The sequence below is a fragment of the Poromitra crassiceps genome (assembly GCF_964638095.1).
Source record: "Poromitra crassiceps genome assembly, chromosome: 15".
Taxonomy (NCBI): domain Eukaryota; kingdom Metazoa; phylum Chordata; class Actinopteri; order Beryciformes; family Melamphaidae; genus Poromitra; species Poromitra crassiceps.
In genome coordinates, this window is record NC_139634.1 from 37,946,145 (window position 1) to 38,018,233 (window position 72,089).

General features: G+C 43.3%; 5 protein-coding genes and 2 long non-coding RNA genes across 8 annotated transcripts in view; 3 read left to right on the plus strand and 4 right to left on the minus strand.

Annotated features, from left to right (window-relative positions):
- Positions 1–6,793: 6,793 nt before the first annotated feature.
- Positions 6,794–8,470, minus strand: LOC310790208 (E3 ubiquitin/ISG15 ligase TRIM25-like; the record flags this gene model as incomplete). Its single annotated transcript, XM_083651884.1, has 1 exon — positions 6,794–8,470. The coding sequence occupies one exon, from the start codon at positions 8,468–8,470 to the stop codon at positions 6,794–6,796; it is 1,677 nt and encodes a 558-aa protein (XP_083508010.1).
- A 1,956-nt stretch (positions 8,471–10,426) lies between these two features.
- On the minus strand, positions 10,427–13,284 carry LOC310790331 (tripartite motif-containing protein 16-like). The gene has a single exon (XM_083652004.1). It carries the CDS (start codon positions 13,204–13,206, stop codon positions 11,584–11,586), a length of 1,623 nt encoding a protein of 540 aa, XP_083508130.1. The 5' UTR covers positions 13,207–13,284; the 3' UTR covers positions 10,427–11,583.
- Positions 13,285–16,099: 2,815 nt separating this feature from the next.
- Positions 16,100–18,622, minus strand: LOC310790330 (tripartite motif-containing protein 16-like). The gene has a single exon (XM_083652003.1). The coding sequence runs from the start codon at positions 18,556–18,558 to the stop codon at positions 16,861–16,863; it is 1,698 nt and encodes a 565-aa protein (XP_083508129.1). The 5' UTR covers positions 18,559–18,622; the 3' UTR covers positions 16,100–16,860.
- Positions 18,623–22,207: 3,585 nt separating this feature from the next.
- LOC310790285 lies at positions 22,208–23,032 on the minus strand. Its single transcript, XR_014553370.1, has 4 exons — positions 22,911–23,032; positions 22,734–22,770; positions 22,533–22,605; positions 22,208–22,448 (listed from the first exon to the last, which is right to left on the minus strand). It is a non-coding gene; the product is annotated as an uncharacterized lncRNA (long non-coding RNA).
- Positions 23,033–26,875: 3,843 nt separating this feature from the next.
- On the plus strand, positions 26,876–49,088 carry LOC310790692 (uncharacterized protein). 2 transcript variants are annotated; one of them, XM_083652425.1, is made up of 8 exons: positions 26,876–26,935; positions 29,786–29,858; positions 33,763–33,934; positions 34,778–35,253; positions 39,976–40,147; positions 43,556–43,747; positions 45,085–45,480; positions 48,798–49,088. In XM_083652425.1, the coding sequence occupies exons 1-6, from the start codon at positions 26,928–26,930 to the stop codon at positions 43,669–43,671; spliced, it is 1,017 nt and encodes a 338-aa protein (XP_083508551.1). In that variant the 5' UTR covers positions 26,876–26,927; the 3' UTR covers positions 43,672–43,747; positions 45,085–45,480; positions 48,798–49,088. The 2 variants fall into 2 exon arrangements, 1 of the variants encoding a protein (XP_083508551.1); XR_014553394.1 differs by lacking the exons at positions 26,876–26,935; positions 29,786–29,858; positions 33,763–33,934; positions 34,778–35,253 and adding an exon at positions 40,854–42,931 and having other exon boundaries at positions 40,020–40,147.
- A 2,462-nt stretch (positions 49,089–51,550) lies between these two features.
- On the plus strand, positions 51,551–57,951 carry LOC310790328. The gene is made up of 3 exons (XR_014553373.1): positions 51,551–51,638; positions 55,089–55,161; positions 56,625–57,951. It is a non-coding gene; the product is annotated as an uncharacterized lncRNA (long non-coding RNA).
- A 7,587-nt stretch (positions 57,952–65,538) lies between these two features.
- The window catches only part of slc44a1b (solute carrier family 44 member 1b), a gene marked incomplete at both ends in the record, with an annotated part of 50,497 nt that continues 43,946 nt past the window's right edge, over positions 65,539–72,089 (plus strand). Inside the window, 2 exons of the mRNA XM_083651334.1 lie at positions 65,539–65,562; positions 66,162–66,251. Of these exons, the coding sequence (XP_083507460.1) occupies positions 65,539–65,562; positions 66,162–66,251 (114 nt within the window). The remainder of the gene's footprint in view (positions 65,563–66,161; positions 66,252–72,089) is intronic.

A 72,089-nucleotide genomic window follows, 5' to 3' on the forward strand; every position in this document is an offset into this window, starting at 1 on the left:
CACAGACACACATCCGCTGCTGACAAACCGCACGGCGTCAAGCCACATGCGCTAACATACACCGCATCCGGTAAGGGTTGTCAAAATAAAGCATCTGTGTGCTTATTATTTTCGATTCGTTATCAACACAAACCCATGGCCAGTTATCATCACAGATCACACACAAAACATGCTAACACAAATACAAAACATCCATACAACCAACATCACTAGGCCACCAGAAGAACTATAGCCTACACGTTACTTCCAAATCATACCCCATTCAGCTTTGTTACATTATCTGTTCATTTTCATCACCTCTTTTATGAAATTCTGAAATTCACTATTTATTTATTCTATAGCTTTGATCTGCACAGTAACACACACACACACACACACACACACACACACACACACACACAGAAATATAAATATTTGTTATCCAATAAAAGGAAACATAGCAGCAATCGTGTGGAAGTGTTGTCAGTGATGTGATTGTCTGACAAAATAAAGTCACAATAATACAATTATTTTCTCTTTGGCAGATTTTTGATGTTGTCGGTAGGGTGTTAGACTCTTGTATCCGTTTTATAAAATGGGTTCTGATTCAGTCTGACATGGGATGCATGCAGTTGGCGTAAGCTACATAAGGATATGTTATAATTGTCAAGAATAACTTTTCTGGGGGAAACACTGAATTATTTGGATTTTTGGAAATATAAATCAAGCCATTTTAGACCTCCCCCCCACACACACACACCCCCACACACACTCACGTATATCTTGTATTTGTTTATATCTTGTAGCCTACATTTCTTGTTAATTATTATGTAGTCTAACTTGTGCACCATGTAACCACACCAAGACAATTTCCTTGTGTGCAGACCTTGGCCAAATAAAGAAATCTATTCTATTCTATTCTATTCTATTCTATTCTATTCTATTCTATTCTAAACGTGATAAATCACAGCTTTTATTTTGCAGGCAGAATAACTAAACCCTCGGTCACCCTCTGGCTGAGTGTGTGTAACTTGACGCAGCAGTTGACCGCGGGGTTACTGTCGGTCAGCATCTGGACTTCATGTTCGTAATTACAGGACAAATCAGCCTAATGTCTGTTTCACAATAAAAGTTTCCATTGTGATGCAGCCAAAAAATCCTGTTAGGGGAAATGTAAACAAGGCCTGCGCAGTAAATAAACTGATCTTAGTAGCCTCAGCCTACTGTCTGCTGCTACTTACAGTCTATGCTACTGCTGCTGCTATAGGCATAGGTATAGCCTACTACTGCTACCAGGTTTTAGGTTGATCTATCAAGAGTGCAAAACAATGAGACCTAATATTCTTCATATTTTGCACTTTTTGAGTTCTAATTTGCACCATGTCTTATACAGCTTTGATCTGACTAGACTTTTTTGTGCAACTTCCTCTGTGGTCTGATGTTGGATTTATCTGAAGAAACCAGCAGCTAAAACTCTGCACTGTAGCTCCCACTGTGGGTCTATTATGTTTCTTGCTTTTACTGTATTTATTACGACTTTATAGGACTCACAATGTTTTTGAACTATTCTAGTTAAATATGATGCTAGATTATGAAGTGTGCTACAATATTGCACGTATCTTATCTTGATATGTTCTTGAGAATAATCTAGTTGGGCTCTGTCATCTCTCCTTTACTTTAACTCTGGTTCCCTCTCTGCTCAGGCAGTGGGTGAGAGGGGAGTGAGCTCATCACAACACAAGGCTCCTGATGTGCCGGCTGACTCAACAACAAACTATATGTAGAAGTGATGAAACAACACATTTTTGAAGGGTAAGGCGGTGTAAGGTCGCCAAACTCAATTAAACTAAACACAAAAAGAAACGCCAGCCACTAAACCAGCCGTTTGAACTCCCAAATCCGTAAAGTTTGCTCATTATATTCTTTGTAAGAAATAGCCTAATAGACTAAGAAAGTGTTTGTTTGTTTGTTTGTTTGCTTGTTTGCTTGTTTGTTTGTTTCAAAGCGGTTGAGCGGTTGTTATCCTGCCCTTGTTCATTGCAGGAGAGTTGTCTCGACCTGTAGCTGTAGTTGCAGGCAGTGTTATCATGTCACTATTATATCCAGTCTCAAGTCCCCAGTGTTCAAGTCCAAGTCCGAGTCACCAAAAAATGAGTCGAGTCCCCATTACCTGAATCAGAGTCCGGAGTTGCTGAACATGAGCGTTAGTTAGTTAGTTTATTTCGATCAGAAAGAAAAGAATATTCACAGAATAGAAAAAAAAACAAACAGAAAAAACAAAAGATACATAAGGCTGACCGAAAGGGTTTAGGGCTGAAGCTAGCTAGCTTATTAAATGCCCTTACCCTTATTCCTTTACGTTATATGTAAACATATGCAGTACATATGCATACACATGGATACATACATGCATTGATTTACACACACAAATAGCACATGCTCCTAATTATTCATACATGCCCATACACACATAGGCTACCTACCACATATACATATAATTACACATACATAGCTAATACCAAACATACTACATGCGTGAATCCACATGTAGCTGGAACACACATGCCTGCGCTTGCACAAATTAGAATAATGACACAGTATTAATATCAAGATAACATGGCAAATTATTAGGACCTATTACAAAAAACTTAGCCTGATATTCAGAAAAAAAATCACAGTTTCTCATTCACCGCTTCCTCCCTCTGCTCTGCTCCATCACAGATGAAGGGAAATGAATTGCAGAATCTGTTGATCACATGACTCATTTTGTGTACGGAGTGGCACAACTGACCACGATCTCCCTCCATACAGCCTCAAACACGCTCAACCCAGACACAGCAGTCAGCAGTCCAGCCTTACTGGGCGGATCCAGGATTTTGTGTGTCTGAGGTGTGTGTGTGTGTGTGTGTGTGTGTGTGTGTGTGTGTGTGTGTGTGTGTGTGTGTGTGTGTGTGTGTGTGTGTGTGTGTGTGTGTGTGTGTGTGTGTGTGTGTGTGTGTGTGTGTGTGTGTGTGTGTGTGTGTGTGTGTGTGTGTGTGTGTGTGTGTGTGTGTGTGTGTGTGTGTGTGTGTGTGTGTGTACTGTGGAGGCCTACAACAGTGTGGTATCATGTATCCTGGAGAACTGGGGCATTCCTTGCCGGTGTATTACGGGGCAGATCTCTGGGGAAATGGCGGTCGCTGCTTTTCCCCAAGAAAGTGAATCTGTCAGAACAAACACAGAGAACACTTTCCATCTCTTCCATGTGAGGCTCACGTCTTCCTCGCCTGGTCCGAGTCAAACAGCAGATGAGGGGCTTGGTGAGTAAATAATGGGAGCGTAACTGGATCCTCTCCAGACTGGGATCTGGTCTCATGTTTGCTGCAGAGAGATAGAGAGAATATCTGCAGCCAATCGATACTCTGCTTTCAGAATCACAGCTCTGTATCAAGAGCAAGAGAAAGAAAGGTTCTGCACACTTGGGCCATGTTCACATTACAGGCAAATCTGATTTGCTGATACAGTCATTAATGATCATTATCTTGATTGGTTTCCCAAATCTGATTTGGGAGTGTGTCCGCACTGCCACAAATCAGATTCTCAAGTCGGATCTGTGTGTCCAGACAGACCTAAACAACCTATCTGCGTGGGTTGCTATGGTAACGACGTGGGCGTCAGTAAATACGTACTGTTGGTGACGTGGTTTTCCTGGGCAGAAGCATTTGATGACGAGTTGCGAGTGACGTTCAAATCAGATTTGGTGGATTTGCGCGTCCACACTGAAGTCACATCAGTCGAAAGCAGATTGGAAACTACCTCCATATGTGGTTTGGGACAAGTGACACAAATCAGACTTGGAGCGTCCAGACTCATAAAACCAATCTGGATAAAGTCATTAATAGGTCACTAAAGTTTACAAATCAGATTTGGCCTCCTAGTCTGAACATGGCCTTAGATCCATGCAAGTTTCTTTTTTCCTGAAGTGCCAAGCTTTCGTTCAAATGACCTTCAGTAGGGGGAAGTGTACCCTGATGAAGGGCAAAGTATGAAGGCAGCGTTGGTGCTTTTCTACAGCTCAACCGTCAAGTCCATCCTCACCTCCTCCATCACCGTCTGGCATGCTGCTGCTTTACTTTACTTTTACTTTATTTGTTTATTTGGACGGGACAGTGCATATTCATGAACATTACACAAGGCAACGTAAATAAGCCGGAGTTAGCAAGAATGCTAAATTACATCCGTAGTCCCCACAGAGAGACAGAAAAACGACAGAGGCAGCACCAGGACAGAACTAAACAGAACAATACAAAAAACAACATGAGCAATAACAAAACCAAAACGGATCAGAAACTAAAGTAAACAAAAATGAACTAAACTAGGTTAATAAGACAAGACAAAACAAAAACAAGAAGCATAACAGAGCAAACAAAACAAGAGCACTACAGTACAATTTACACATGGTCGCAGATTTGGCTATTTAAAATCCATTTTTTTACGTTGTGTTTGAAAGATGGGAATGACAGACAGTTTCTTATAGTTTGAGGTAGCAAATTCCAGATTTGGCAGCCCTGGACTGAGAGGGTGTTTTTGCCGAAGGCAGTTGTCCGGTGTGGTACTACACAGTCCCCTCTGGCGAAAGCCCGAGTGTTGAGTCCTGTGTCAGGCTTCCGTTTTATGAATTCCCTCAGGGGGGGCGGGCAAAGTCCATGTAAGGTCTTATAGACAATACCAACCTGTTTAAAAACTTTAAAGTTGGCAAAACTTAGAAAATGATACTTACTGAGGATGTTACAGTGGTGATATGAGTAGGGTTTTCTGTCAAAAACCTTCAGTGCACTTTTATATAACTGTTCAATGGGTTTGAGGATCGTTACTCCTGTGCAAGACCAGTTTGTGAAGCAGTACTCAATATGTGATAGTATCATACATTGGAGATAAGATTTGGCGGCCCCTACTGTCAGATAAGGTCTGATTTGTTTAAAGTTTTGAAGGTTGAACTTAATTGTGTTGGCAACCTTTTTTACATGTTTTTTGAAAGTTAGGGTAGAATCTAACATTACCCCGAGGTATTTGAACTCAGACACCAGTTCAAGTTCCTCCCCGCCCAGGAACACATTTGATGACTCTAAAACCACAGATCTTTTGGAAAAAGCCATGCAGACGGTCTTTTTGGCGTTCAGGAGTAGACATGAGTCTGTGAGCCAGTCCTGGACGCTACTCATTGCATCAGTTAGTGTTTTTGACACCTCTGCATAGCTTTTACCATGGGTTAGTAAAACCGCGTCATCTGCATACATCTGTGCATGTACATTTTTTTGCTGCTGCCCTCAAGGACATCTCCAGACTGCAGCGCATCATCCGCTGTGCTGAGGAGGTATGGTCAGATGCTGCCTGCCATGCCATCCCTTCAGCACCTACACACTGCCAGGACGCTGAAGCCAACTCAGAAAATCATGGATGACCTCTCCCTCTTGGCAGGAGACTGAGGTGTGACGGTACCAGAACCATCTCATCACAGGGACAGTTTCCACCCAACTGCCATCAACGAGACCCGGAAGCCCCCACAAAGGACTTTATATATCAAATAAATGTAATACTAAATACATACTTACGCTTCAGTATAGGCTATAAATGTAGTGTTAAAAAAAAATTAATAAAAAAAAAAAAAAATCATGTGCCATTGATATCAAACACATAACTAACACAACATAAATCAGGGTTATCAACTCACACGCTCCTGGCCAGGGATGTATTACCCAACGGGCCTACCAGGCCCAGGGGCCCAAGAGCTCAGGGGGCCCATAACCCACAGACTGAGGTGCCCTTGAGCAAGGCCCTTAACCCCAACCGCTCCAGTGGAGCTGCTCAGTGGCCAGCAGATTAAGGGAAAATTCCTGTCTCCCTGGATTTGATGGGATCTCCTTCATTAAAAACTCCCTAAACTCATTTTAAGTAGCTTCTATCACGAATTAAGGGGTGAATTACTGTGAATGTAAGAGTATTTTAAGGGCTTCCTGGTTCTTAGAGACAGGTACATGCAGACGGGTCCTGGTTTCACTCGGCCTCTGACTGTCTCCTGCTACTCTGGAATGAGACTTCAGACTCTTCAGGACAAGACCAGCCGACAGAGTCCAGAAGACCACACACAGCAGGTAGAGTGTGTCCTCTTTACATTTGATACAACACAGATCATAACCACAAATCATGTCCAATCAAACAACAGGGGTCGGATAAGAGACGACTTGCATTTAGTCACCACAGACGACGTGTATTCAGCAACTCACCAGCAGATGGAGACACAGGCTTGATCATGTCCTGACTGTAGTCATCTGCTGTTGACATTGTAATAGCCCCTTTCACGACTGTTGTGACTCCTGACCGACAGAGTGATAACACTGTTGTGAAAGGGGCTTATCTTTGACAGTGTTTGTTTAGCAAAAAAGGGGCTTTATGCTGTAAACATCTTAATAGTAAATTCACATTTCTGTTCTTTTTAGACTCTTCATTTATTGAATGGTGGTCCAGTACAGTAGTTACTTCTCAAAGAATGAGAAAGTGTATCAAACATAATATATAATAGCTATTAGTCCCCCCCACCCTATCCCAACCCACCCCTCAATCCCAAGAACATCGAAGAAAACAACAAACACCCCAATACCATATACATTATATATATATATATATATATATATATATATATATATATATATATATATATATATATATATATATATATATATATATATATATATATATATAAATTATGGTATATATATATATATAATATGGTATATATATAACATAATCTGACACATGCTGCTTTAATGACTCCTGTCTAGTTTAGCTCACAAAACTCAACAGTAGCTCCATTAGAACCGTAAAGTCCAAATCCAGGATGAAGAGGCTGAGTGAATGTGGTCTGGACGCTGTGGAGCAGAGTCATGGTTTCAGAGACGCTGTAGAAGGACAGAATACCTGCCCTGTGATCCAGGTACACTCCTACTCTGAAGGACCGAGGGCCTGGGATGAGAGTTTTGATATTGTTATGCATGAATTTATAATTATTATTGTAACAATCTAATGCCCAAGACTTGTCATTGTTTCCAAATCTACAGTCATTATAGGTCCCTGTTCTGCTAATATTCTTATATGAGACTGCTATTGAAACTGCTGTTCCACTCCACTCCACCTCCCAGTAACAACGCCCAGTAAAACTTCTTCTACTCAGGACCTGAAACCTTTGAGTGAATCTGTCTGGGTGACTAGAATATAACTGTTCTTCTCTCATACATGTTGCTTTTCTGTTATTCTTGGATAGTGACAGCCGCGTGTCTGCTGTGTTTGGATCCAGTGTGATGTGACGGAAATATTGTAAGAATCCGTCTCTGGTCTTAGGCTCTGGTTGTGGCAGTAAAACATCCATTTCAGTCACTGTCCATGAGATCTTTGGCCATTCCTCTGTCAGAATGTCCTGTAGTTTATCTCTGGCCTCAGACACAGCTGCAGTCACATCCTCAAAGTAGCTCAGAGGACGGATGTTGGTGCTCAGTGAGTCTGTAGATTGACTGAGACGTGACAGTGAGGGGTAACTGTGTAGAAAATGGATGTGATCCTCTGTGTGTGAGAGCTGCTCCAGCTCAACGTCTTTCCTCCTCAGATCAGCGATCTCCTGCTTCAGCTTCTCCTGAAGTTCCTGGGCCCGACTCACTTCCGCTTTCTGCTGGGATCTGATCTTCTGCTTCATATCAGAGCTTATCTTCTCAATGAGATGGACCAGCTCAGTGAAGATCTTCTCACTGTCCCTCACTGCTTTATCAGCTGAGAGATTGATACCATCCACCTCATGTTCCAGCACTTTCACGTCTTTCTCTCTGTCCTGGATTCTCTGCTGGATTTTTTGCAGACTCACACCAAGCTCTTTCTGCCTCTCAGCCCTTTCTGGTGCAGCTGAGACTGTGTTGTGGCCTTTATGTTCATCCATGGAGCAGAGATAACAGATACACTGCTGATCAGTACGGCAGAACATCTTCATTACCTCATCATGACGAGAGCAGATGTTCTCCTGAAGCTTCATGGTGGCTTCGACCAGCTTGTGTTTCTTTAATGGAGGTGCATCATAGTGAGGATGGAGGTGCTGCTCACAGTAAGAGACCCCACATACCAGACAAGACTTGAGGGCTTTCTGCTTTCTCCCACTGCAGACATCACAGGTCAGATCTCCAGGTCCAGCATAGCAGTGATCAGGAGGAGCAGCTTGGAGTCCTGTCTTCTTCAGTTCCTCCACCAACTCTGCTAACATGGTCGTTTTCACAAGGACAGGCCTCGGTGTGAAGGTCTGTCTGCACTGGGGGCAGCTGTGGATTTTCTTCTGATCCTCTTCATCCCAGAAGCTTTTAATACAGCTCATGCAGTAGCTGTGCCCACAGGGAATAGTCACCGGATCATTCAATAGATCCAGACAGATGGAACAGCAGAATTTCGTGTCTTCCAGTTGAATTCCTTGCCGCGCCATTTCTCTCCTCAGTGACAGTCAATGTCAGATCCAGTAGGTTAACTTGCTCTCAGCACGTGAAAGGTTGGGCTCTGATCCAAACCAATAAGCTGTTCCTTTGCCTCGTGTTCATGTGCTGATCTTCAGTGAATGGGCTGGTCAGCTCTTGCACTTCACAACATGTTGTTTACGCCCATCTTTAAACTGGCAGATCTAAGGGGAGGAACCAGGAAGTGGACAGAATGGAACTGTTGTGTTTGAAACCAGGAAGAAGAGGGATGAGTTATGCTTTGCTTCATTCCAGAAATAGGAGCAGTTTGAAAGTGTGTGCTCAGTCCTCATTTACAATTTGAATAGTTAAACATGGGGTCACCTCGCTGGGATAATATACAGTATAACAGTTTTTACAACAGTCTCTCTCTCTGTCTCTCTGTGTCTGTCTCTAAAATAAACGTGACTCCTCCTCAAGTTCAATGAGAGGAACCAGTCCAGTTACATTCAGTTAGTGTGTTCTCTGTGATTATAAAAGTGTGAATAATCAGAGGTAGTTTGAACAGTTTAACTGTGCTGTGTTTATTTTCTGGTCTGAGAAGTGACAATCAAAACTCTTTTCTCTGAGTTCTTGCAATGCATCCACATCAAAATCACATGACTTCAAGGTTCAAGGTTCAACCTAAATTTTATTATATCCAAAGGTAAATAGAGCTCAACAGTGACCGCCCACATCTAAGCAGCTTCAGTTCCATCAGAGAATTCCTCATTCATTTTCTCCATAGACGTTTTGAAAAATCCTTATAGTAAAGAGTTTTAAGCCTGGAACCAAGCCAACTGCCAGCTACTGAATCATGAGTGACCATAACACATTTCACTTGGAGCAAAAACAAAAACTAAAGGGGGGGAGGGGGGGTATCAAAAGTAGGCTATAACCCACACTAAGGCCATGTTCACACTAGGAGGCCGAATCCGATTTGTGAACTTTAATGACCTCTTAATGATTCTATCCAGATTGGTTTTATGAGTCTGGACGCTCCAAATCTGATTTGTGTCACTTGTCCCAAATCAGCCATAATGAAACTTCTGCTTAAAAAAGAACAAAAACAAAACAAATCTTCATCCTGAGGTAACTTCATAACTTTAGACCAATCTCAAATCTCCCCTTAATCCTTTCTAAAATCCTAGAAAGAATTGTCTCCACCCAACTAGCCGACTACCTCTCGCGTAATAGGCTTTTCGAACCTTCTCAATCTGGCTTCAGGTCTCTCTCTCTCGTTCATATTTTAAGGGTAGATTAATTTGAGAAAGGCGTGTCGCCAAAGGAACCATTTATTTAATGCAGTGACTCTCTCTCCCTATCTATTTGTCTGGAAATGTGTGTGTGTGTGTGTGTGTGTGTGTGTGTGTGTGTGTGTGTGTGTGTGTCTGTGTGTGTGTGTGTGTGTGCGTGTGTGTGTGTGTGTGTGTGTGTGTGTGTGTGTGTGTACGTGCATGCATGCACGTACGCAGGTGTGTAACCTGTCTGAGTGTTGATTTATGTTGGGTGTAGCCGTGTTGAACGTGTCCTCCCTCTCTCCCTCTCCCCCACCGCCCTCTGTAGCTCTGTACATTCTGGAGCCAGTCTATTCTTTGAGAAGAAAAGTAAAATGTTGTGTTCCTAAAATGTTCTGCTTGTTGCAGACTAACTTGGTCATCAGGGTGACCAGAAACAAGATCAATGTACCAACAACAGGGATTGTCCTTCATTCTTTAAATCGTCACAAGTGTTTCTTCTTTGGTAACACTGCTGCTTCATTTGACTTTTCATTCCAAATCTGCTCTGAAAAGACGCTTTGTTGTGTTTTAGGAGGAACATCTTTTAAGTTATAATGACATAATATGAATTTGTTTCACATTTTCTCAAGTAACTTTGATACACTTCCTGGAATTAAGAAATACCTGATTCATTCTTGGAAAAATAAAACTTTATTAATCTTTGCAAACATTCACTTTGATCACACATCAAATCATGAAAACCTGGTAAAAGACTGGTTCAATCTTTCCATCTACATATTCACTTCATCCACACAATCAATCTGTTAAGCCAGCACTGTGTGGATGGTGTGGAGGAAAACGATGAATCAACTCCCGAATTGATTGTAATAATAATGATTACATTTTAATTTACTTTTCTTAATGTTACAAAGTGTCGGGAACAAAATCAACATAGGCTATTAACAATAATAAAGGGAATTCTAGTGCCAGCTCCATTAAGGCCCATGCAGTGGAACAGAAACAGTGGTAAATACAGCAACAATACAATTATGCAACAATAACAAGAACTACAGTATAGACCACACAACAGTTTATGTTTTCATAATAATACTATCTATTAAAAACTGATATGACACACAACAATAGTTGTTCAACCTATCCAGTTCATGAAGCTTTTCCACTGTCTGTTCTAAACAGCCAGTGTCTGGTCACTCTTTCCTGGTGAAAAAGCCTCTGCCACACAGGAAGTGATGCGTTTTACGTTTCGGTTTTGTTTGGAATCAACAGAAGAAGAACTGGGTACATGAGCTGAGCAGTGATAGCCACCATGACTGAGCAAAGTGACCGCCTACTTCCTCCTTCAGCACTGTACCAGAGATTTCCATCCGCCATTTATTTTCCCATACACATTTCGTAAAATGTGTATAAAAAATAGTTTTACTGGTTCAAACCAAACGGTACAGATATATTTAGAAACAGGAGAGATCGCATAACATTTCACTGGGACCAAAACGTAAAGAAAAAATGCAGGTTTAGAAATTGTTTTTTCAATGTTGTTTTTTTAAGTTTTGGTCCGAGTGATATTATCGAGTCGAGCGGAGCGGGACCGCGCTACTACCTGCGGTGGAAATGGGCCAAAATGTTCTATGGTCTCTCCCGATTATAGCGTTAGCTGAACCGTTTGGTTCCACGAAGTAAAACTATTTTATAAGCATTTTACGAAATATCTATATGGGAAAATAAATGGCGGATGAAAATGTCTGGTACAGTGCTGAAGTAGGAAGTGACGTTCCTCTTTGCCTCTCTATAGAAAATCTAAGTTCCGCCCACACTATTCGATTGACAGGTTATCTATCTCTAGGAAATGCAGCGTGGCACATTTCATCTTACACATTGATGCCTGTCTTAACGACTCCTGTCTGCTTGAGCTTACAAAATTCAGCATTGTCTCCAGGATAATAAAACACCCCAAATCCAGGATGGAGGGGCTGAGTGAATGTGGTCTGGACCCTGTGGAGCAGAGTCATGGTTTTGGAGACGCTGTAGAAGGACAGAATACCTGCCCTGTGATCCAGGTACACTCCTACTGTGGCGGTCAGAGGCCCTGAGATTGGGATGGATGTTTTGGTGTCGTTATGTTTGAATTCACATGTTCCCATGTAACAATCGAATGCCCAAGACTTGTCATTGCAACCAAATAGATACTCATTCCTTGTTCTGCTAATATCCTTATATGAGACTGCTACTGAAACTCGGACTGTGTCCCACTTCACCTCCCAGTAACAACGTCGTCCGGTCAGACCCTCTGTACTCAGGACCTGACACCATTCTGGGTTATTATTAGGATATGATAGATATTTTCCAAGCTTGGTCATAGTTTGCAAGCTCATGCATGTTGCTTTTGTGTTCCCTTCAGATAATGACAGACGTGTGTCTGCAGTGTTTGGATCCAGTGTGATTTTACATGAATATTGTAAGAATTCAGCTCTGGTCTTGGGCTCTGGTTGTGGCAGTAAGACATCCACTTCAGTCACTGTCCATGAGATCTTTGGCCATTCCTCTGTCAGAATGTCCTGTAGTTTATCTCTGGCCTCAGACACAGCTGCAGTCACATCCTCAAAGTAGCTCAGAGGACGGATGTTGGTGCTCAGTGAGTCTGTAGATTGACTCAGACGTGACAGCGAGGGGTAACTGTGTAGAAAATGGATGTGATCCTCTGTGTGTGAGAGCTGCTCCAGCTCAATGTCTTTCCTCCTCAGATCAACAATCTCCTGCTTCAGCTTCTCCTGAAGTTCTTCGGCCCGACTCGCTTCTGCTTTCTGCTGGGATCTGATTTGCTTCTTCATATCAGAGCTTATTTTCTCAATGAGACAGACCAGCTTGGTGAAGACGTTCTCACTCTCCTTTACTGCTTTATCAGCAGAGCGATTGATAGCCTTCACCTCCTGTTGAAGCAGCTTCACATATTTCTTTCTGTCCTGGATTCTCTGCTGAAGCTTTTGACGAGTGACCCCTACCTCTTTATGCCTCACAGTCCATTCTGCTGCAGCTGAGACTGTGTCATGGTCTTTATGTTCCTCGATAAAGCAGAGATAACAGATACACTGCTCATCAGTACGGCAGAAAATCTTCATTACCTCATCATGACGAGAGCAGAAGTTCTCCTGAAGCTTCATGGTGGCTTCGACCAGCTTGTGTTTCTTTAATGGAGCTACATCATAGTGAGGCTGGAGGTGCTGCTCACAGTAAGAGGTCAGACATACCAGACAGGATTTGAGGGCTTTCATCTTTCTCCCACTGCAGACATCACAGGCCACATCTCCAGGTCCAGCATAGCAGTGATCAGGACGAGCAGCTTGCAGTTCCATCTTCTTCAGTTCATCCACTAACTCTGCTAACATGGTGTTTTTCACCAGGACAGGGCTCGGTGTGAAGGTCTGTCTGCACTGGGGGCAGCTGTGGATTTTCTTCTGATCCTCTTCATCCCAGAAGCTTTTAATACAGCTCATGCAGTAGCTGTGCCCACAGGGAATAGTCACCGGATCCTTCAGTAGATCCAGACAGATGGAACAGCAGAATTGTGTGTCTTCCAGTTGAAATCCTTGCTGCGCCATTTCTCTTCTCAGTGACACTGAGTCAGATACAGTAGTTTTGCTCTCAGCACGTAAAAGGTTGGGCTCTGATCCAAACCAATAAGCTGTTCCTTTGCCTCGTGTTCATGTGCTGATCTTCAGTGAATGGGCTGGTCAGCTCTTGTACTTCACAACATGTTGTTTACATCCATCTTTAAACTGGCAGATCTAAGGGGAGGAACCAGGAAGTGGACAGAATGGAACTGTTGTGACAACCAGGAAGAAGAAGAGGGAGGAGTTATCAGGCTTTGCTTCATTCCAAGAATAGGAGCAGTTTGAAAGTGTGTGCTCAGTCCTCGTTTACAATTTGAATAGTTAAACATGGGGTCATCTCGCTGGGATAATATACAGTATAACAGTTTTTACAACAGTCTCTCTCTGTGTCTGTCTGTCTCGGTCTCTAAAATAAACGTGACTCCTCCTCAAGTTCAATGAGAGGAACCAGTCCAGTTACATTCAGTTAGTGGGTTCTCTGTGATTATGAAAGTCTGAATAATCAGGGGTAGTTTGAACAGTTTAACTGTGTTGTGTTTATTTTCTGGTCTGAGAAGTGACAATCAAAACTCTTTTCTCTGAGTTCTTGCAATGCATCCACATCAAAATCACATTGATTGATTGATTGATTTCATTTTATTTCAAATATGCAAGAAGAAGAACATTTACAATTTACAGAATAAAAAACAAACAAACAAAGGTCTCAACCCCCCCCCCCCCCCCCCCACACCCCCCCCCCACACACACACACACACTTCTTAGCATATTTGAAAGGGAGTGGGAAGAAGTATAAACTTTTTTAATCCCACCCCTTTCATTAAATCATAACATAATCATAGAAACTGCAACCTGTTCCTTAACTTAAAATGCAATTAATTGAAACAAAATTGTAAACTGTTATATAGTTATAACTTGGAAGTTATATATCATCATATATATTACTATGAATTATATGATTTATATTACTTGGAAGTTATATAGTTACTATAGTATAAGTATATATAAAACATACTCAACAGCATACTTTTATAATCCTATATAAATACATGAACATTCGCTTACATGAGTTCACATGCACATTTCGCGCGAACACGCAACCACATCATCCCCACCATTTATCATGGGAGTGGCATCATACCACTGCAGCAACACCACCGTCCCGGATGGCCAGCCCCATGACTTCAAGGTTCAAGGTTCAACCTAAACTTTATTATATCCAAAGGTAAATAGAGCTCAACAGTGACCGCCCACATCTAAGCAGCTTCGGTTCATTAGAGAATTCCCCATTTATTTTCTCCATAGATGTTTTGAAAAATCCTTATTATACAAACACTACCGAATCTTGAGTGACCATAAAACATTTCACTTGGAGCAAAAACAAAAAATAAAAGCGGCTTTCTACTTTGTGTTTTTGCCTAGAGAGAAATGGTTTATGGCTTAAAACTCTTTATGTAAGGATTTGTCGAAACATCTATGGAGAGAGTGAATAAGGAATTGATGGAACCGGAGCTGTGGAAAAGTGGGCGGTCACTGTTGAGCACTATTGGTCATGTAGTCAGGTCAATTCAGACAGATTTGATGTTTAAGACAAAATAACGTATCATAGCTGCTTCCCTTTAATACCAATTTTTTTTAACCATGTATTTATTGGTTTTACATGTGTATGCGTACTGTACATATATTCTTTTATACCCCCCCCCCCGTGAACATGTGGCAGTAAATAAACAATAAAAGTAAAATTAAATAATTAAATAAAAGGAGTAAATAATAATAAAAATAACAAATGAATCAGAAACACATACAATCACATTACAAAACATATACAGTAGCACTTACTTCACATTAGCTTATTCAATTAAATTATCATATCATGTCACCCTTCCAATACCTCTTCAATATTACCATTTTTTACAAATTCCAAAAACATCTCCCAGATGCCAAATAACAGCAGTCTTCTTCCGAATTATATAAGTGAGTTTCTCAAGAGCCACACTTGATGTCAGAATTTTTAACCATTCCCTTACCACATTTTACTCTATTCATTTACTTTATATTATTCTCTTTAAATTACACCATGCATCTTTTGGACTGTATATGTGTCACTCAGGACCATCTAATATGTGTGTACTGTATATTTTATATATTGGACTGCACTTTTTCGTGTGATTTTATATTTTATATTTTTGTCTACTGAGTACTGACTATTGATGCGACCGCATACTTACACCAAGTCAAATTCCTTGTATGTAATCTGATCAACTACTGTCGCAATAAAAGTGATTCTGATAATACACAACACACAATACATGACTAATAACATATGGACAGGGGTTTATAACATTTTAAATAATATGAAATACATAAAGCATTTTTATGTTTTTTGCGATATAGTCTGTACCTAGGCCTACATCCTGGCTTTTAATTTATTTTATTTTTTTAATAGTCTGCATGCTCTCCCCGTGCTCCCCCAGGGGGTTCCTCCGTATATAACCCCCCCACTAAAAACATGCAGAAGATCAGATCGTCATCGTCATCCGACCAGTGACGACAACATCCGAAGTTGGTCCCCGGGCGCTGTACGAGAAAGCGACCACTGCTCCTGGCCTGCCCCCCGGAGGAAAGGACATGCCTGGATGGGTTAAATGCAGCGGACACTTTTCACCGGCCACCGTCAGCATGAGTGTGTTGTGGCCGCATGCATGTATTGTGGTGTTCGTGTGACAATAAAAGACGGGCTTGTCCGTTACGTTTTTTTTATTATTGTATCTTTGTGAGGTGCAGCATGTTTTGGAGATATTGGAAGTTGTTGGAAGGACTAATCACACTAGGAGACAAAGTCCTCATTTATTGGACTGACCATACATGTTCTCCTATAGTAGCTAGACTACCACCACAAATACATTCAGATCCTGTGGGAAACACTGATTGACTATATACAATTTGTCTAATGAGCAAGTGCACAAGGCCAATCTAGCTTCTCAAAAGCAACAGATGATTCAAAACTTGGAGGTTGCAAGCTTAGTCCTCCATGACGACAAAAAACCTTTTTCAGAGAAAAAAATTACAAGTATGGAGATTGACTGGTAAATGTTATCAATAACCACACTGTCTTTCAGTCTTTCCATCGAAATATTCACTTCAACCAGTTACATTAACAACAGGATTGTCCTTCATTCTTTCTATCTTCACTAGTGTTTCTTCTCTGTTAAACCAGTATGTCAGCACTGTAGAGGAAAACAAATGCTTTCCCTATTGATTATAACAATAACAATACATTTGTAGTTCTCAGTTTTTAAAGTTTCAAAGTGCCAGGAACAAAATGAATATACTGTATAATCAGCTATAATCAATGGACGGCTTCTACATGTATATACAGTAGTTCTGGCTCCATTAAGGCCCATATGCTGTGGAACAGAGCCAAAATATTACAGCAACAATACGAATATGCAAAAACAAAAAACAAAAGAAAAAAGGTGCTAATTGAAAAATTGAATCTCACGGGTATTGCTGCTTTAATTTCCTGTCATTATCTCCTGTCTACTTGAGCTTACACAACTCAACAGTGTCTCTAAGATCCAAAAAGCAGAACCCAGGATAGAGAGGCTGAGTGAATGTGGTCTGGACTCTGTGGAGGAGAGTCATGGTTTCATCACTGTCCTTCACAGAGATGCTGTAGAAGGACAGACTACCTGCACTGTGGTCCAGGTAGACTCCTACTCTGCGGGACCGAGGGGCTGGTGTTTGCGTTTGGATATTGTTATGTTTGAATTGAAAATTATAGTAACAATCTAACGCCCAAGACTTGTCATTGTATCCAAAGCCACCTTCACCACCTGTTCTGCTAATATCCTTATACGACACTGCTATTGAAACTTCCCCCCTCTCCTCCACCTCCCAGTAACAGCGTCCAGTCAGACCTTCTTTACTCAGGACCTGACAATTTGTAATGAATCTGTCTGGGTGTTCTTCTGGCATACTGTCACATTCAGTAAATGGACACCATGTCCACATTGCTTTTCTGTTTCCCTCAGATAATGACAGCCATGTGTGTGCTGTGTTTGGATCCAGTGTGATTTGGCATGAATATTCTAAGAATTCAGCTCTGGTCTTGGGCTCTGGTTGTGACAGTAAAACATCCACATCATTCACTGTCAATGAGATCTTAGGCCATTCCTCTATAAGAATGTCCTGTAGTTTGTCTCTGGCCTTTGACACAGCCACAGTCACATCCTCAAAGTAGCGCAGAGGACGGATGTTGGTGCTCGGTGAGTCTGTAGATTGACTGAGACGTGACAGTGACGGGTAACTGTGGAGGAAGTGGATGTGATCCTCTGTGTGTGAGAGCCGCTCAGCATTCCTCCTCCTCAGATCAGCAATCTCCTGCTTCAGCTTCTCCTGAAGTTCTTCGGCCCGATTCGCTTCCGCTTTCTGCTTGGATCTGATCTGCTCCTTCACATCAGAGCTTCGTTTCTCAATGAGTTGGACCAGCTCAATGAGGTTCTTCTCGCTATGCTCCACTGCTTTATCAGCAGAACGATTGATAGCCTCCACCTCCTGTTGAAGCACCTTCAGGTCTTTCTCTCTGTCCTGGATTCTCTGCTGGATTGTTTTCTGACTCACCTTGAGCGCTCTCTGCCTCTCAGCCCTTTCTGCTGCAGCTGAGACTGTATCGTGGTCTTTATGTTCATCCATGGAGCAGAGATAACAGATAAACTGCTGATCAGTACGGCAGAAAATCTGGATCACCTCGTCATGACGAGAGCAGATGTTCTCCTGAAGTTTCATGGTGGTTTCGACCAGCGCATGTTTCTTTAATGGAGCTACATCATAGTGAGGCTGGAGGTGCTGCTCACAGTAAGAGGTCAGACATACCAGACAGGACTTGAGGGCTTTCAGCTTTCTCCCACTGCAGACATCACAGGTCACATCTTCAGGTCCGGCATAGCAGTGATCAGGAGGAGCAGCTTGGAGTATCGTCTTCTTCAGTTCCTCCACCAACTCTGCTAACATGATGTTTTTCACCAGGACAGGCCTCGGTGTGAAGGTCTGTCTGCACTGGGGGCAGCTGTGGATGTTCTTCTGATCCTCTTCATCCCAGCAGATTTTAATACAGCTCATGCAGTAGCTGTGCCCACAGGGAATAGTCACCGGATCCTTCAGTAGAGTCACACAGATCGAACAGCAGAATTTTGCTCTCTCCAGCTGAAGTCCTTGCAGCGCCATTTCACTTTCCATCAACACATAAAAAACAAAAATCAGTTTATTTTCTTCATGTTCATTTCCTGATCTGCGGTGAATGGGCTTGTCAGCTCTTGCACTTCACAACATGTTTACACCCACCGATCTTTAAACTCCAGGAAGAAGAGGGAGTGGTTATCAGGCATACATTCCAGCAATCCAGGAAGAGGAGTGGTTTGAAAGGGGCAGTTTGCGTTCACGCTCTCTCTCTCTCTGTATTTTATTGTGTGCCTCTCTCTCTCTCTCCCTGTATTTGTGTGTGCCTCTCTCTCTCTCTCTCTCTTTCTGTGTTTGTGTGTGCTTGACGGCTGCAGAACAAATTATAATATTTTAATATATAATAATATTTTAATTATTATAATACATCCATGCTGCAGACCGGCACGGCCACACTTGCGCGTCATTTGACGCGTGCTGACGCTTGGCAGTATGGACGCTCGTCGCTTGGTGGGCGTGGAAACCCGGCAGCTAGCTCCCAAGCTAGCTGCTGCTAGATTTACTTGCTTCTTTGAAAATTGGTGTTAGAGAGGAAGTGGAAGAGGACAGGAAGGGTATGGTAGGTCCTAGGACGAGCTCAATTGGCTAGCTTTGAACTTTGTCAAACTCCACCCCGCCCCCTGTCGCCCACTGTCGCTTCACAAGCCTGCTATGCATCGTCTGGTATCCCAGCATGCTTCGCGAGGCACGCAAAATCAACGCCCTGTGCCCGCCTACACAGCAGTCAAGCGCCGGGATTGGCCAGGAGCAAGTCTTTTGTCTTCTTTTGACAGCTGGAATCTCCCACACGACAACCACTGCAGGGCACGCAGCCCAGCGATTTCATGAACTCTTGATAGCGGACATTGAAATGAATTAGTGTAATGAAACGTAACACACAAGCTTTTCAAACAAACATTTCCCACACACCACAAACACTGTGCCCAGCCCATAGGCCCAGCCCAGCGATTTTATTAACCAAATTGCTCTTGATGAAACGTAACACAAGCTTTTACACACAATCGATTTTTAAACATTTATTTCAAAACATCATTGTAAAATGCAGGCCTTTAGCCAAAGCTTCAATAACAGAGCTCCTGCAAATGAAAAATATAAAATGAAAAATACAGCACATAGGCCTAGCTCCCCCCCCCCCAGGCCAGCCGTTTGTTCCAGGCCAGTGAAGTCCTAACCTGACGCTGCCAGATGGACGGTTTAGGCTAGCTCCACATTAGGCCTACGTTTCACTACGTCGAGATAATCTTTTTTGATCTCGCGAGGTTATCCATCTTGCAAGCAAGGTTAGCAGCCTCTCATCATGTGGTAGGTTTTGGGTTCATATCCAGGCTTGTCTTTTCCAGTCTTAAAACCTCAAAAGCAAGGGGCAGACATTTCCAGTACAGTCATCCATTGTGATGTATTTCAAACAGCAATTTCTTTTTTTTATCACATATATTTTTATTCATTTTAAATTGCAAACGTGGTACATCTTGTTACAAAGATGAAATGGTTACATCACATAATAACAGTCCTTCCCTCCCCTCCCACCCTCCCTCCTCTGAACTCTGAGCCATCATTACATAGAAACAATAGTGTCAATTTCACCTTCTTCACCTATCCTATAACCCCGGAGGGTCGTTGGTGCACCACAGCAGACGATCTGTTGACAAGCTCAATTGTCAATGTGTCAATTTACAACAAACTGAAAACATATAGAACATAAACTATTTGTATATGAATCCACATACATTCACATGTATGATTGCTTACCTATATCATATACAGTAGCCTATGTCTGTAGTAGACCATTTTGAGTGTACAAATAGAGAGAAAGAAACACACACACACACAAAACAAACTAACACTCAAAAGGAGGTGTGCAGTCTCACTTAGTAAATGTCATTGTTACAAAAATAGGTTATCAGGATTTGACTTCAAGAACGCAATAAACGTATCCAATATTTTATGAAAAATATGACTTTTCTGTTTGATTATGTACTGTAAGCCTTTCAATCGCTAAGCATGAAGAAAGCTCTTTAATAAACATGTTCAAAGGACCACAAACATTATTTTCCATTTTCTAGCAATAACACGTTTCACATGTAATAAGCATATAGGTTGACCAACTTACTCTCATGAGTTCTTAGGGCCAATGTTTCTGGAATAAGACCAATAACACATATCTCTGGTACTACAGGAATTTCTTTGTGAATGACGGTGGAGATTGTGGCATTTATTTCCAAAAATCTTGTATGTTTACATTCCCAAATACAATGAAATAGTTATTTTCTCTGTTCTGCACTTTATACAACTGTCTGGGATATTAGGGCTAAATGTATTGAGTTTTTCAGGAGTTATATGTTTTCATAAGCCAATTATATTGGATCAATTTAAAAATACTATTAATGGATATTGTTTAGTGCTTGATAACAAGCCTTTTCCCATTCCTCCTCTGATATATCTGTCTGGAGATCATCTATCCACGGCACGCTATTCTTTTATAGTTTGAGGATTCTGTAGATGCCGCTACTAATTCTCTGTATATTATTGAGATTTTTCTTTTATCATCGAGGTTTGAAGTTGCCAATTGTTCAATGATATTTAATTAAAGAGGGGCATTGATATGCTCTAACCTTCGAGTGAATGAAATTTGGGATACCTCAAAATCACATGCTCAAATATTTTCAAATACCTCTCTATTTCAAAATATTTGAGCATGTGATTTTGAGGTATCTCAAATTGTTCTTTCAGATTCTCAAAGGACATAAGGGTGTTGTCTCTATAAAGGCCTGAGATCTTCTGTAGACCATTCTGGACCCAGAAGCTAAATCCAGGATCTGTACCTGATGTAAATAATGTGTTACCCCAGATGGGGGAAAATTGTGATAGCCCAGCTGGTTTCCCAAACATGTCTTGTGTTTCATACCAAGCTGTAATTGTGGATTTAACAAATGGCTTAGCTGTGTTCTGTTTGAGCCTTCTGAAAGAGTCAGAATATCTGGACCCATGGAAGATTGGAAGAATCAACAAACCAGAAAAAGGCTGCTTTGAGTTGAGCTGCCCTAAAATACCATAAAAGGTTGGGTAGCTGGAGCAAACAGCTATTTTTATTCAGACTATATTATTTACTTTGTCATTACATTTTTACATTGAGGTTAACATTCTACAATCCAATGCCAATATTTTATGGCTGAGAAACAAACAAACATATTTCGGCAGTCAGACTTTGCTGTCACTGAACTTTTATTCATGGTATGTTTGGTTGCACAGAGAGAAGCTGGTTCCTGCTGCAGACAGTGGAGGTGCTCTTCAGCAGGTTAGATGCAGCGGTGTCTCTTCAGACTACTAGAGTGAACAAACATTTTCTTACAATGGATACACCAGTAGCCCGTTCCACTGTGGATGTGTTTGTGTGCTGCGAGGTTATGTGACCGACTGAAACTGCTCCCACATTGGTCACAGTGGAAGGGCTTCTCTCCAGTGTGGATGAGTTTGTGTTTTGTTAGGGTAGTTGAGTCACTGAAACTGCTTCCACATTGGTCACAGTGGAAGGGCTTCTCTCCAGTGTGGATGCGTTTGTGACTTGTTAGGGTACCTGAGTCAGCGAAACTGCTCCCACATTGGTCACAGTGGAAGGGCTTCTCTCCAGTGTGGATGCGTTTGTGTCTTGTTAGGCTACTTGACTGACTGAAGCTGCTCCCACATTGGTCACAGTGAAAGGGCTTCTCTCCAGTGTGGATGCGTTGATGTGCTCTTAGGTAACTTGAGTCTCTGAAAGATTTCCCACACTGCTGACGGGAGTAAGGTCTGTCCCCTGAGTGAACTCTCTGATGCCTCTTTAACTTTTGAAGTGTTGTGAATGTTTTGTCACACTGCTGACAGCGGTGACATCTGGGTCCGCTGGTGTGTCTCTGTTTCCAAAGAGAAAAATAAGAAGGAATCAGGACAGTGTGTGTGTTGCAACATCAGTGATAAAACTGTGATATTTTACTCACCTCTTCCGAAGGATTCATTTAAAAAATGTTCCTCTCCTCCTCTGAGATAGGTCTCTCTTCCTGCCAATCAGCTCTGATATAATCAAACAGAGACAGACGGTAAGGCAGGGAACACCCACAAAAACAGCAACAACTATAATAATAATATCATCCTTTACACATTCACCCATACATAAAAAAAATATTTTACTCATCACTTACGCCTGTCCATCCTCTTCAGATTCCATGGGAGGGTCCTCTATAATGGGAGTGTATTAGCCAATGAATAACAATTACAATATACCTTATTGCTTAACAAGATTTAATGTGTGGAACTTGCAAGACAAACTCCCAAACCACACTGAGGCAACATTCCACCAAATGTGGCTCATTACTCACCACTGACATTACTGCTGCTGGCGGAGTCGCCCGTGCATTTCTTCTTCTTTAGTAAAGAACGTCTGGAGGCCCGGCGCGCTGACCCCTGCGTCCGGCTGTGGTGCAGCCCTCCCAGGAAGTGCCGTAGCTTGAGGGAGTGCCGCACAGAGCTCTGCCGTGAACTCTTAGGTGAGGCAGCTATCACAATTTTATTCTCTGTGCGGCCAGGAGAGGCTTCTTGCTTCTTGGCCATCTCAGCTGAGTGGTAACAGGTAAATTAGCTAGTCTGGTCTCCACTAACGTTAGTGAAAGTGTTGTTATGAATGATATTAAACAACAACACAACATGGACGAACCATTTTTGTCTTCTTTGTCTGTTTTTGTCAGTTTGTGCCGTTCACCGCCATTATAATGTGTGGACCCAGGGGTACCCGGAAGTAAATGTAAACATCCCGCTGATTTGGTCTATAGTGAGACACTCGAGGCTGGTCGGGATCATGTCTATGTTCACTGCAGTCAAGCCAGCCCACACCTCGGAAAGCTCAGTCATTCTAGCCCACACTCTAGCCCACACTTGTTTTGTGGTGCGTGTATATACTAGGCATTACGGTAAAAGCATGCGCGAACTGATTTTAAAATAAAAGCGCACTCCCAGAACAAATCTATACTAATTAAATGTTCTAATTTTTACATATTATAATTACATGTTCCCCGGGTTCTATATTCCCCGTTTTTCACTAACCCTAAACCTAACCTCCCCCAGACCCTAACCCAAAACCTAACCTCTCCCACCCCCCACGCCTAAACCTAACCTCCCCCAGACCCTAACCCAAAACCTAACCTCTCCCAGGGAACATAGCGGGGAACATAGGACCCTAATGGGGAAAAGCGGGGAACATAGGACCCGGGGAACATAGGACCCGGGGAACATAGGGATGACCCCATTAAGGGAGGCAACTTGTTGGAAGTTTAAATCGAGTGTCTAGCTTAATATTGTAGCATTGTCAAGAAGCAGGCGAGAGTCAGGATCTAGTCACCGCACTTTATTCTTTGAACACAGGTCCGGGGCTACTGTCAGCCGTAGCCCACGCCAAAACAACCCCACAACACACACCAAAACCCCGCTAACTCTCCTAGCTTCTCCGCTCTTCACACCCACACAGCCTTCCCTCTCAGGTTCCACACACCAACTCTCCGAGCTGTCCCCCGCTCTCACAGCTCCCCTCCCCCCAGCCAATCACAGGTGAATCCCTCTCTCACCCCCCCCCCCACTGGCTAAATGTCGCCTTCACAGACCCCCGTAACTCCCCATGCACAGAACAGTACAACACACAACAGCAGCACACAAACCCAACCCGTTACACTTCCCCCGCACATCAAAGCTTCTGGCCCCCCAGAAGCACACAAGTCCCTCTCCCCCCCCAGTGGGGTCACTCCTCCGCCGGGTGACTCTCCTCAGCCCCCCCCTGTGTCCCACAGTCATCACACGCACTGCAGTAGTTCCGCACATCCTCCTTGTGTTTGCCCCAGTAGTGTCCCCCACGAACACGGCGGAGCGTCTCCTCATGCCCGCGATGCCCGAGACAGCCGAGGCCCTTGTGCGCCCACCGCAGTACCAGCCCTCGGAGGGAGCTGGGTACAACCGTCTGGAACCCTCTTTTCCCGTGCTCCCCCCTCCCCAAAACTCCGTCTTCACTCAGACGCAGCTTCGCAAACATGTCCCACAGTCCTTTCGTGGCACCGGAAAACGTGTGACTCTCCTCCACAGGGGGCCGGCGTCCGGCCACCACCCACGTGTACACCGGACCGATATCCGCGTCCTCCGCCTGCCTGCGTTTCCACTCCTTCGCTTCGACCGACCAAATGGCCATGTCGTCCGCCGGGTCCACATCTGAACACTCCCCCTCTTTCTCCGCCTCTCGCCCGCGCTCGTCCTCCTGTCCCCCTCCCCCAGGGGGCGGCGTGTTCAGGACAGCAGGGAGAACACAACCGGCCGTGACCACCACCTCGGCTTCCCGTCCAGCAACCGTGGGGGGCGTAGCGCAGCTCGGCTGTGCCGGTCCCTCCGGCGTTAGTGGCGACACCTGCTCACTTGGAAATATGAGCGTTGCTCTCCCGATCCTAACAAAGTTCTCTTCCCCCCGGCTTTCCACACTCTCCCCAACCCGTGTCTCTTCCCTGACCTCCACTGTCTCAGTGCAGTCTCTGGCCAAATGTCCAGGCCTCTTACACGACCAGCAGAGTCTCACCTGCCAGCCGCCTGCACGTCTCTCCTCTCCCGCCGTCCTCTGCTCCCCGACAGCCTCCGGACACCCCCTGGCGAGATGCCCGAAGGCTCCGCACGACCAGCAGACACCTGGCCGTCCCCAGTATCGTTGCTCCGCGTACCCCGTCTGTCCCCCGGAACCGCTGCGGCACCACCTCGCCACGTGGCCCGGTTCTCCACAGGTCCAACACACTCTTTGCGGCTCCTCCGTCCGCTTCTCTCCGCGCTGCGCGACTTCCCGTAGTAGCTCCATAAGCCCCTCTGCCCAGGCAGGCGTCGCCTCCAACAGCCGTCTGATCTCCTGCATCAAGCGGGCCTCCACGCCGTCGCCGGCAAGTACCGCGCTGAGCTCCTGCTTCAGGCGGCCCTCCATGCTAGCAAGCACCGAGCTAAACTCCGGGGTCGGTAGCTCCTTTTCCCCCCCGTCCACCGACAGGCGTTCTTCTAGGCGCACCATTCCACGTGGCCCTTGTAGCAGCTAGCACACAAACAGCTAACCGCTAACGCCAGGTCGTGCTCGAGCCTTCCAGTCGTTAGTTTTTCTTCTGACACCAGTGTAGCATTGTCAAGAAGCAGGCGAGAGTCAGGATCTAGTCACCGCACTTTATTCTTTGAACACAGGTCCGGGGCTACTGTCAGCCGTAGCCCACGCCAAAACAACCCCACAACACACACCAAAACCCCGCTAACTCTCCTAGCTTCTCCGCTCTTCACACCCACACAGCCTTCCCTCTCAGGTTCCACACACCAACTCTCCGAGCTGTCCCCCGCTCTCACAGCTCCCCTCACCCCAGCCAATCACAGGTGAATCCCTCTCTCACCCCCACCCACTGGCTAAATGTCGCCTTCACAGACCCCCGTAACTCCCCATGCACAGAACAGTACAACACACAACAGCAGCACACAAACCCAACCCGTTACACTATGAAGGATCAGTTAGAATTCAAAGAGGGCGGCTTCACGTTGAACTGCTTTGTCATTATTCTTTAGCTGTCCCTGTTACAACACGCCTCAGCTAATACCACATGATTTCGCAAACACTACTTAAACTTATTTCACAAACACTCAAACTTATCCCGGTGCAATCAATGTAAACTGTTGTAGCCTCTTGTCCTAATAATGTCTCTGTAACGTTCTAATCTAACTCCGTGCACAACAAACCTCTTCCTCAGTTACAAATGTATTTATTTTACAAAAAAGACACACACCCTCCCTCATACACTCCATCCCTAACCTCACAGAATAAATTACATGCGTATATCATACAAATACAAGAAACCAACCTTCTTCCTGAGTGTGAATCAGATTGGAGGCCTACTTTAGATCAAACACCTAGTAGGCTACGCTACAGTTTACTCAGTGTCAGTTCAGTTGTACCTCCTAACAATATGAGATTCCACTCAAATTGTGATCATTTTAGTTGTAGTTTTAATTTCACAAGCTAAAAATTTAGAGTAGTTAGGATGTAGTTTAACTACTTTTAATGTGGGGTATAGGGATATATTTTTTATTTCTAGAGGAAACTGGACTAAGTAGAAGAATATAGTCAGGATAGTGTAGTGTTTTAGAAAGCCATTCTGATCCACACTCCATTTCAGAAGGTGGCGGTAATGCACCATAAGTTGTTTGCCAACCGCCATAAAACACTAGAAGAAGAAGAAGAAGAAGAAGAAGAAGAAGAAGAAGAAGAAGAAGAAGAAGAAAAAAGAAACTGAACTGAACTGACAGTGTATGGTGGTATACAAAATCCAGTTCAGCTCCTGCAGTTGTGGATGTGGATGTAAGTAACCAACTCTTAATGAAACACACTGATGAATTTTAATGCCAGGAAACGGAACGGGACATAGCTTAGCAGCTAAGCTAAGCCAAGCCTTAGCTAATTCTACTAGGGCTAACTGCTAGCTAAATCTGTGTACCGGTAGTTTTAGAGTTCGGAAAAGTTGGAAATATATCGACAGATTCGCACTTCCCAGATCAATAGCTCCTAAACGAAGCGTTTGTAATGCACACATGACGCCTCTTTCCCATCTCCCACTGAAAGTAGGCTACAGAGGAGGTTAGCAGGGAGGTCGTGAGGTATCGGACTCGTGCCATGGCACCGGTCCTTGTTTGGTTGAGAGCAGACGGCCACCAGACCAAGACAAGTGTTTCAACATTCAGACCCAGTGATCCTTTGTATCGACATTAAAGGAACACATTCACACATTTTTGTCCGTTTTGGTTAGGTATTTTGCAACTATTTTAACGGTATAGGCGCATGCGCTGCTTCCCAGCTGGGAGCAGTCGCAGTTCACCAGCCAGCTATGGGGCAGCATAAGGGACAAAATTAAGACTACTGAGAAGCCGTCGGAGGCTATATCTTTGCCAAAGCCAGCTATGGATCTGGCCAGTGATATGCCGGCACCGGCAACTGAGAGACCGTCGGTGAGAAATGAGAAGCCGACTATTCATTTGTCTTACCAAGCAATCCACTGGATCGGCTATTGGATCGGCTGGTCATTAGCTTGTCTAGGCTAGCTACTAGCTTGGAGAGGCTAGCAACCCATTGGATCGGCTAGTCATTAGCATTTCTAAACCCACATAGGATAAGCAATAACCACGCCCTGTGGCGCCGGGATTGGCCAGGAGCATTGAAGCTTGGGACTAAAGCACCTGGGGTTTTTCATCTTTTAAAAAAAAGATGTTTAAAAAACTATTGCTTGTTACATTTTCAGTGCTGTACCTTTTCTCTGGGTAAGAATTGAGCTTGAAATTAACGATATGATACATTATATTATATGAGCTATGAACGTGAACACAACACCGTTTATATTATTGCATGTTTTTGTAGATTGTGTACACATTGTGTAGATTACAATTATTATGCTTATTATTATTACTATGCTAAGGAAGGTAGGTGACCATAATTCATTTCAATGTCCGCTCTCGAAATCGCTGTCCGTTCTCAAGAGCTATTCAGTTGGTTCATGAAATTGCTGGGCTGCGTGCCCGCCAGTGTTGCTCCTGGCCAATCCGGGCGCCACAGGGCGTGGTTATTGCTTATCCTATGTGGGATTAGAAATGCTAATGACCAGCCGATCCAATGGGTTGCTAGCCTCTCCAAGCTAGTAGCTAGCCTCTCCAAGCTAATGACCAGCCGATCCAATAGCCGATCCAGTGGATTGCTTGGTAAGACAAATGAATAGTCGGCTTCTCATTTCTCACCGACGGTCTCTCAGTTGCCGGTGCCGGCATATCATTGGCCAGATCCATAGCTGGCTTTGGCAAAGATATAGCCTCCGACGGCTTCTCAGTAGTCTTAAATTTGTCCCTTACGCTGCCCCATAGGCCAGCCAGCATCTGCAAGCAGGTCCGTGTAAAAACTCACTAAAACGTGAGTTGAGCCACTGTGTTTTATTTTGCGGTACAAAGAAGAGTGATGGGGTACTATTGACAACAAAACAGTTTGGGAACCACTGTGTTGCCTGTTGTCTTATATTTTAATATTGTGAAGCACTTTGTGATCCTGTACCTGTGAAAGGTCCTATACATATACTATACTATACTATACTATACAAATACTTGTACCTAGTCTACACTACCTAGACCCCCCCCCCTTCCTTTCCCCTTAATGAGTTAGTACATAATACACCAAACCAGTGTATCTAGCACTAACCTGTGGATGTAATTTCTGGAGATACAGATGTGCAGAAAAGAGAAATTACTTTTTCATAGTTGAAATGGTAGGCTCATAGTAACAAGCTAGCTTTTTGTTTTAGAACAGACAAATCCAAAAAATAAACAAACAAAAAAAGACAAACAAAAAACAAATAAACATTCAGGTCATCATCATGGGTATTACAGATCAATTCTTAGTTTTTCAATAGTTAGCTTTGTGCTTTATTCCAGACTCAAGGTCCATACGAAAATACAATCAAATACACACAATACAAAAAAGATGAAAAGAAAACACAAAATAAAAAAGTCTAGTGACTCATTTTAAAAGACACCTATTGCTCCCAAAGCTGAGACGTGCAGCGTGTGGCACTGTACGCAATGTTCACCAGCACCACAACAATTTGATTTTCAGAATCATTTAACCGACAGATAAACCTATACATTACATTTCTCAAGACAGCTTGCAGTGTTTTCACTCCAACACTCACAAACATCTCACTCGCACTAGTCCATCTGGGCCTTTTTAACAGTATTCTCAGAGCGTCATTATACTGTATGCCACTTGCAGTCTCTGAAGGCTGGCTTTTTTATAGTTCAACCACAGATGTGCAGTGTACAAAGGTGAACAATACAATACGTTGTAAACAGAGTCAGCTTCACTCCATCAGTGCAACAACCAAATTTACGTGACAATACATTTGCTCGCACATACAACATACGACACTGACGATAAATGTCCTCGTCATCTGTCAGTTGGTCTGTGATCACGTGACCAAGATATTTCACTTCACTGCAGGCTCTAGGCAAATAACAATTAGCCATTGAGAAAAGGCATGACCCCTGCAATGGCCGCTTGCGGCTATATTTATCATTATTATTATTATCGTTGTTGTTGTTGTTGTTGTTGTTGTTGTTCTTCTTCTTCTTGTGGGTGTTCCCCGTCTTACCGACTGTCTCTGTTTGATGATGTCAGAGCTGATTGGCAGGAAGAGAGACATCTCGCAGCGGAGGAGAGGAATGCTGTCAAAATGAATCGTTCAGAAGAGGTGAGGAAAAAATATCACTGATGTTACAACACACGCGTGTCACACGCACACACGCACACACACACACACACACACACACACTCTCTCTCTGGCCTGATTCTTTCTTTGTATCTTTCTCTATGAAACAGAGGGACACCAACGAACCCAGACGTCACCCTGTGATCAGTGTGACAAATCGCGGAACTTGCGTGCATGCTGGGCGCAGAAGTCGCTTAAAGTGTCCACACAGAGAGCGCAGCTCACTTTGCGCGCTCTGCTCGTCCCCTATATATTTTGCCCCAGATCTACTATCTTCGTTATCATGGGTAGTAAATAACGACATAAATATAAAGTAATATGTTTGGGATAACTGTTAATGGCTACCTTCGGCGTTATAAAATGCAATTGCATCATTTGTCTGTTCTCCTCCCGTTTTCCCAGTGTGTGTTGTTGTAGAGAGAAGGCGAGTCCTAGCTCTCTACTTGTTGCTCCGCAGGCAACGAGCCCCTAGAAGCCGCTCCCCCTCTTCAACTGCTCTTTCTCTCTCTTCACACTTCCAAAGGGGCAATCAACAACGTAAATAAACATTATTTCACTTTGAAATTGGTTTTATTTGACGAATGTCCGGTTTCGGATCCGGGGACGGTTCACACAAGTTGATGTATTTTACAAGCATGTCTCGGGCAGCAGAACGAGCAAGTGAATGGTTGTGGTTAACACTTTGAGTGCCACGGCCCTTGGGCAAAAGGTTGCTTGCTGTGCCACATAGGCCGCAATGCATTTTAAAACAGTCATATAATTTCTTTAATAATTACTATGTAAACACTGAACACGCACAAATAACGATGAGACTCTCTTCTATCACCTGCAAAAAAAAGTTTATTGATCCCATTTTCCGTTCTTTAGTTATGAGCCGGAGAAGATAGCTTGATTGAACGAAAAACAGAGCTTTTTTTCTACGAGCTGAGATAATGAGCCTTTTGTGAAATTAAACATTTCAAGCACATCACTGACTCTGAAGCTAATTTTCTGATGTAGTCACACCTCAAAAATAATTTCCTTCAATAAAACAGTGAAGGCAAGGGAATTTTGTTTGGAAGAATAATATTTTTAGCTGAAACCAGCAGCGCTGGCGCCTGCATGCGCTGCTGGTTGCAGCTTCTTGCTGATCTTTTGCTGCTGGTGGGCATCGGATATTCTGGCTTGCGTTTGCCAACCCTGTCCTGCTGTCTGGGTCTGTGTTGTGTACTTGGCTCTGCGTGCCCCACCTCCCCCCCTCCTCCTCCCCCCCCCCGTTGTGGGAGGAGTGTCTCTCTGCTCTGCTGTTTTCTCTGCCTGTGCTCAGCACTGAAAAAGTCCGCTAGATCCTGCTTTTTTACAGCCGCGTGTACCAGCTCCCATGCTTCAAGTTGAGAATAATAACAAATCCACGGCTGATCATGCAAATGGGTGTTGCAGCGGACACGGAGGCTGTTGCAGCGGACACCGAGGTGCTCAATTGTGATAGCAGATTGGCTGCTGCAGGGGCACAGCTAAACGTTGCTTCAATGAAGCCGCTGCATACGGACGGATGCGATGCGATTTCCTTTCCCCCATTGACTTCTTCTGTGTGTTTCACTCCACGTTCTCTCATCTGGAGAGCGCTGTCGCCACCTAAGGGTTCTGTAAAATAGGTTAGACACATTCAATACCTCTGATATTGTAAGAGGCGATGTAAGAAGCTGAGATGGACACCCCCCCGTCAAAAAAAAAAAATCTAGTTATTGACGCCATTTGGCGTCGCTGGCACTCTACGGTAAATTTCTAATGACGCCATATGGCGTCGCTGGCACTCAATGTGTTAAGGAGGAAACATGCCAACTGGGGAGCATGCTAAGGAAACATGCTAGTTGGAGAGCATGCTAAGATATGAGGCCTTGTGTTCACACCATGGTTCACACTACACTACAGCCATCAAGGAGATATGACTATTTGTGGTTATGGTGGTAATAGGACTGGGTTAAAAAAATCGATATATCGATATTGAATCGATATTCATGTGAAGGAACGATTATCAATACATAAATCCCAGTATCGATATTAATTTTTTTGTTATATATAAGTTGGTATCTGGACTCAATTCCCTACAATGCACCACTCCTTCACCTCATTCCTATACAGGAATCCCACGGTAGCCTGCCATCTAGTGGTGCCGCCATTACTGCGGGGGTAGGTCCCCGCAGCTAGACTGTGCTGCTGGCTGCTGCAGAATGCCAAATGATAACAGTGTCGTGAGCTGGATTGATAACGTGAGACAGTAGCCCACAGTTACTGATGAAGGTACGACCTTATTATGGATGGGGATAGTAATTATTCAAATTGTAAATAGCAGAAAAAATACCACTTAACGAGCCGCATTTCAAGTGACGTTATTGTGTAAACATGCTAACGTTAACTTTACTACCTTTACTACACTTTACAGCCTTTACTAGCGTTAGCTACATGAAGAGTGCCCCCCTGTCTGAAACCATAACGTTACATAAACATACAAATATAGATTCCCTGGACGTGCAGAGGACCGAGCTGTTCGCCAGAGGTGGATCAAGAATATTAACAGTCGTAAATCGCTAATGTTATTTCACCTCATAATGAGTAGCATGCAGCTGCCAGCTGCCTAGCCTAAGCTAACAGTGATTATGACATGGGTTATGTCAACATTATGATGGTTGTTAATGGACTGTGAATATCGGACAGGTCCTTTCAGAATGATGTATTCATCATCTGGTAGAGTGTGCAATATTTGGCCAATCCATCCCGAGCTCCGGTCATTTTGACCCTCTATGAGAGACCTGTAGTTGGCATTCTGTTGCTCATCACAAGCCAGGCGATTAATAAAATACCCTGGAATGCCTATAAAAACACAAATTCGTATTTAATTTTTTTTTTTTTTACTAATGTAATTGGTGTGCAATGATTACATGCAACTTGATTGTTTATGCTAGCTAGTCAGTAAGTTAACGTTAGCATGTTTACACAATAACGTCACTTGAAATGCGGCTCGTTAAGTGGTATTTTTTCCGCTATTTACAATTTGAATAATTACTATCCCCATCCATAATAAGGTCGTACCTTCATCAGTAACTGTGGGCTACTGTCTCACGTTATCAATCCAGCTCACGACGCTGTTATCATTTGGCATTCTGCAGCAGCCAGCAGCACAGTCTAGCTGCGGGGACCTACCCCCACAGTAATGGCGGCACCACTAGATGGCAGCCTACACAAATTGGCTGTGGGATTCGTGTATTGACCCTTTTCACGGCAGCCATTTTGTGTCTCAAAGGCAGGAAGTAACACAGGCGTACCAAAACATTAATTAGGGTTCCTTTCCAACTTCAAGTCCACTTAGGTGTTCCAGTGCCGGGGCCCTAATAGACCCTTCTCACGGGGGCCATTTTGTGTCGAAAAGGCAGGATAAACACAGGTGCAAGCAAAACACTAATGAGGGTTTCCATCTTCCATGATTGGAAGTTGGAAACCCTCATTAGTGTTTTGCTTGCACCTGTGTTTACCCTGCCTTTTCGACACAAAATGGCCCCCGTGATAAGGGTCTATTATTAGTGAGTTGGTTGCACCTGTGTTTACCCTGCCTTTTAGACACAAAATGGTGGTTGTGAAAAGGGTCTATTGCATCTCATTCAGCTGCCTGCAATCACCTAACCTCCTCAACAGCAGGTATGACCCTCAACCAGGGATCATCTTCTCCGCTTTGTTTCCTTCCACTTTTTAACCAGAATTGAAGCATACATGGCCCTTGGTCACATTTATCTGTGACTTACACATATTTAGTACTCAATGGGAATATATTGACGCTCGTTACATTTAGAGATCTCTTCATTTTCACTTTGGGGGGTGTTTTATAACGTTATGTTGTGCTCTATCGTTTCAGAACCACATTACGTTTCAGCGAGGTGACCAACTGCCCATGCCCATAGCTGTCCACAAAGATGGGATATTTTTCCATTGTCCTTTCTGCGTGGAACAGCACTTCAAAGCAAGTTGGAAGAACAAGGTGGAGGCCCATTTGGAATCCCATCAGAAGACAGCAGTTGTCCTGGGAGGTAACATACACTTTCCTATTGTTGAATTGTCATCTACTTTTGCTTATTATAACCTGATAGCACAACCGCGGTTGTTTTAAATGTGCTGGCTTATATAAATAAACTTTGCATAAATGTCTATTAGATTAACCAAACCCCCTTACTATCTAAACCCACAACCCCATATGGCATGCTATTCTGGAACGGGGAAAAAAACAAACATATATATGATAGATTTTACAACACATAAATGTCCACGATACCATGAAACGTGGTATTTTTGTCCGTTATCATACCATCAAAAACTCATACCGTTGCATCCCTAGTCCCATATGGGGCAAACCTGATATTAACGTCACCAAAACTTGGCAACTACCCATTGATTTCTTTACCCTCAATCAAGCATCTTCCACCTGGTTTTAAAACCACAAATATTGTCCCTCTCACCTCTGTGGTAGTTTTATTCAATACAAATGTAAATGTAAGGATCACAGAACTCACACACTCCACAATGTTTGTGCATTTGTATGAAACCTAAATCTATCTCGGGGGTTATGCTGCCCTCTTTCAGCAAGTATAAATAGCACCCCTGCGGGTGACCTAATTGAGCCAAACATTTTTAATTGGGTAATGTTGGAGCCAAACATTTTTAATTACGTAATTAGGGATGATTACAATTGGTGAATTTGTTATGGCTGCACAGATTATTGACAGAATGTGCAATGCTGAGCAATGGCTGTGCAGCCTCCAGCATACAGGGACAGGTATTCCACTAGTAAGAGAAATGCATTTTAATGGGTGTTTGTGCAACTTTCATATTTTCAATTTTCATACAATTACTAACGCGGTCTCTGAATTTCACAGACTTGACCATTCACAGATGTGGGCTAGGTTGCAAGAAGATGCTGCATCATCATTGTCCATACTGCCAAGGAATGTTTGAGAGGAGGGAACGCTTTGTGAAGCATTTTGAAAAGTGCAAAGCCGAAGCTCCAGTCAGTTCACTCTCTGGCCCAGCCGCAACACCAGCATTTGCCAGTCCAGTCACTCCAGTCAGTTCACTCTCTGGCCCAGCCAAAGCTCCAGCATTTGCCAGTCCAGTCACTCCAGTCACTTCACTCTCTGGCCCAGCCACAACACCAGCATTTGCCAGTCCAGTCAGTTCACTCTCTGGCCCAGCCAAAGCTCCAGCATTTGCCAGTCCAGTCACTCCAGTCACTTCACTCTCTGGCCCAGCCGCAACACCAGCATTTGCCACTCCAGTCAGTTCACTCTCTGGCCCAGCCACAGCACCAGCTTGCCAGTCCAGTGAGATCAGTGCTGTAGTGGTAAAAAAAAAGGTGGGTAAACTATACTTTTGACTCGAGGCAGCTTTCTCACGCGGCACCGGCAGTGTTATAACGGCGGATAAATAAGCTTCCGTGACCGATATACAAGACAAAATATGAGAGTATATAGAACAACTTAATCTGAATCATATAGCCCTATAAGGTATATCAGGGGGTTCCCCCACATTTCTGAGTAGCCAGCCAGATAGAAAAAGTAGCTGGCTATGGGATGGGCCTTGCCCCTCAAGGGGGGTCCGGGGGGATTCTCCCCCGGAAGATTTTTTTTTTTACATTTTAAAGTAAAATTCATCAACCTGGTGCATTTGAGAGCAAAATGAACTACACACATCTCTAATGTGTTGTGACTTTACAAATAATTAGGCCTAAACAATCAATATAAAATGTATTTAATGAACATTTGTTGAATTTCTCCAGGTATGAAAAGTTAAATTATACAGTAGGTAGCCTACTTCAAAGGACCTTGTATGAACCTAGTATATACAGTTTGAAGCGTAATATAGTTCTCTCTCTCTCACACACACTGTACCTGTGATTGTCAGCTTCAGCTTTATAGCTAAAAGTATGTAGACAGATTGAATCTGTGATTCTTGAATACCAATATATAATTCAAACTGTCCACAAACACATTGGGCAAGGATAGGTAGACAACATACTGTACATGGAAATAAAAGTGGTTCTGCCACTCTGGCCACTAAATTTTAGTCAGCCAATATTTATTTATACAGATCTCGGCAGTCGGCACAACAAACACCAGTATGTTTCTCGATAGTTTTCAACATGGTCGTATTATATTGGCTTTATACAGTAGCACCTGGACTATTCAAGTCGACTCGCACGCACCTAATGTTACAAACTTTACTTGATCAGAGGGAAATCAATCATGTTTCTTACACCAGTGATTCACTGGGGAGCCTATATGATTTTCCCCACTCCGGACACACATTTTTAACCAACCTTACCTATGTTCAGCTCTCCAAATGCGCATTGCGCATCGCTGGCACAATGGCACCGTTAAGTTGTTTGAAGGGAGCTAGGGATGGGTACCGTTCACATTTGAACCGATACCGGTACGATACCGGTACCTGGAATTCGGTACGGTACCCAAAACGGTACCATTTTCGGTACTTTACACGCTCTAATAACAAAAAAAATTACAGTTGTAAAAAAAAAAAAAATCCAAACTTCTCAGAGAGAGCGGTCAGTATTCACTAAAGCCTTCATATCTCAGGCTCTGTAGCACATAGAAACATAAAATAAAAAGCATTTGAGAGCTTAACCCTTTGGCTTTTCGTATTATATTTGCCCTAATGTTCATTAAAAATTTTTTTTATCTTTAACCCCAAAAATTAAAAATAAAAATATTCTAATGCATTTTAAAGCAGCTACGAGCAACTTTTTCGATTGTTATTAAACAGTATAAATTTAATATCAATGCATCACATCTTACCTCTAATAGTCGACAGGGGGCTCTCTAGAGCGACCGGACCGGGTAACCCGGAAGTGAAACGCGGAAGTGAAACCAGGAAGTGAAACGCAGCTGCCTGCCTCGCCGTTTGCGCTGCCTAGCAACATAACATAAACAATGTGAACGCCACGCATACTCTCGCGAACATCTCTCGTTATATTCTAACAGGTTTTTTGGAAGTTATTTTGTGGTTATGGCCGAAGTGGCTGCTGCAAACCGTTTCATTTCACTTCCTGATCTTCCCTGGCCACAGACAGCCTACACTGGCCGATTCACTCGGGGCTCAAGCGAGACTATTCTGCGTTGGTCTCGTCGACTATTAGAGGTAAGATGTGATGCATTGATATTAAATTTATACTGTTTAATAACAATCGAAAAAGTTGCTCGTAGCTGCTTTAAGAAATGTTAATAAAGATTATGGCAAATGTAACCCTTCCAAATAAAAACCCACGGGTTTAAGCTCTCAAATGCTTTTTATTTCATGTTGATAGCTACTATACAGGCTGAGGAAATACATTCTGTTGAACCCTTGACAATTACTCCAGCAAGAGTAACGTTAGCGTTTAACGTTTAACCAGGGCCGGTTCCAGAACAAGATGACTAGGGGTGCATCCCAGATAGGAAGGGGTGCAGATGCCTATCAAAGGCCGGCCGCCCGAAAAATTTGACATGTTATTTTACTAAAAATAATGCATTTGACCATCATTTCAAGTAGAATGATACCACCCAAGCAAGAATATTTCAAGTGTTTCAAGTGCTTTACTGAAATATTTGGACCATATAATGATAATACAATTATCTCAACCTTAAAAGGTTACATATAGGTGCCAAAAAGCCATAAAATCACATCAAAGAACAAAGAAAAACAACTATAATTCAAGTTTAAACAGTAAGTGTGCAGCTGTAGCATTTATTAAAAATTTTTTTTTTTTTTTTTTTTTTTTTTACTTTTCAACTGAGCATGCAGACAATTAAAATAAGGGTGCAATGCATGCTTTTGCACCCCCGTAGAACCGGGCCTGCATTTAACGTAGTAACGTTTGCAGTCGTTGTGAAGACAGTGAAAAGCCCCGTTATCTAACAACCACAACGGCAGTGAAACAACTAATACAGCTAACGCTAGCTAATTAAATAACGTTACTTGATGTTGTAGAAGTCGATGCCTCTCTCAACGTTACAGCTGAGGAGGTGCTGCTAACGTTAGCAACGGTGCGGTAGGCTATCTGCTTCATTCACCCTCAGCCTATCTAAGACGTTACAGTCTTCAGCATTTAGCTAAATATATCTTGTGTTTGACCATGCTTCCTCAAGTTTGAGGTGTTTCCCTGGCCAGCTTTGCAATTCACATCACACATGTTGCAACCAGTGTTGTCTGAGTCTATCTTGGTAAAGTGTAGCCACAGCTTTCGGCTGGTCCTGTTTTGCTTTCAGAACCAGAGTGACGTAGTGACGTAACGCGCTCTTGCGTGTTGCCTTAAGGTTCCGTCGGAATTTCTATTTTCACCACTCTCTTTCTATTACTCAGATGCGTTCAAGTACCGAAATTTGGTACCGTTCGTTTTTATGTGAACTGGTACGGGGCAGTACCGACGTAATTCGGTCGGTGCCTGTAAAAGTACCGAGTTCGGTACCCATCCCTAAAGGGAGCTCTGTCTGGGCAGGCAAGCACAGCTCGATAAAGGCACCAACGTGACCGGGGCCGTGTACCTTTCCCGCGGAGCGCTCCACAAAAATAGGCTACGGTTCACGGAGATCCTGGTCAGTGCAATGCCCATGTGTAGTCTTTTTTCTTTTCTTTTGGTGTGTGACGTGCTTGGCGTGGTCTCCGCATCACGCGAACGTGTTAAAACTCGTGCAATAATAAGTGTGCATAAACGATTTAAACATGTGAGTAAACGATCTTAAAAGGTGCCTAAACGCTGCAGAGCATTGAAAAAGGTACGTAAACACCGTTTACGTGCATTTAGCCACCACTACAGCCCTGAGTGAGATGCATCCAATTGCAGCGCTGGGCGGCCAGCGCCACGCCCCGTGTCATGGTCGGGCTACGCCCCGTGTCACCGTGACGGATTTCCACCGGAAGTTACGCAAATACGCATGCGCTAAACTGAAGACGAACAAAGAACCTTTGGAAATAATGGCGCAACAACGCAGATTAACATCTACGGTAAAATATGTATAAAATACTTCTTTTTCTCTTGCAGTCTATTTTGAAATGCCACCAAATATATATAAACGTTAAGTCACGTCTGCCTCTCGGTGGCTAATGTTAATTCTACTAATGGTGTTTGTGTCATTCAGTGACTTAGCATTAGCTAGTAGCTACGTTAGCTAAGCACATGTTTTGTGGCAAATTCCGCTATTGTAGTAACCTACTAACGTGAGTTGGGCATTCGGGGACGGTTCACACAAGTTGATGTATTTTACAAGCATGTCTCGGGCAGCAGAACGAGCAAGTGAATGGTTGTGGTTAAGGAGGAAACATGCTAACTGGGGAGCATGCTAAGGAAACATGCTAGCTGGGGAGCATGCTAAGGTATGAGGCCTTGTGTTCACACCATGGTTCACACTACACTACAGCCATCAAGGAGATATGACTATTTGTGGTTATGGTGGTAATAGGGCTGGGTTAAAAAAAATCGATATATCGATATTGAATCGATATTCATGTGAAGGAACGATTGTCAATACATAAATCCTAGTATCGATATAAATTTTTTTGTTTGTTATATATAACTTGCTATCTGGACTCAATTCCCCACAATGCACCACTCCTTCACCGCATTCCTATAGACCCTTTTCACGGCAGCCATTTTGTGTCTCAAAGGCAGGAAGTAACACAGGCGTACCAAAACATTCATTAGGGTTCCTTTCCAACTTCAAGTCCATTTAGGTGTTCCAGTGCCGGGGCCCTAATTAGTGAGTTGGTTGCACCTGTGTTTACCCTGCCTTTTAGACACAAAATGGTGGTTGTGAAAAGGGTCTATTGCATCTCATTCAGCTGCCTGCAATCACCTAACCTCCTCAACAGCAGGTATGACCCTCAACCAGGGATCATCTTCTCTGCTTTGTTTCCTTCCACTTTTTAACCAGAATTTAAGCATACATGGCCCTTGGTCACATTTATCTGTGACTTACACATATTTAGTTCTCAATGGGAATATATTGACGCTCGTTACATTTAGAGATCTCTTCATTTTCACTTTGGGGGGTGTTTTATAACGTTATGTTGTGCTCTATTGTTTCAGAACCACATTACGTTTCAGCGAGGTGACCAACTGCCCATGCCCATAGCTGTCCACAAAGATGGGATATTTTTCCATTGTCCTTTCTGCGTGGAACAGCACTTCAAAGCAAGTTGGAAGAACCAGGTGGAGGCCCATTTGGAATCCCATCAGAAGACAGCAGTTGTCCTGGGAGGTAACATACACTTTCCTATTGTTGAATTGTCATCTACTTTTGCTTATTATAACCTGAGGCTGATAGCACAACCGCGGTTGTTTTAAATTGCTGGTTTATAAAAAATAAATTGTGTATAAATGTCTATTAGATTAACCAAACGCCCTTACTATCTAAACCCACACCTGAAAGTGCACCTTGGTGCACCAGGTTTTGGTGCACCAAAACCTGGCAACAACCCATTGATTTCTTTACCCTCAATCAAGCATCTTCCACCTGGTTTTAAAACCACAAATATTGTCCCTCTCACCTCTGTGGTAGTTTTATTCAATACAAATGTAAATGTAAGGATCACAGAACTCACACACTCCACAATGTTTGTGCATTTGTATGAAACCTAAATCTATCTCGGGGGTTATGCTGCCCTCTTTCAGCAAGTATAAATAGCACCCCTGTGGGTGACCTAATTGAGCCAAACATTTTTAATTGGGTAATGTTGGAGCCAAACATTTTTAATTACATAATTAGGGATGATTACAATTGGTGAATTTGTTATGGCTGCACAGATTATTGGCAGAATGTGCAATGCTGAGCAATGGCTGTGCAGCCTCCAGCATACAGTGACAGGTATTCCACTAGTAAGAGAAATGCATTTTAATGGGTGTTTGTGCAACTTTCATATTTTCAATTTTCATACAATTACTAACTCTGTCTCTGAATTTCACAGACTTGACCATTCACAGATGTGGGCTAGGTTGCAAGAAGATGCTGCATCATCATTGTCCATACTGCCCAGGAATGTTTGAGAGGAGGGAGCGCTTTGTGAAGCATTTTGAAAAGTGCAAAGCCGAAGCTCCAGTCGGTTCACACTCTGGCCCAGCCACAGCACCAGCTTGCCAGTCCAGTCACTCCAGTCAGCTCACTCTCTGGCCCAGCCACAGCACCAGCTTGCCAGTCCAGTCCCTCCAGTCAGTTCACTCTCTGGCCCAGCCACAGCACCAGCTTGCCAGTCCAGTCACTCCAGTCAGTTCACTCTCTGGCCCAGCCAAAGTTCCAGCATTTGCCAGTCCAGTCACTTCACTCTCTGGCCCAGCCAAAGTTCCAGCATTTGCCAGTCCAGTCACTTCACTCTCTGGCCCAGCCGCAACACCTGCATTTGCCAGTCCAGTCACTCCAGTCAGTTCACACTCTGGCCCAGCCACAGCTCCAGCTTGCCAGTCCAGTCGCTCCAGTCAGTTCATTCTCTGGCCCAGCCTCAGCTCCAGCTTGCCAGTCCAGTTGCTCCAGTCGGTTCACTCTCTGGCCCAGCCACAGCTCCAGCTTGCCAGTCCAGTCACTCCAGTCAGTTCACTCTCTGGCCCAGCCAAAGTTCCAGCAATTGCCAGTCCAGTCAGTTCACTCTCTGGCCCAGCCAAAGCTCCAGCAATTGCCAGTCCAGTCACTTCACTCTCTGGCCCAGCCGCAACACCAGCATTTGCCAGTCCAGTCACTTCACTCTCTGGCCCAGCCACAACACCAGCATTTGCCAGTCCAGTCACTTCACTCTCTGGCCCAGCCGCAACACCAGCATTTGCCAGTCCAGTCACTCCAGTCAGTTCACTCTCTGGACCAGCCAAAGCTCCAGCATCTGCCAGTCCAGTCACTCCAGTCAGTTCACACTCTGGCCCAGCCACAGCTCCAGCTTGCCAGTCCAGTTGCTCCAGTCAGTTCACTCTCTGGCCCAGCCACAGCACCAGCTTGCCAGTCCAGTTGCTCCAGTCAGTTCACTCTCTGGCCCAGCCACAGCACCAGCTTTCCAGTCCAGTCACTCCAGTCAGTTCACTCTCTGGACCAGCCACAGCTCCAGCATTTGCCAGTCCAGTCACTTCACTCTCTGGCCCAGCCGCAACACCAGCATTTGCCAGTCCAGTCACTCCAGTCACTTCACTCTCTGGACCAGCCGCAACACCAGCATTTGCCAGTCCAGTCACTCCAGTCAGTTCATGTACAAAAAAAAGAGTCCGTGAAAGAACTGTGATCCAAAAACAATGCCCCTTTTGTAAAGTACTCTATAACAAATGTAACCTAAAGAAACATATTGAAAGGAAACATACAAAGGAAAAAGATAAAGACATTAATGCAAGGCGCCACCTTACTGGTGAAATAATTGATAAAGAGAAAGGTATTTATGCTGTTCTAAAAGCATTCAAGGGGCACAGCATACCTCTGCATGTGCAGTTGAAAACCTGGGGCACAAATCATCACGTACTGTGTGAACATAGTGAGTGCCAGATGAACATGGACGTTGCACACCTGAGTGGCCTTTCCAACTATCTGTGCCAACACATAAGATCTGCCACATACATCACGTCATCTGCCAAGGCTGAGACACTATCTCCATGTGTACTGGATGAGATGGTAAATGCAAAATGGTTTGGTCAGGGAGCCAAGAAGGACTGCTTGAAGCTGCAAGAACTTTCAACCAACAACAAGACACCTCTGTCAGTTCACACAATTGGCAGTCCTGGAACAAAACAGTGCATCTCGGTGTATGAACCAACAATATCGCACTACAGCCGTCTTGGGCGTGTGATGGTCGTCTATGATACAAAGCAGAACAGATGGACCTGTCCATGTACCAACCTGCAGAGATCTTGCATTCACACATATATTGCCAAATGGCACCTCTTCGAAACACAGCCCAATATTTTCCAGACAGTACGCAGCACAGAAGAGGATGTGATATGTGATTGGCTCCCGGGCCTGACTTTGGACATTGCTGATCTACAGACTGATCAGTAGACTTATCAGTAACAAACAACAGATGTAAGATTCTGGATGGCATTCTGTTGACAGTATTTATGCATGTCAATTGTTCACTAATGCATTAGCTTTTTCCTGTGCGTAATACTTGAGATTAATCTTGTTTCAATCATGAGAGACTAGAAGGAAAGTACAATAAACTTTAATGATAAAACAACACTTAGATTTGGCGAATGACTCCATGGAATGATGACGCTCCTCTGAGACAAGAGGAGGACGTCAGTGATTTATAGGATAGAGAACCCCCATAGGGAGTTCTACTGGAGTCATGACATTGGTGGTGTTCAGGGGAGGAGGAGGGGCGAAGCAGCAGCAATGCAGGAACAGCAGCTATATGGGTGAACAAACAGGGTGAGTTACAACTTGCAAGAGTCTTAAATAGAACTTCATTTTGGTGATTGGCAACAGCCGAAGAGAGGGAAAGCGTGGGAGACGTTGATTGGACAGGGATAAAGAGGGCGTGCATATTTATGAATGGCTGATGTAACCTGAGGGCGTTGCTGCAGGGGAGAGAGAGATGAATGGAAAGGAACCATGGATTAGTGAATGGGATGGATAAACAATCATTGACTAGTGAAGTAGTCTTCATTATTGAAAACAGTCTAAGACATTATTTTTGTTTGAAAGGCATGGCCAGAGGTTTGCCTTCTGGACTGATGAGGCCACTGCCCACTTCTGCCAGTATACAGAGTTCCAAGACAGCAAGGCATCACAGACAAAGTCCCAGACCACCTGCAGGTTGAAATTGATCGCACTGCAGATGAGAAAACACTGGTGGACTTCATTCTGCAGTCACAGGGAGCTGAGCAGAATTTGGTGGTATGTTGAGAATCTTCTCACTTTTCTCATCATTACAGACTAACTCACAGAAAAGATTTGTTAGGAATATCATCAAAAGATGTATCATTTAGCAATGCGGCTCATTTGTGTATCTTGCATAGATGGAATGCAATTGACATGTAATGTCCGTTCAATGACTCACAACTACCACACAATAAATACACTTAAAAATCCAATTCCTACTAAATAGGGCTGTCCCGAGTAGTCGACGTCATCGATTACATAAACGTGCATCGATTATGTAAAAAAAAAAAAAAAATTGCAAAATCCATGGTGGTCATTAGTAGTAGTTTTCAAACATGTGAAAGTGAAATGATTGATGATGGGGGAAAAAAAGAAAAAAGTTTGCAATCCGATCTCCCTCCCCCGATTCCGATCGAGTCGCAAATCACGTGATCGGCCCCGATTTCCGATCATGTGATCGGATCGGGACATCACTAGTAACATCGAGTGATTTGTGATCTTGCGACGTAATCCAGCTTGCTTGCAAGGTTAATGTCTCCCTAGATCTAGATTTAATAACCACACCAAGACAATTTCCTAGTGTGTGCAAAACATACCTTGGGTCTTCCTTGGCTAATAAAATAATTCTGATTCTGATTCTGTCACCTTTTTCACTACCCATGACTTTTCATCTCTGCACTTAAATGAATGTAATTTAAATCATTTCAATTACTTTCCTTGCCCCACACGAATGAAAACATTTTCTCATAGTAGCTCTGGAAAGTTGGGCAAGAACGCATGCAAGGTCAATGAGGTCACGCTCCCGTATGTACAAGCTGAGGCTTTCTAAAATGTAATTCACAGTGCACACAAAGTCAATTTGAGTGAGCTTCAGTCAGCTTGTAGTACATACGGGAGTGTGACCCCATTGACCTTTTTTTTTTTTTTTTTTTTTTCCAACTTTCCAGAGCTACTGTGGAACAGGATTGTTTATGCTGAGAAAGAATTCAATCAACATCATCATTCAGAAGTACAAAATAGGGCTTGACTTTGAGAAATGTGGACTATCCTTGTAGTTAAGAATAGTCAAGTTAATTAATATACCTTTTTTTGTGTTACCCACATTTCTCTTAGCCCAGCAGTGACTGTCTGTGATTATGTCTGTTAACTATTTCAGTGAAGTGGAGGAATTTGACGGAAAGATTGCCAAGGACTTTAGGAAAGAAGGGAGACTATTCAATTGGTAGGTAGTTACGTACTTCACATTCTGGCGGTTGAATATTGAAGGGTCAGGTGATGTCAAATGTCAATAGCATGTTACTTACAGTTCGTTTTCTTGCCTTTTTCTCTCTCTCTCTCTCCCCCTCTCTCAGGGGTCATTGAGGCCTTTACGGAGAGACGGAGGAATCTGCTCCTGCACAGGACGGCTCTGACGGACAACCACCAATGACTGCAGTCCAGGGCCGTGCAGAGACATGCAGTACCACAATAGTGTAACGCTTAGTTCAGATGCTTTCGCACCACTTCACTTAATTTGTACATGGTTATTACCCCCACCATATCATCAAATAATTCAACATATAAATAAACTATGAAGAAAAGAATACAATCATATTTTCTTGAGAATAATTCCTTTAACCTCTTCTACTCCACCCCCACCTACCAGACACCAATGTTTGTCTTATTCAGGGGGACTGGCCATTTTAGGGCAAGATAGCAGGTCAACACATAAAAGTAGTACACATCATCTGAAAGCTGGGAACCTGATAGTCCAGTTCACTATGTCAAAAAAAATAGGTTCGTTCAAATTTTCGGGGGATTAGGAAAACTATACATTTTTGGAAACTTCAGAAAATAACAAATCAGAAAATCCATGATTCCATTTGCACAGAAGCCAATATGGCGTCCATCCTCCATTTTGAAAAATGGCGACCTTTGAATACTCGATTTTCAATATCTCGACTTGTAGTATAGGATCATGATTCCAGTGGCTAAATCTACATTTTTAGGGTCAAGAAAACCAATGGTACTAATTATAAATCAGTACAAATGATCAATGGCACAGATTTGGGTCATCATCCTTGATTTCAGGAAAAAATAAACATTTTCATATTTGATTTTCCGCTATTTTGACTTATTACATAGGATCATGATTCCAGAGGCTAAATCTACATTTTTAGGGTCAGGCAATCCAATGGTGCTAATTAGAAATCAGGGTGCTTATTAGAAATCAGTACAACTGATCAATACCACAGATTTAGGTCACTTTTTAATATGAAAAACTGAGACAGAGACAGATGATTCCTTTCATTGACAAAAGATTGGGTCATTTATTTGAAAGCTGTAGACCAGTGTACACATCTCCATATATTTGAAAGTATAAGATATATTCCATTCTATTGAAGAACATCCAAATTGGTAGCTACAAATACAACATTAAACTGAATCTGAATCTGAATATTCAAACTACCAAGTAAAACTGGTTATCATTGCTGTCGATGGAAACCTTAAAACATTTATTTTTCAGAAAATGGAACAAAAAAAATTATCTGGTCAAATGGATCCAATTACCGGTATGTAATTATTTAGTCATAAGCTCTTGTTAATACTTTGTGGGTTCACTATTTATAAAACCCACAGACAGACCTTACCACTTTCACTGATTTGACTCCAGTCTATACATCTCCATCATCCTCACTATCGTCATCGCTGTCACTAGCAAATGTAATATCTTGACAGTCTTCGTCATTCTGGCAGTCAGCACTACACTGACAAAGCTCCGTGCAGGGTAGCTCTACTGATCTGCATGAACACCTATGTGAAGAGCAGTCTGCTTTACAATGACATCTGACCATCTCAATGATTGCCTCTGGTGCTGGGAGGGACTCAGTTGTAACTGGCTTAAGCTGGCCATCCTCATCCTTGTAGTAGCCATTGTTTAGTGGGTCAAGGAACTCCTGCTGAGCAATGTGTGCCTGACTCCACACTCTGGCCTGGATATGGGCTCTTAGGACATGCTGCTTGAGAGCACCAAGTGTGGGTGGAAGTTTGTCCCCTTCTGCCATGTGTTTGCAGAAAAGATGCCATCTCAGCTCAGGGATGTTTTCAATTTTGATCCCCTTCGGTAAGTATACCGTGCATACAAACCTAGCTAATGTAGAGAGCAGATCCTCTGTCACTTCACTGGTTTGAGAAAGCATCTTCAGAGCATCGAGGACATCATCACCAGCTTTGAGGTAGCTGTTCCACCAGGTAGATTTGCCTATCCTCGAAAATCTTCCAGTGTTGTCTGCTCCTGTAAAGGCATGAAATGCCGGCAAAGCTTTGGCTCGATCTGCACACAGAGCTTTCCATATTGGTGCCACTTCCAAAATCCCAGATGCCATTGAAACACAAGTGTTTTTCAGCAGGATTTCATAGTTTGCAACAACCAGCAGGAGCACATCTGTGTCTGGAGAGAAGAGCATGAGCTGTGTATCAGAGGGCTTGCGACGTGAAGCCAGAACTGCATGATGGATCAACAAAGTGTCTGCTTCTTCATGGTTATTGCTTTCAAAGTGCAATTGACTGTTACTCTTTGTGTGTCCTGCAGCAGAAGCAATGGCAAGCGTGGGGGAGTCTTTGCTGTACTCAATGGTCTTTGATGCCAGATACTCTGTCAGATCAGCCTTTGTTTGTTCATGAGAAAGTAATCGACTCATTGGAATGTTCTTGATGTTTGTGCCATCTCTGATTTGGTATTGGATTGGATTCTTTCCTTGTCTTCTCTTCTTCTGTCTACTTCTGGACAAGAAGGGGACAAACTTCCACCCACACTTGGTGCTCTCAAGCAGCATGTCCTAAGAGCCCATATCCAGGCCAGAGTGTGGAGTCAGGCACACATTGCTCAGCAGGAGTTCCTTGACCCACTAAACAATGGCTACTACAAGGATGAGGATGGCCAGCTTAAGCCAGTTACAACTGAGTCCCTCCCAGCACCAGAGGCAATCATTGAGATGGTCAGATGTCATTGTAAAGCAGACTGCTCTTCACATAGGTGTTCATGCAGATCAGTAGAGCTACCCTGCACGGAGCTTTGTCAGTGTAGTGCTGACTGCCAGAATGACGAAGACTGTCAGGATATTACATTTGCTAGTGACAGCGATGACGATAGTGAGGATGATGGAGATGTATAGACTGGAGTCAAATCAGTGAAAGTGGTAAGGTCTGTCTGTGGGTTTTATAAATAGTGAACCCACAAAGTATTAACAAGAGCTTATGACTAAATAATTACATACCGGTAATTGGATCCATTTGACCAGATAATTTTTTTTGTTCCATTTTCTGAAAAATAAATGTTTTAAGGTTTCCATCGACAGCAATGATAACCAGTTTTACTTGGTAGTTTGAATATTCAGATTCAGATTCAGTTTAATGTTGTATTTGTAGCTACCAATTTGGATGTTCTTCAATAGAATGGAATATATCTTATACTTTCAAATATATGGAGATGTGTACACTGGTCTACAGCTTTCAAATAAATGACCCAATCTTTTGTCAATGAGAGGAATCATCTGTGTCTCTGTCTCAGTTTTTCATATTAAAAAGTGACCTAAATCTGTGGTATTGATCAGTTGTACTGATTTCTAATAAGCACCCTGATTTCTAATTAGCACCATTGGATTGCCTGACCCTAAAAATGTAGATTTAGCCTCTGGAATCATGATCCTATGTAATATAGAAGTCAAAATAGCGGAAAATCAAATATGAAAATGTTTATTTTTTCCTGAAATCAAGGATGATGACCCAAATCTGTGCCATTGATCATTTGTACTGATTTATAATTAGTACCATTGGTTTTCCTGACCCTAAAAATGTAGATTTAGCCACTGGAATCATGATCCTATGTAATCTACAAGTCGAGATATTGAAAAACGAGTATTCAAAGGTCGCCATTTTTCAAAATGGAGGATGGACGCCATATTGGCTTCTGTGCAAATGGAATCATGGATTTTCTGATTTGTTATTTTCTGAAGTTTCCAAAAATGTATAGTTTTCCTAATCCCCCGAAAATTTGAACGAAATTACACAAGGAACTGGACTAAAGGTTAATCTGAGGTGCAGCTCAGAACTGTGGTTTTCTTGTCATGAATCTGTAATACTCATTGTGTTTTGGTTGGGCATTTATACAAATGTTGAATGTTTGTTTAGAGGTATGGCTTACAACATTATGATGGAAATATAATGGCCATCCCCATGTCATACGAAACATATGAATGCCCTAGGTTTGAGGTTGTGAAGTTTTGTGAGGCTGTGCTTATCTAATCTTAGAGGTGACAATAGGTAATTTTATACGGTGAGGTCAAGTTAAAAAAATAGTCTCATACAATGAAATGGCTACTATGGGGACTAACATCACACACAAATGAAGTCTTAGACTATTTTCAATAATGAAGACTACTTAACAGCAACGCCCAATCTCGTCATATCACAGTGCACGCCCCCTTTCTTTGAGGTCGTATAACCTATTCATTGTTAGGCTCGCCCCCTTTCTCTGATGCTGTCCCCTCACCCATTCACAGTTTACCACACATGTGGCAATAACCAATCAGCCCAAGGTATTCCTCTCCAGCTGATCCCAATCACCTAATCAGCGTAGTATATCAGGGTCCATGTTTACTCTGTTTGCTATGTGCTGTGTATGTGTCATTCTCAGTTGCTGATCATCATCGCTGAAGCAGTTGTTTTGCCCCACCTCCTCCCCTGACACCACCATCGGTCATGACTCCTGATAGAAGAATTCCCTATGGGGGATTTCCTATCCTATTCTTCACTGACGACGCCCTCTCATCATCTCAGGAGAGCGTCATCATATCATGGAGTCATACGCCAAAATTAATATGTTGTCTCATTAAAGCTTGTTATACTTTCTACTAGTCTCTCATTATTGAAATGCAGTTGGGCTAATTGAATCAAGAAGAGTCTCAGCTTTCCAGTCATACCCAATTCATGCAATTCCAAGATTGTTTAGAAACACCAGTAGGCTATGCTGAAATATTAAAATAGGCAGAAATAACGCATGTATACTACATGCAAAAAATTGCATGGTTTTTGTAACAAAAATGTATAGGATTAGGATAAAGTGTGCATGTCTGTAAAGGGGAGACTCGTGGGTACTTATTAGGGGTGTCACAATATATCGTCCCACGAAATTTCGCGATAGTAAAACGTCACGATATGTATCGTTGAGATGAACTCTCATATCGCAATTTTTATTTTTTATATATATATATATATATATTTTTTTTTTTATAGACTAAGAAACGTCTTTGTTTGTTGAAGTTCAATGTGTGGAAAGTAGTTCAGTTGAACAAGTCTCTGAAGAGACACATGAGAAGTTATACAGGAGAGAAACCATTCAATTGAGTTTCTGGCAAAACTGTTTACTTGACAGGAAAAACTGAAGATGCATAAAAAATAGACTAAGAAAAGTCTTGTTGTTTGAGTTTGAAGAAAAACTGAAGATGCATAATGAGAATTTATACTGCTGAGAAACCTTTTAGTTCAAAGTAAATCTAAGTGATGGTGTAACTCATTCTATTTCAAGATAAGCCTTATCTCCAATCTCATGTTTTTTCTAGTTATTGTAATAACAATTTCCCACAACAGCATGTATTGTATTTGTGCATTTCAAATAAAATACTACTTTTCCAGTCATATATTGTCATTATTCAAGTTTAAAAAAATATTGTTAAAATCGTATCGTTATCGTGAACCCAGTATCGTATCGTGAACTGAGTGTATCGTGACACCCCTAGTACTTATAGAACCCATTCTCATATGTTGAAGTGAGAGGTCAAGGGACCCCTTTGAAAATGGCCATATCTGTTTTTCCTCGCTAAAATCTAGCTTAACTTTGGAGCATTATTTAGCCCCCTTCCCAACAAGCTATCATGCCATGCTTGGTAGCAATGGATGCAGCAGCTCTTCTAGTATGTAGTTTCATATTGATATCAGGACCTTCACTCTAGCTTCAGTAATGAGCCCGGTACAGCCTGCGAAAGACAGTCATATTGTCCACGGACAAAAAGGGCACTTTGATATCAAGGAGCAAAAGGGGCAGGGGCTTGGGCACCCTTCGCACCCCCCGCTTCAGTCTGATAACTACCCTAACAAGACACAAATGCATTCACACTGGAGCTAAACCATACAGCTGTGACCAATGTGGGAGCAGCTTCAGTCGGTTAGGTAACCTAAAAACACACCAACGCATTCACCAGGGACCCCAGGGGACTCGGGAGGTCAAGGGGCGAATTACTGTGAATGTAAGAGTATTTTAAGGGCTTACTGGTTCTTAGAGACAGGTAGCCTATATGCAGACGGGTCCTGGTTTCACTCTAGCCTGGGCAAACCCAGCCCCCAGTGACCTGCTCTCAGGCTCACCCTGCTTACAGTCACAAGGCTAGTGACTGGGAACTGAGAGAGCAGGTCACGTGGGGGCTGGGTTTACCTAGGCTAGTTTCACTCTGCCTCTGACTGTCTCCTGCTACTCTGGAATGAGACTTCAGACTCTTCAGGACAAGACCAGCCGACAGAGTCCAGAAGACCCCACACAGCAGGTCTTTACATTTTAATACAACACAGATCATAACCACAAATCATGTCCAAGCAAACAACAGGGGCCGGATAAGAGACGACTTGCATTTAGTCACCACAGACGACGTGTATTCAGTAACTCACCAGCAGATGGAGACACAGGCTTGATCATGTCCTGACTGTAAGCTAACGGCAACAAAGACGTTTTCATTTCCGGTGTTGTTTCCCGTTTCCTTGGTTTACGCTCCCATGACACAAAGCGGAGTAAAAGGTGCCCAGATTCTCAGCAGTATCGTAGAGAGAGGGGCTTCATCTTCAGACGCCTGGCGGACCGGTGGACCGTTCTCAACAGGTTGGTTGGTATTCATAAACTGAACTGACAGTGCATGGTATACAAAATCCAGTTCAGCTCCTGCAGTTGTGGATGTGGATGTAAGTAACCAACTCTAATGAAACACACTGATGGATTTTAATGCCAGGAAACGGAACGGAACATAGCTTAGCAGCTAAACAAGCCAAGCCTTAGCTAATTCCACTAGGGCTAACTGCTAGCTAAATCTGCCTATCGGTAGTTTTAGAGTTCGGTAAAATTGGAAATATATCGACAGATTCGCACTTCCCGGATGATCTAGCGTTTGTAATGCACACACGACGCCTCTTTCCCATCTCCCACTGAAAGTACAGAGGAGGTTTTAGCAGGGAGGTCCTTGTTTGGTTGAGAGCAGCAGACAGACAAGTGTCTCAACATTCAGACCCAGTTATCCTTTGTATCGACATTAAAGGAAAACATTCACATATTTTTGTCAGTTTTGGTTAGGTTATTTTGCAACTATTTTAACGGTATGGGCGCATGCGCTGCTTCCCAGCTGGGAACAGTCGCAGTTCACCAGCCAGCCAGCATCTGCAAGCAGGTCAGTGTAAAAACTCACTGAAACGTGAGTTGAGCGGAGCCACTGTTTTATTTTGCGGTACAAAGAAGAGCGATGGGGCCCATCACATCATTATTGACATGGCCAGAGTACTAATGGTATGCCAAAATGGAGTACTATTGACATGGCAAAACTTAAAACAAAACAGTTTGGGAACCACTGCTTTGCCTGTACAGGAAAGGTCCTATACAAATACTTTTACCCAGTGGTGTAGTGGTCCCTGGAGAAGTGGGTAGACTGTAATTTATATATATATATATATATATATATATATATATATATATATATATATATATATATATATATTGTAGCGTTCCTGGTATTTAAGAGACAGAGGCTTCTTGCTGGTACAGGGTTCTTTATTCTCAGTTAGTCATATCACAACTCTAGGCGGTTGCTACGCCATAGCTAGCTAGCTGCTTCTCCTTAGGCGGTCACCGGAGACTGACTCCACGCATGCTCTCCCCCCGGAAGCGTTCCCACAACCTAGTGTTCCCCTCGGTAACACTCCCACACATCAGTTCCTAGCTGCAATCTAGACACTTCTATTGCACACCACATTACATGTAATACCTGGATTACCTGGATCGCTACAATATATATATATATATATATATATATATATATATATATATATATATATATATATATATATATATATATATATATCTCACTGACGATACGTCCCAGTTGCATCCATGTGATGTTTTTTTCATTATAGTTAGCCTGGCCTAGCCAGTGACTCCTAGGAATAGACTACGTGACAACCAGGAATAGATTGGTGACCACTGGAGAGACAGTTGACAGCCGGAATGTAGATGGCACCCGGGAGCAGTATGGGTTAGAGCCCCAGCCTGTGTCTTCCGTGAGGAAGAAGCCCAACAAATCCACTAGACTAGATGCCTTTTAGGAGGGCCATTCAAGCCACAAGTGGAGCCTGCAGTACCACCACAGCCCAAGAAACATCTTACAAGAATGAAATGTTTGGAGCGGGGGAGTCTGGTGCAACACACATGTCCCTCCACGTGCCAGAGCCTCCCGGTCCCGGCAGAGTAGTTCCGGAGCAGCGGATTGAGTGGCCCTGTCTTTCCCTAAGAGAGCTGACCGTGGGTAGCTACTGGGACGTAAGTCAGGGCTTGATCAACACCGGCTGGGTCACCTGGGCGAGGGTGTATGATGTTGCGAGACCCGAAACATCCTATGATGATACGTCCCAGTTGCATCCACGTGATGGTTTTTTTCTTTATATATATATATATATATATATATATATATATATATATATATATATATATATATATATATATAACATCGTTTTTAACTAGTTTAAACTACTTTTGCTGGGCAGTCATTATTGGTGTCTACAAAAACATTTTGATTGAATCATGCTACAATGTAACAATGAGAACAATTAAAGTTAATTTGAACCCAAGTAGCTGCCAAAATAATGGAAGCATTCAAGTAATTGAGGGATGCATTATTATAGAAAGCAGGCTAAATTGCGCGGTAGAAGTGGGTTAATCTCTCGAGACAGATTTTTTTTTAACCGATGGGTTCCCAGATTGGAAGTGGGTAGACTCAAAACCATCTGAAAAATAAGTGGGTAGACTCTGTCTACCTGCGTCTACCCTCCACTACACCACTGCTTTTACCTCTAGTCTACACTACCTAGACCCCCCCCCCCCTCCTTTCCCCTTACTGAGTTAGTTCATAATACACCAAATCAGTGTATCTAGCACTAACCTGTGGATGTCATTTCTGGAGATACAGATGTGCAGAAAAGTTAAATTACTTTTTCATAGTTGATATGGTAGGCTCATAGTAACAAGCAAGTAGGCAGTAGGCACACACACGTGGGTGTTTTTATTGGTAACTTTATTTTTAAGGTTTTTGTTTTAGAACGGACAAAAAAACATATAACATATAAACATTCAGGTCATCATCATGGGTATTACAGATCAATTCTTAGTTTTTCAATAGTTAGCTTTGTGTTAAGTTATGTTGTTCGGTTACTTGTTCCAATCATCTTCAGAGAGAGAAAGAAGTAGAGAACGAAAAATCGAGGAAAAAAGGGGAGCGAGACATACACATTATGCATAATACATTCAATCTGACAAAACACAGGGGCCAAACGAGCATATCCGAAGGTAAATGGGAGTAGAAGCTATTCCACTATTCATATGCGCCAAACATTTGGACCAGAACCTATCAAATTTATCCTTACTCAATCTTAGATAGAAGGTCAGCTTTTCCATCTCATATATTTCCTGTACAATTGCTATCCCCTCTCTTTGTTGGTGGGTCCTGGTTTAGCCATTTTCGTATTACGGTATGTTTTGCTGGCTACACACACACACACACACACACACACACACACACACGTTTTGCTTGAAAACAGCACGTCAACATGTTACTATAGCATCCTTTTGCCCTTTTGGATGGCTCCAGCTGCTTACTCAAAACCTTTACGTCTGTGCCTGTTTGGTTTCAGACAGTTTTGTGACTTGTTTGAACACAGAAAAAGTACAAAAACAAGAAGCAAGCTTAGCCTGTATGCATATAAAAATAAAGTTGAGAGGAAATAGCATTTAACTTGTTTATTTAAAAATTGTACTTGGCAAACAAATATATATAAAAAGTAACAACTATTTTTTACTGTACTAATATACAAGTAGCCCATTATACTTTACAACCTAGGCATGTTAGCCTGGCTCTAGGCAAAGAACAATTAGCCATTGAGAAAAGGCATGAACCCCTGCAATGGCTGCTTGCGGCTATATTGATCATTATTATTATCGTTGTTGTTGTTGTTGTTGTTCTTCTTCTTGTGGGTGTTCCCCGTCTTACCGACTGTCTCTGTTTGATGATGTCAGAGCTGATTGGCAGGAAGAGAGACATCTCGCAGCGGAGGAGAGGAATGCTGTCAAAATGAATCGTTCAGAAGAGGTGAGGAAAAAATATCACTGATGTTACAACACACATGCGCGTCACACACACACACACACACACACACACACACACACACACAGGGCCCTATCTTCCGACAGGCAATATCCCCTATTAGCGCTTGCGCACCTGTTTGCGCGTGCCTTAACACAGGCAAGATACCAGTCTGCCTTGCGCATTTGTCCAGGTGTTCTGCCGAGTTTTGCACCCCCGCCCAGCAGCAAAAAAAGCATCCCCACCTCACGGGAGCATACTTGTAATGATTTATACAGAAATGTAACTGTTTAAAAGTTATATAATTGTCTGGTAGACGTGACCCCCCTGATTTCTAAGTTAAAACAGCCCCGAAATATGTTGGGGATGCAATTATCTGCGGGAATGCGGAAACGTTCACGGCACGTGTCGCAAGCGCAAATTAGAGCCGTGCCAAAATCATCTGCGCCCCAAAATGCCTGCGCAAACGGGATTTGGGCGGTCTTAACTACCAGAATCATTCACGGGTGTGGCCAGGCAATGCTGGGCATTACGTCAATCAAAACCAATCAGATTCCCGTCTCGCAATGGCTGTTTGCGCGAGGCATGCAATATGCTGTAATTCTCTCCCTGCGTAATAGTGTACTCACTCGTGCGACGACAGAGAGAGCTTATTGACAGATCGTCTGTGGTGCCAACGACCCTCCGGGTTATGAAGTTATGAAGGTAAATAGCCTATCTATGTCCATTGTCCAACAAGTTTTCTCAATTAATTTCCCTCTTTGCGATGTGATAAAAGTTTCTCAGTGAGTTATAGTTGATTGTAGGGCTGTGAATCTTCACTGGCCTCACGATTCGATTCGATTACGATTCAGAGGGCTACGATTCGATAACGATTATCGATGCATCTCGATGCATCTTAAATCGATGCATCACTTTTTTCCCCGAATACATGATTTTTTTTCTCACTTTCTTTTTGCTCACTGTGTGGCTACTTTTAAAATAAAAGTGCATTTAGAATTGCATTCTTATAATCGATTATTTTGACACCCCTATTGCCTCACTGAATTATCTGCTAAATAATACCCAATTTTAGGAGCATAATTTGATGTCCTGGCGTGGCAAGGCTGTGCGTAATGACATATCCAAAAGGAATTTTACTTTCCGCTGTGCTGCACTGAGATTACGGTGCGCTCCCAGCGCAGGGAGGTATTTGCGCCTAAGAGGTCCTTTTCAAAGCTCTTAGCGCAAAGTAATTGCGCGCTGCTGACGATAGGATAATGCCATCTATCCCCACATTTTAGCGCTGAAACGCCTGCTTTGGCATGTGGCAGCCTATGCCCAGTACAATTATAACAGGCATGCGCTTGTGCCCGCCCCCAATTCGCATTGCGCATGGCGTTAAACGAGCGCAAACGCTAAATTAGCGAAGATAGGGCCCACAGTCTCTCTGGCCTGATTCTTTCTTTGTATCTTTCTCTATGAAACAGAGGGACACCAACGAACCCAGACGTCACCGCTGTGATCAGTGTGACAAATCATTCTCAAGACTTGACCTGTTAAAGCGACATCAGAGAGTTCACTCAGGAGAGAAGCCTTACTCCTGTCAGCAGTGTGACAAAACGTTCAAAAGACCTCATGAATTAAAGCAACATCAGAGAGTTCACTCAGGGGAGAAGCCTTACTCCTGTCAGGAGTGTGGGAGCAGCTTCAGTGTGTTAGGTAGCCTAAGAACACATCAACGCATTCACACTGGAGTTAAACCCTACAGCTGTGACCAATGTGGGAGCAGGTTCAGTCAGTTAGGTAACCTAAAAACACACCAACACATTCACACTGGAGTTAAACCCTACAGCTGTGACCAATGTGGGAGCAGCTTCAGTGATTTAGGTAACCTAAAAACACACCAACGCATTCACACTGGAGTTAAACCCTACAGCTGTGACCAATGTGGGAGCAGGTTCAGTAGGTTAGGTAGCCTAAAAAAACACCAACGCATTCACACTGGAGTTAAACCCTACAGTTGTGACCAATGTGGGAGCAGGTTCAGTGAGTTAGGTAGCCTAACAAGACACCAACGCTTTCACACTGGAGTTAAACCCTACAGTTGTGACCAATGTGGGAGCAGGTTCAGTGAGTTAGCTAGCCTGACAAGACACCAACGCATTCACACTGGAACCGGCTACTGGTGTGATGGCTGTAAGAGAATGTTCACTCGGTCTGATTGTCTGAAGAAACACCGCTGCATCTAAGCACCTGCTGAGAAGTGCCTCCAATGCCTGCCACTCAGGCAGCATTCAGACACAAAAGAGACAGACTGTAGATTCAGTTTTAATTGTTTTTGTATGTCTGTTTTTTCTCCTGTAATAACTTTTTCTGATGTTTCTATTTTTGTTTTGAAGATATATTTGTAAAATCCTGCAGTTGCAGGCCGAGTTTTTCTCCCTGTTCAAACAAACAAAATAAAAGTTCAGTGACAGCAAAGTCTGACTGTGCAGAATTATGTTTATTTCTCAGCCATAAACCTTGGCATTGGATTGCTAGAAACAGCAATGTAAAAAATGACATAAATAATATAGTTTGGAGCTTGTGAAACTGTGTAAGTGTCTCATTTATTAGGCTACCACAGCAGAATAATATGATCGAGCTAATATTCGTTTTTCTGTCCCACCATATGAATGATCACATTTTATATGAGATATTTGACGTATATTGTTCCCTGTCCATCCCAGGTTTTAAGGGAAAATTCCCGTCTCCCTGGATTTGATGGGATCTCCTTCATTAATAACTCCCTAAACTAATTTTAAGTGGATCTATCACGAATTAACCTCCTTAATTAGCTGCATTGGATTTTGCATTTATCTCTGCTATTTGGGATTACTTTGGAAAACTAAGTAGTACGTACTAATAAAAAAAAAAGTAAGTACAAAATAGTTAAAAATGATGTCCTCGCATAAGGTCACTGCTGCAATCTTTCTGTTAACACAATAAAGTCACGAACCTGTAATAAAGTATTTCTCTTTATTTGAATGCCTATCATGGCTGTGCAAAAATAAAATGTCTGCAGAAAAACATCCTCCAGCTCAGAGAGGTTGCCTGTTATCCGATACAGCAATTTTTCAGCTGCTGTCAGATCAACATGCCCTGGAAACACCCAAAAAACATGTACAAATATGTATGATTTATATTATTTATTATTTATATTTATAGTTGATATGTATTGTTTATATTTATATTGTATACCACACCCAATAACTATTTAGACTCTTGTAAACTAGTATAGTGTCTTCCCTTATCTCCCCAAATAATGTTTTCTCATTACATTACATTACATCTACAACGGAAGGATTAACCTACTGTCCTCACACAAGTGCTTCAATTTAGGAAAGATTAACCCACTGTCCTCGTACAAGTGCTAGGTTTATTACCTTGGTCACGTTTGTCTCGGGAGTGCTGGTAGGAGGATTTGGTTGATTTGCTAGCCATCTTGTATTGACAGGAAGTAGATTTTTCTTCTTCTACTACGACAAAATTGTAGCTTAGGTGTCCCCAAGTGAGGACAAGAGGTCTGAGTTCAGCAGAAATAGGGTATTATAGTATAGAATAGAAATGGCAAAATGTGATGTCCTCGCAGGAACCCCAGGGGACTCAGGAGGTCAAGGGGTGAATTACTGTGAATGTAAGAGTATTTTAAGGGCTTACTGGTTCTTAGAGACAGGTATATGCAGACGGGTCCTGGTTTCAGTCGGTCTCTGACTGTCTCCTGCTACTCTGGATGAGACCAGACTCTTCAGGACACAGCCAGCCGACAGAGTCCAGAAGACCACACACAGCAGGTAGAGTGTGCCCTCTTTACATTTGAATACAACACAGATCATAACCACAAATCATGTCCAATCAAACAACAGGGGCCGGATAAGAGACGACTTGCATTTAGTCACCACAGACGACGTGTATTCAGCAACTCACCAGCAGATGGAGACACAGGCTTGATCATGTCCTGACTAGTCATTTGCTGTTTTTGACATTGTAATAGCCCCTTTCACGACTGTGTTGTGACTCTGCTGACCGACAGAGTGATAACACTGTTGTGAAAGGGGCTAGTTGCTGAACATCATTATTTGACAGTGTTTGTTTAGCAAAAAAGGGGCTTTATGCTGTAAACATCTTAGTAGTAAATTCACATTTCTGTTCTTTTTAGACTATTGAATGGTGGTCTAGTACAGTAGTTACTTCTCAAAGAATGAGAAAGTGTATCAAACATGATTATAATAGCTATTAGTCCCCCCACCCTATCCCAACCCCACCCCTCAATCCCAACAACATCAAAGAAAACAAAATAGTAATACAGTAATACATATACAAGTAACCCGTTTTACATTTGACTAATTTCCTCTCATATGTTAGAAACATTTGTTTTCACATATCCATCTTGTTACATCTTGTTGAGTTTGCGCACACATGCATCATGCTGTGCTGCATGCTATGCTCTATCACAATTTTTTTCAAATACTCCACTGGGGTGTGGGCGTGCATTAAAGATACATACACAGACAGACCGACACACACGTCAACTTTATTATGTCCAATTTTTGTAGGATCATCAATAAGTTTTATTTTGACTAGTGCAGTGCCCGTTCCCCACATTCACCACCACCCCCCCTCCCTTCCCCCCCACTGCACTCCGTCAGGTCCCCCTAAGCACACTCCCCAAGTTTGAAGTCGATCCGACAAACAGTTCTCAAGATACGCAAAGGACAGACATACAGAAGTCGGTCGGATGGGCAATCCTGGAGATACATGACACTAAAAGCTGTGATCTTATTGGTTGAATTGCACAAAGTTTAACACTGCAATTTCTCGGGTTCCCAGCAACACACCCGCCAAGTTTGATCGAACAAATAGTTCTCGAGATAAACTGGTTTTTGTGTTGCCAGTAGGTGGCGCTATGTCAAATTGCATGAAATTAGGCACTGCACTACATCGAGTTCCCAGCAGCACACTCCCCAAGTTTGAAGTCAATCGGACAAACGGTTCTTGAGATAAACTGCTTTTGGTGTTTCCAGTAGGTGGCGCTGTGCTGAATTACACGACATTTGGCACTGCTCTCTATTAGGGCTGTGAATCTTCACTGGCCTCACGATTCGATTCGATTATGATTCAGAGGGCTACGATTCGATTCGATTACGATTATCGATGCATCTCGATGCATCTTAAATCGATGCATCACTTTTTTCCGCAATACACAATTTATTGTTTCTCACTTTCTTTTTTCTCATTGTGTGGCTACTTTTAAAATAAAAGTGCATTTGGAATTGCATTGTATTATGATCCATAATTAAAATAAACAACTGCATGTACTTCCATTATATTTTATTTGATTATAATTATAATTATTTTTTTATAATCGATTTTTGACATTTGTGAATCGATGCAGAATCGTGCCGTCCGCATCGCGATGCATCTTATAATCAATTATTTTTGACACCCCTACTCTCTATCGGGTTCCCAGCAGCGCGCTCCCCAGGTTTGAAGACAAACCGCTCTCAAGATAAAGCGCTTTTTGTGTTGCCAGTAGGTGGTGCTATACCGAATACCACGACATTCGGCACTGCTCTATGTTGGGTTCCCAGCAGCGCACTCCCCAAGATTGAAGTTGATCGGGCGAATGGCTATCGAGATAAACCGCTTTTTATGTTGTCAGTAGGTGGCACTATGCCGAATTGCACGGAATTCAGCACTCTGCACTCCGTCGGGTTCCCCTAAGCACACTCCCCAAGTTTGAAGTTGATCCGACAAACGGTTCTCGAGATACATGAAGGACAGACGGAGAGACAGACAGACACTGCTGGCATTATAGTGTAGATAAGTGCCTCAGATTCTTTCACGCATCATCAGTCCTACATGAGCTGCACAGCAACATGAACAGCACCAGTATGGGATCCATATCCAGTAAGTCAGGGGTCTGAACCAGCCTGCTGTCTGAACCAGCCTGTCTGTCTGAACCAGCCTGTCTGTCTGTAACAGCCTGTCTGTCTGAACCAGCCTGTCTGTCTGAACCAGCCTGTCTGTCTGAACCAGCCTGCTGTCTGAACCAGCCTGCTGTCTGAACCAGCCTGTCTGTCTGAACCAGCATGTCTGTCTGAGCCAGCCTGTCTGTCTGAACCAGCCTGTCTGTCTGAACCAGCATGTCTGTCTGAGCCAGCCTGTCTGTCTGAACCAGCCTGTCTGTCTGAACCAGCCTGTCTGTCTAAAACAGCCTGTCTGTCTGTCTGTCTGAGCCAGCCTGTCTGTGTCTGAATCAGTCTCTTGTCTCAACCAGCCTGCCTCTCTGTATGTCTGAACTAGTCTGTCTGAACCAGCCTGCCTGTCTAAACCAGCCTGTCTGTCTGTCTGTCTGTCTGTCTGTCTGTTTGTCTGTCTGAACCAGCCTGTCAGTGTGTCGTCTTCACTTGTTGTCTCTTGGTCTTCTGTCTTTAATGTTTGACACTCAGCTCTCCTGTATGCTTGTCAGATCTGCTGTTTCCTCTCCCTCATTTATCTCCTCATCAGCTTCATCTTCCTCTCTAATATCTGTAATGACAGGAAGTAACTGCACCAACTTCCTGTAGCTTCATAATGTCTCCAACATCTAAAGTCCACCTCTCATCCTTCAGTTTGATTGAGAACCATCATGGTTCTGGGACATCTGAGCTTACTGTTGAGCTTCCTGGATGATGGAATCCCCCCCCCCCCCCCCTACTACTCAGAGGAGTGGATGACAGAATTCTCATTTTTGGCTGAACTGTAGCCTACCTTTAAGGTCAACATCACATCAAAACTCGACAACTCTGGCAGCATTTTTTTGGGGTGTGACGTTCAAAACTTCAATCATCATGCAACTATGAATGGTGTACATATGAAATGTGAAAAGCTGTTTTCCGACTATATCCGATAGCACATGAATGCAGCACCAATCTACTCTGTTGATAAAACAGAAGCAGTCTTTCCAATTGTTGCATTGCACTCACCTCTAGTGGCCACAAACAGAACTGCCAGTATATCCACAATATTGCAGATTAGTGATGTGGATTTACTCCGATTTTCATGTAAATCAATTATTTTCATTAACAATATACATTTCTGAATGCAATTCTGTGCAACATTCAGTCCTCCGTTGCCATTAACATTATGAATTATATTTTCATTTAATCGGAATCAGATTTGTTGGCCAAGTAGCCTACCGGTATCTAGGCCTATGAATTTGATTCTGGTTTTTCGTTGTTCTCAATGTAATAATAATAATTTTTAATAATAATTGATTGGATTTTATATAGCGCCTTTCTAGACACTCAAAACGTGGGGGAGGGAGGGGGAGGGAACTCAACTCAACTCAACCACCACCGATGTGTAGCACCCACCTGGGTGATGCACGGCAGCCAGTTTGCGCCAGAACGCTCACCACACATCAGCTATCACAGTGGAGAGTTGAGGACTTAAACGGATACACATCTAAAAATAGAGAACAAAGATTAACCTAAACAGTAAATGTACATTTACTACAGTATGTACAAATACATGTAAAAATGTATTATGTAAACAACAATAATTAAACAAACTATCTCACACACTTTTTAATACACTCACTCGCACGCACAAACACACACACACACACACACACACACACACACACACACACACACACAAACACATTCACCTACACGCTCACATGCACACACATTCTTTCTCCCTTTCTCTCTGTCTCTCTCTCTCTCTCTCACACACACACACACACACACACACACACACTCACACAAACACTGGCCCCTGGTACAACAGTAAACAACAGGACAAAGGCTTTCTGTGCTCTCTGCAGGCTGTTCGGGCTGGCAGCGCTCCGCTCCTCAGCCTGATGCTACAACAGGACCCGGACCTCCAGTGCCTCCCTGACCTCCAGGACTGTCAAGACCTTCAGCACCATGGACCCCTACAGGCTCTCCACAGGCTCCCATCAGCTTCGCCTCCGCAAGGTAGGAACATCCCCATTAGTTATAACGTATTACCGCATAACTATTCGTCCAAGACAAGACATTCAAACAACACAATGATGGACAATTCACTAGGCCAGTGGCTCTCACAGTGGCCCCCAGGGGTCCTCGGGGGATAGGGGGGGGGGGGTGTCTGTGTGTGTGTGTGTGTGTGTGTGTGTGTGTGTGTGTGTGGGGGGGGGGGGGGTGATTGCAGAGGGTCCCCAGCAAAAAGGGGAATGATTTTTTTCCACTAGAATTCCATCCATAAGTAACACAATGACAGAATGCATGACTATTATGGGCATGGGTTTCATACACTTTGTGTAAGAAAACATCTAAAAGCAAAACAATCAATCAGATGGGGGACGCTGGGAGAAAATCTTATCAAATGGGGGTCCATAGTTTGAGAGAACCACTGCACTAGGCTATATCAATCAAAATGAAATACAAATAAGATAAAATAAGTAACTTTCATACTCATAATGTCACCTCAACAGTAAAATGGTTAAATCAAATTATATAATTAATAAGCTAGGTAGGCCTAACTGCCCAATACTACTACTGCACAGTGAAGCATACGTTATCACCATATAATCAACCTTCATATTTAGCTAACTGATTTCTTTTTGGATGTTGCTGTTCTTAATTTATTTTTTTAAACTGATTTTAGTAATCTGGTTTAAATGTAGTGGTCTTGTTCCAGTTTGACATAGCCCCGTGCGGTCTTCTTTAAAGCATTGGTTTTAGGTAACGGTAATGTGAAGCGTCCCATAAAGAACACCATGTCTGGTGTCATACTCATTGGTGTGTGTGTTAGCTGTGAATATAAGGTTTGTGGCACAAATGTAGGCACGATAACATTCCCAATATTCCTCGAGACTATTGTGTTTGTGGTGCTCAAAAGTGAGCTTATAGGCTAGTCAGATATTCCTATAGAGTTTATAGGGGCTCGGTGTTCAATAGCGAGTTTATATATTACTGTAGCCTGCTACTTTTTCTAATCTTTCTAATGTCCTATATCACTAACTGTACTATAGTTTTACAGTGTGTCTTGGTTAAGTGCATAGCAGCCTTCACAGTTTTTCTTGTCTATATGCCCTAACGGTCATGAGTTACAGTTGTGTGTGTGTGTGTGTGTGTGTGTGTGTGTGTGTGTGTGTGTGTGTGTGTGTGTGTGTGTGTGTGTGTGTGTGTGTGTGTGTGTGTGTGTGTGTGTGTGTGAAACCCGGCCGCTCATTAGTGACAGGAGTTGTTTTGTATTTTTTACAATATTGTACTAAATTTACATTGTCAAAATGAGTCGCCTTATCATTTCTCTGCATTACTTTGACATTGTGTTGTAAAACACTGTGGGAATACTGTTGTTTTTGACAGCCATAGAACAGAATAAAATGGGATTTGTCTTCATAATAAGCTAAGGCGTGTGTGTGTGTGTGTGTGTGTGTGTGTGTGTGTGTGTGTGTGTGTGTGTGTGTGTGTGAAGTGAATATGTAGTTATGCTGGATTAGGGGATCTGAGTCAACTGCAGTTTACATTTTGCAGTCAGCTGTCAGATGACTGTCAATCCTGTAGTAGTTTATACAGCCTATATTTCTATTATACCATGCATATTAGCGCTGTAATAACATGAGCGTTACATTAGGCACTTTCTGTTCTACTGAGTAAACTGTACTACAGTCAGCAGTGTTTGTATGTTGGTACTTAATAGTACAGTGATGTTAGTGTATATGATGGCATGTTTGCATTGTTTGTTATAGTTATATCATTATATGGTATGTTTATAGTGTACGGTATATGATACTCAATAGTGACCTTTACCATACTTTATGGTAGCATATTTTTATTGTTTCTTTATCATGTATCATAGGACTATTATTATAGACTAATATCATTATTTCTGGTGTTTTCACTTGATATTTATAGAATCTAATTGGACTGCCACACCTCACCAAACCCAAATAAACCCACCAGAATAAAGATTTAGGGGGGGGGGGGGTCCTCCTCTTCCTCCCATCTTCCCCTGCTCCGTTATCTGCCTGGGTACCAATTGCGCATGCGCAATGAGATGAATGGCTGCCACATCACTTTTCGGGGCTGTAGCACCTGATCAACCCACCAGGAAGTGTTTGGTGCGACAAATCCTAAACTACCGTATTAAATCCCTGAACGGACTGAGCGCGGTGGCTGGCTGGCTGGGCAGGCGCTGTGGATGGGCTTCACCAGTGGGACCAGTTCAGAGACCAGTCGGACCAGTTCACCCATCACAGCAGCAGCACCCAAAGTGGACGCGCGCGGCCGCTGCGCAGTTGCAGGCTGCAGCCGTCACCTCCCCGCGCGTCGCGTCGCGTCGGGCTCTCTGTGCTGTTGTTGTGCTCGGCAGATCAGCCCGCCTGCAATGGGATGCTGCGGTAGCGCTGAGGTAGGCTTGCCCTTGCCCTTGAGCAAAGCGTCGGTGCGTCTTTTGCGCCGCTTTGTTCTATCGCTGTTGCTGTCAGGGACGCGCAGGCACGCACAAAAACAATAGAATGAAAGCAGAGAGAGAGGGCCGAGCTGGGATTGAGCGAGCAGCACCTAATCCAATTAGCGCTCATACCGGGGAAAGGGACAGGCATGTGGGGGGGGGGGAGAGCCGCTGCTGCCCGGTGCACCGGGCCTGGGTTTGGACCGTGTGTGTGCTCACTGCGCGCACGGAGAGATGTCGTGTAATGTCTTTGTTGTTGCGGCCGTAGTAGGAGGCTCCGGTGCCACCGGCCCGGGCAGCCTGCAGGCTGCAGCTCGGCTAGAAATCACCCAGCGCCGAGCGCTCCTCCCGGCCGGTAAACAAACCGCCCGGTGCGCGTTCTGCAAAGCGAAAGAGAAAACCAGCAAAATGCATACATGTGCATTTGAAATAGAACCGAACCGGACCGGGGAAGATGGAGATGGAGGGGAAGCTCGGCCCGGCCCGGTTCGTGTGCCTCCTCCTGGCTGGGTATGATGTGTGTGTGTGTGTGTCACGGTGCTTCTATCTCCTTCCAGAGGACAAAGAGAGAATGGAGACCGCTGGAGGACCGGAGCTGCACCGACCTGCCCTGGTTCCTGCTCTTCACCGTCTTCTGCGTGGGCATGGTAAAGAAAACTCTTCTAATAGCCCATATATGACCCATATAATGTCGCTATAATGTCTTCTGCATCAACATGGTAAAGCAAACCCCTAATATTCCTATAATACCCATATAATGTCCATAATGTATGTGCCCGGGGTCTGGTGTGCTGCTCTGTGGCATCTTTCGTCACTGACACTGTCTTATTCCTTTGTGGTGATGGTGTGTTTACAGTAGGGATGTCACAATATCGTCCCACAATATATCGCGATATCAAAACGTGACAATATGTATCGTTGAGATGCATATTGCACATGAGAAAAATAAGCTGAACATGGTGGCACTGATCTGCATCTGATTGCATGTTCACTCTCCTTTTCATTGCTTTGTTTGAACAGACGAGGGATGTTACAGACAACGGAGGATGAAAATGGTGAAATTACTCAAATTAGCGTGGAGGATGATGCCCCCTCAACTTACAAATCGATCGCAAAAAAATGTTAAAATATCGTATCATATCGTTATCGTGAACCCAATATTGTGTATCGTATCGTATCGTGAACCGAGTGTATCGTGACACCCCTAGTTTACAGTGATCTTGGAATTGTACATTTGTCATCTTCTGAATCTGGATATCATGATAATAGTCCTACATGGTGATGTGTTTGATGGTATGGTATTTATTTCACTAATAATTATACAGGGTCTTATTAGAGAGTTAAAGTGACATGATCATGCTTTAAAGGTATTTCATGGAATCACCCCTAATTGAATGGCATCCCCCTTTCATCTTATGGTACTTTATTGTAGTGTAGTTTTCATCTGTAATGTTCCTATATTATTCCAATGATGTATTATCTTGACCATAGGGCACTTTATTTGATCTATAACATTATTATAATATTCCAATATGAACAGTGCTTATCGTGATCTTATGGTGTTTTATGCTATAATGTCTTCTATGCTAGGGTATCACTAATATTCCTATAGTGGCTGGCATAGTGTGTTTATGCATCACTGTTGTGTGTTCTATTGCCTGAACAGTCTAAACGTGAGTTAAAGTGACATTATGATGTTTTATGGTATTTCCATGGCATGACTTAGAGACAGTTGTTTTTATAGTGGGTGTTTGTTTTATGGTATTATAAAATGTTTCATCTATAATTCTCCTAGGCTAATATTCCAATTGGAACAGTGTTTAATGTGGTCTTATGGTAATGTTATTTTCACTGCACAATAGTGAGTTCATATAATATTCCAATAGTGACGTTGTGATCTCAGTGATCTAATGCTGTTTTGGTTAGTATTGTTTTCTATGGTGTCACTCTAATATTCATGTGAGGGACATGGTGTGTTGATATCATGACCTTATGGTAGCTACTTTGTGGTACCCGTTCATCTCTTACAGTATGACTATTGTATAATATTAATTTACAATTAATCAATAGTGAGTTTTTAGTGACCTTATGGTATTGTATGTATTTTTAATTTTAGCTTGCTGGTATCACTGTAGTCTCTCCCCAGATTCAAATATTACGTTGAATCGCTGCGCTCCGCATACTACATAAGTGAGTCTGTGCCAGTTAACAGCCACTGCTGGTTTTGAAGGCGCGTTGAAACTGAATGAGTGACAGGTCGTAGCACCGATGAGAGAGCGGTTCGAAAAATGGGCTGCGCCTCCCGTGTTGTCTGATCGCAAAGTCATTACTGATTGGGCAGGACTGAAGCCACCACTGGCATATCACTGGTCAAGTGAACGGTTCTCTCCCATAACCAGCCCTCTGAGGGAAAGTGTCCCAGACACAGAGAGAGCTCTGCAGCATGCAGTAATGTAGTGTATCAGCGTAAGAACTCTCATGGGTCTGGCGTTGAGAGACTACTATGTATCACTGTAATCTTCCTATAATATTCTTATAGGGACATGACAAGTTCATAGTGACCTTATGGTGCTTGATTGTATTTTTCCTTGTCACATCTCACTACTATACCGGCGCTGTGATTCTGCGGCTGTTCCACGGTGCACTATTGCTCAACTGCTTGTGTCTGCGAGCCTGCGTCGGTGAGTCTGCGTCTGCGAGCCCGCGTCTGTGAGCCCGCATCTGTGAGCCCACGTCTGCGAGCCCGCATCTGCGTCTGTGAGCCTGCGTCTGTGAGCCCGCATCTGCGTCTGTGAGCCCGCATCTGCGAACCCGCGTCTGTGAGCCCGCGTCTGTGAGCCCACGTCTGTGAGCCCGCATCTGCGTCTGTGAGCCCGCATCTGCGTCTGTGAGCCTGCGTCTGTGAGCCTGCGTCTGCGAGCCCGCGCCTGCGAGCTTGCGTCTGTAACCCCGCGTCTGTGAGCCCGCGTCTGCGAGCCCGCGCCTGCGAACTTGCGTCTGTGAGCCAGTGTCTGCGAGCCCGCGTCTGCGAGCCCGCGTCTGCGAGCCCGCGTCTGCGAGCCCGCGTCTGCGAGCCCGCATCTGCGAGCCCATGTCTGCGAGCCCGCGCCTGCGAGCTTGCGTCTGTAAGCCCGCGTCTGCGAGCCCGCGTCTGCATCTGTGAGCCTGCGTCTGTGAGCCCGCGTCTGCGTCTGTGAGCCTGCGTCTGTGAGCCCGCATCTGTGAGCCCGCGTCTGCGTCTGTGAGCCTGCGTCTGTGAGCCCGCATCTGTGAGCCCGCATCTGCGTCTGTGAGCCTGCGTCTGCGAGCCCGCGTCTGTGAGCCGGCGAAACAGCCGGTTAAAAACACCGCAAAGGGAAAGATGAAAGATAGATGAGCAAGGATCTGAGATTTCACACACACACACACACACACACACACACACACACACACACACACACACACACACATACACACACACACACACGTGCGCGGCCCACACACACACTCTCATACGCACATTTTGAAAGACATTTTGAAACGTTGACAAAACTAGGTAAGATGAAACTGTAATGATACCAGAGGAAATAAATTGTGTCATAGCAGCAGCAAATAGTAACACAATACAGCAGAGAAAATAGAATATAAACATAAAAATGGAGTATAAATAAGAATAGAGCAAACTGGGGCTTTATCAGCAGAATGCAACAGCTGACAAATTCAACCTGTTGCCGTCCGCATAGTGCAGTGGTAGATTCCCTGCCTACCAACGCCAGGGTCGCAGGTTTGAGTCCTGTGTTATCCCCGGCTTGGTCGGGCGTCCATTCAGGCACAATTGGCCGTGCCTGACGGTGGGAAGCCGGATTAGGTGTATATGTCCTGGTCACTGCACCAGTGCCTCCTCTTTTTGGGGGGGAGAATAGATGGGTTTCTTGTATACAAATATTAGTGGGTGGGTGCACGCGCATCACAGGGGTAAAAGCAATTGTAGACTCCTCCTTGGCATGTCTGTCTCGGTCCGTCTGACGTGATCTCTGCTCGTTTGAGATGAGCAAGTTGTGCGCAGATTCGACCAGCGCCTTGCTTGCCCCGTTGCATGATGGTTAGAAAGTTGTCCGACTTGCTCCGCCTGCTCGACTGCGTGAGCCACGGGACTCTCGTGAGAGCGAGGCGGGCGCAGATTTGGAGCGAGGAGCCGCAGTTGCTCTCCACCAACTGCGCCCGACTGCGGCTGACAGAGGATGATGAGAAACGCATCGAGCTGAGCGCCCATTGGTTCAACACAGTGTAGAAACTTTTTTATGAACTTTTTTTTTTAAGTGTAGAAACAATTTTATATCTATTCCAAGCTGTCACTCTACATTTTACATAAATACCACCTGTAATGCCTACATTAACAATAAAAATAAGTAATCTGAAGGGCTGGGTCATTTGAGCAGTGAGTGTGGGTGGCGCTTATGAATGTTGTAATTTGTTTACAAACCGCTGTTAAACAAAACTGTAGAAGAAGAAAAGCAGCAGAGAGTGTGCCGTCGGGGGTGTTCGACTTGTTGACGCCTCGCCTGACTGTGCTCGGCTGCTCTCGTCTGCTTTCCAGGCGAGGCGGCAGTCAACTCAAACGACTGTGGAGCGGCTTTCTAACCCGGTGATGCGTGCGCATCTATGTGATGACGTTGCACACAAACCCGTCTGAGAATTGGGGACTTGGGAAAATAGCATGATCATCCCACGCGCTACATCCTGCCGGTGAAACGCTGTCAGGTGAAAAGAAGCGGCTGGTGACTGCACATGTATCGGAGGAAGCATGTGCTAGTCTACATCTCTCCCCAGATCCGCAGAGGGGGAGGAGCAACGGCAGGGACAGCAGGGGGAATTGGGCCAAGTACAATTGTGGAGAAAAGGTGGTGGAAATCTGAAGAAATAGACAAAAGAATCAATCCCTTAAAATAATGATGAATGACATTTTCCTGTCACCATAGTGATCCATCCCATATCCAGTTCCATCTGCCGTCCCATCTGCTGTCCTACACTCCCGCTGTCTGCTCACTCTTTCGCCGCACACAGCTCTATTGGCCAGCGCACAATTGCCCAACTCCGCATCACTCACTGATGACATCACTGTCATTGATGATGTCACAATACCTATGATGACATCACTGATGATGTCACAATGCCTATGACATCAGTGCCTATGACATCCTCAGTGATGTCATAAGATGATTTTGGTCAATGATGTCATCGATATTGTGACATCATCAGTGGGACAAAAATGTAAACGGTCCACTTGCTCCCTTTTATATAAATACAAATGATATGTACTGTAGTACATAGGGGTGTCACAATATATCGTCCCACGAAATTTCGCGATAGTAAAACGTCACGATATGTATCGTTGAGATGAAATCTCATATCGTGAAAAAAAAAAATTTTTTTTTTTTTTTTTTTTTCTTCAAAAGTAGACAAAGAAACGTCTTTGTTTGTTGAAGTTCAATGTGTGGAAAGTAGTTCAGTTGAACAAGTCTCTGAAGAGACACATGAGAAGTTATACAGGAGAGAAACCATTCAATTGAGTTTCTGGCAAAACTGTTTACTTGACAGGAAAAACTGAAGATGCATAAAAAAATAGACTAAGAAAAGTCTTGTTGTTTGAGTTTGAAGAAAAACTGAAGATGCATAATGAGAATTTATACTGCTGAGAAACCTTTTAGTTCAAAGTAAATCTAAGTGACGGTGTAACTCATTCTATTTCAAGATAAGACTTATCTCCAATCTCATGTTTTTTCTAGTTGTTATTGTAATAACAATTTCCCACAACAGCATGTTTTTTATTTGTGCATTTCAAATAAAATACTACTTTTCCAGTCATATATTGTCATTATTCAAGTTTAAAAAAATATTGTTAAAATCGTATCGTATCGTATCGTTATCGTGAACCCAGTATCGTGATACGTATCGTATCGTGAACTGAGTGTATCGTGACACCCCTAGTAGTACAGTATTAACACATAATTGAATCCTTTCCTTCCACAAAAAATCTTATTTGCCATGCTCATCTTTCTACAGTAGTTGCCTACCAGACAAAATGCCATCATATTCATTGTCATTTGCCCCTAATAGTCTGGATTGGAACAATGTTTATTATGGAAAACAGAAATATTGAATATGAAGAAATGAAGAAAATATGAATATGAATAATTGAGAAAAGATTTGAGATACAAATGCACAGTAATTATTAGGCTATTACATTCATAAAAGTAAGGAAATCTATTCGGAAGTTGTATGGATGTGATTTTTGACATTTGCTATAGTACTGTCAATGGGCTTTTGAAGACATCTTGCAATAGGGGGGCTAATCGCTATTTGTGGGGGCCTTGGCAAGGGCACATTTGGGAACCCCTGCCCTACAACACCCGAGACAATCTGTCCATTCCACCAGTGAACGGTGTCTTCTCTATGATGACGTTTTCCTGCCAAAGTCACTGGTAGAGTAGCTGAATGTCCCGCCG

What these genes read in the sequence shown, in the direction of transcription:
- LOC310790692 (XM_083652425.1), top strand. An exon ending in AAATGAATCGTTCAGAAGAG is followed by an intron (nt 29,859 to 33,762) that starts GTGAGGAAAAAA and finishes CTATCGTTTCAG; the next exon opens with AACCACATTACGTTTCAGCG. An exon ending in CTGTAGTGGTAAAAAAAAAG is followed by an intron (nt 35,254 to 39,975) that starts GTGGGTAAACTA and finishes CTATTGTTTCAG; the next exon opens with AACCACATTACGTTTCAGCG.
- LOC310790330 (XM_083652003.1), bottom strand. Translation starts at nt 18,558, where the DNA reads ATGGAAAGTGAAATGGCGCTGCAAGGACTTCAGCTGGAGAGAGCAAAA.
- LOC310790331 (XM_083652004.1), bottom strand. Translation starts at nt 13,206, where the DNA reads ATGAGCTGTATTAAAAGCTTCTGGGATGAAGAGGATCAGAAGAAAATC.